We start from the raw sequence: 55,632 nt of genomic DNA on the forward strand, positions 1-55,632 counted from the left end.
ACAGTTAAAGGGAGATAATAAAACTTACATATGTGTCATAAGTAATTCTACTTGTATTTGGTACTGATGCTACACTATTTCTGATAGTTCAAGGGAGATAATAAAACGTACAGGTGTGTTATAAGTAATTCTACTTGTATTTGGTACTGATGCTACACTATTTCTGACAGTTAAGGGGAGATAATAAAACGTTCAGGTGTGTTATAAGTAATTCAATTTGTATTTGGTACTGATGCTACACTATTTCTGACAGCAAAGGGGAGATACTAAAACTTACAGGTGTGTCATAAGTAATTCTATTTGTATTTGGTACTGATGCTACACTATTTCTGACAGTTAAGGGGAGATAATAAAACGTAGAGATGTGTCATAAGTAGTTCTACTTGTATTTGGTACTGATGCTACACTATTTCTGACAGTTAAAGGGAGATAATAAAACTTACATATGTGTCATAAGTAACTCTACTTGTATTTGGTACTGATGCTACACTATTTCTGACAGTTAAAGGGAGATAATAAAAGTTACAGGTGTGTCATAAGTAATTTATACTTGTATTTGGTACTGATACTACACTATTTTTGACAGTTAAAGGGAGATAATAAAACTTACATATGTGTCATAAGTAACTCTACTTGTATTTGGTACTGATGCTACACTATTTCTGAAAGTTAAAGGGAGATAATAAAACTTACAGGTGTGTCATAAGTAATTCTACTTGTATTTGGTACTGATGCTACACAATTTCTGACAGTTAAAGGGAAATACTAAAACTTACAGGTGTGTCATAAGTAATTCTACTTGCTACACTTTTTCTGACAGTTTAAGGGAGATACTAAAACTTACAGATGTGTTATAAGTAACTCTATTTGTATTTGGTACTGATGCTACATTATTTCTGACAGTAAAGGTGAGATAATAAAACGTACACGTGTGTTATAAGTAATTCTATTTGTATTTGGTACTGATGCTTCACTATTTCAGACAGTTAAGGGGAAATAATAAAACGTACAGATGTGTCATAATTAATTCTACTTGTATTTGGTACTGTTGCTACACTATTTCTGACAGTTAAAGGGAGATAATAAAACTTACATATGTGTCATAAGTAGTTCTACTTGTATATGGTACAGATGTTTCACTATTCCTGAAAGTCCAAGGAAGATAATAAAACTTAGACGTGTGGTACATGCAATCCTATTTGTATTTGATACAGATGTTTTGATATTTTGGTATATGTCTAAGGATACAGAAAGTACCTTTTTTTCACATTCGAATGGCTAACGTAGTGTGTTCTGCTTGATAGGGCCCAAGAAGGTATTCGTGAATGTGCCATTGTATTAATTGTAACTAATCTGCATTATATGAAAGATGTTTTATATATATCACCATTAGAATATATGATTATCAGCTTGTCACAACACATTGTAATGTTTCATATATTCCACTATATGTCCTTGTGATTTTGACTGTAACGTCACCCCTGGTAGAAGGCAACGCTGGTTTGATACATTCAATCAAGGAGACCCACACCACATCTGCCAATGGCACCAGCAGTTTGCATTTATTCGACTTATGTCGAGTAAGATAAAAAGGTAAAATTGGAAAAGAAGTTTTCACAATAAATGTCTATTTAAACTTTGCCATAACAGTATACATTCTAATATATACATTCTGTCTGCCATATACCGGGCATCTTAAGTTATACCTCAACATTAACAAAACATGTATATAAATATGTATTATTCTCTTATGTATAAATATGTTTTTGTATTAGCTCTGTTGCTTTTCTTTATTCAATATGTCTTGGTATTCAAGTACATCCAAGGGGCAGAATACAGGGCACAAACCTACTTTTGTAACATGAGGAATTTGACGTTTGTCTGGTGCATATGTTTTGATCCTCAAGAGAGGAATGTTGCTGTTTTTAGTTTTTATATGTACATATAACTGATGTTTAAGCCGTAATAAAAACTTTTCTATCCTACAAAGATAATTTGCAGATTCCAGCATATGTACCACAAAATCCCTGTATCACATATTGACCATATTCCTTATTACAATGATACAAGAACTTTCGTTATATTCCCAGAAACTATTTATACCAAAGGATTTGCTTGTCTTTTTGCAACCTCAGAAAAAGATTTCTTTACCTTGTAGACCACTATCTCACACAACAAAATTCATTCTTTGATCTAATACGTTTACGTAGAAAGCAATATATGAAAAACTGGACTTCAGCTTAGATAATATCTATGTGAGATTTGGGAATGTAGCATTTAAGTAAGAGGTAGTCATCCCTGTTGTTCTCTCCTCCATGGTGATATTTTCTGTATGCATATTTAAAGGAATTTAAGCTCGAATGGCTAAATTAAAATACGGGCATTTGACATGAAGTTTATCTGAAATTTTAGGTATTTAGATGATATGATGTAGAACAATAATGGACAAAGAGCTAGATTTGTCTCACCTGTTTCATAGTTGGATCTACGCTAAATGATTCAAAGTGACTAAAAAATATCCACAAGACTGTATGACAAGATCGATGACTTCAATGATTCCAACAGTCAACCTTCCCGTTGTGTCTATGTTCCACAAGATAATCGACGAAGGTTTCAAAGAGCATCATACGACTCTTCGCAAGGGTTACAGCAGTCGAGGCCTTTCTAAAGAATTCAGAACGTTTTACGGTAGACATTTCGAAATTTGATGCTTTAGAGACCAAAATGATGTCCGGTGCAGTTTACTATTTTGACTCACACAAGGACCTTTTGTTAAGGGAAATACTTCATATAACTTTGCGCTCAAATATCCATACTTTAGTCACTACAAACAAGGCTTGACATCTGGACTTCTTTGTTTGCCTTTCGTTATTTAAGAAAGTTTCTGCTGGATCAAAGATGTTATGTGTTCCATCATAACATTTACAGGACTTTGCTTGGACGAATAAATACTGTAAAAATAACATTGATTGTTTCCTTTACAAAATAGAACTTCTGTCAATCATTTAAGTAATTGCTTTTTACTTTTTTGCAAGTCCAGGGAGACAACTCAATGATACAAGATCGTCTTGATACCATTCAACATCCTGGCCAACCTGGCAACATACCGTTATAAAGAATGACAGTGCCATGCATCAAACAGAGCAATGCATGAATTGATACATAATCACTGTGTGAGTGAGTGACTGATGTCGAGAAGTCCAGTGATGTGACAGTTTCCAGAAATCTTGCTGAACCTATATACAACATAACTCGCAACTGACAGTTTGGCCTAGTGCGGATGGATATCTATCTGAAACCAATGCATTCCTGTCAGGTTCCAGTACTATTCTGGATTCAAGAACAGAGAAAAGCCTGTTTAAAGACTTCGACAAAGTCTGGACATTTGTAGGTGCACTGACATAATTGTAGGGCCTGCGTTATCAGGACATTACATATAGGTTTTTTTTATTGGACATTGATGACTTTGTCTTCTTGTATTATTGGTTCCATTAACAATCTTTGTGGTTTGATAAATCTCTTATTTATACATAATATATCTGTTCCCTCTATTTCATTCCCTTGCAATTGCAAATTTGTGTGATGGGTGCCACTGGTGGGGCAGGACAAGTTCACTATTTGATAGTGATCCAAGAACATATCTTTATTATAAACGGACTCATTGGAATTCTTATGATTATGGACAGTGTTTTGTATATATTGTCAAATCTTCTGGCGCTGGAGGTTGATCAACAAAATGTTGCTTTTAACTGCAAACTATAGCTTACATGATTGATCATGACATTTAAATGATTTTGCTTTGGAGAGAAAACATTTGAAACATGCTTCTGTGCAAAAATGTTTCGTCAAACCTTCGGCAGCCAATTTGATAAAGGCCATGTGGTGAACGTCATACATTTAGATGAAACCTAACAAGTAAACTATACTTGCAAAATATGTATTTATAGATATTCTGAAATAATGTTTATAATACACTTATATGTACGGGAACCTAAGGAGAGGGTTCATTTTTCATGTATATGAATGTACACCAGAAATCACTGTCCCGGAAAAAGCATCCTAATTTACAATGTCCCCAGACAGTTATATATGGTGAATATTGTCCACAGTAACAACAATTTCTTAAAAACCATTGTCTGTGGTTAGGTTTCAATGTCCTAATAATATCAAGTCGAACATTTTCCTTGACGCATTGTCCACGATGTTCACTGACCACGGATAAATATCTATTTAGTCAAGTGTGACCAATATAGCAAAGGCATTTAAGCAAAGTCTCTTCATGCCCAACTGGGTCCATTTTTGTATTTGTAACTGTGAGATAAATCTAAATCACCAAGAGTTTATTGTAGAAGGATCGACTTGCACTTGTTTCCTTAAAACAACTCTTCAATTATGTTCCCGTGGCAGTATTTTTGAGGGGCGGTGGGGTAGTCTAGTGGTTAAAGCGTTCACTCGTCACGCCGAAGACCTGGGTTCGATTCCCCACATGGGTACAAAGTGTAAAGCCAATTTCGTGTGTCCCCCGTCGTGATATTGCTGGTATATGGCTAAAAAGAAGCCGTAAAACCATACTCACCCACTCACTCACTCAGTATTTTTCAGTCAATAGAGGTTTTAGTTATGGCACAAATGTATGGCATATCAATAACTGATGACAGGTGTCGACATCGAAACAGCGTTATCACTATACCCCGCCATGTGGCAGTAGAATTGTGTTTGTTCATATAGTAGTGAATGTAAACTGTGTATGCTAAATATATATATATATATTAGATAAGCTTGCAAAGTTTCAGTAGAAACCTTGTCCATGGCAGTTACTATGCACTAAGTAAATTGTCATGGCTGAAGGGCAAGGACAATTACTCCGTAGAAAAATAATTTACGGCACCAATTTTCGAACTTAGTCTTGTAGTATGCAATGTTTCCTTTAGGTAACTTCAGTAATTTCTGAGAAAACTTGTCCCAATTTCACACACTGCCCGACGTTGAAAAGCACGGAGCAAGGGACTTAACGCTGTACAAAATAAATTTAAGACACCAACTTAAATAGTTTTTGAGAAGAATTGACCCCTTCGAGACGCGAACTCCGATCCTGTATCCCCCGCCCCAATTCGTGGCTGTGTAAAGAAATAATTTACGGCACCAATTTTCGAACTCAGAATTGACAATTATCACTTAGATAAGCATGCAAACTTTCATTCATGTAATTTCAGTCATTTCTGATGATACTTGTCCCCACTTAAAAGCGTGGGATAATAATGTGCGAAATAGGGGTTTGCCGTCCAAAATACATTCTTGCTTTTACAGAACATATTTAGGTTCAAGATTTCAATTGAAACATATCAAGTTTTGAAGATGTAGCTTAAACATTTTCTGGTCTCCATACAAAATCCCCGTGATGAAAAGTAGTGATGTTCGCTAGGTGTTCGCGAAAAGCTGGTCGTATTCAGTGTTGTAGTGGTGCATATCTTACCAAGTTTACACCCTCTTGGCACGATGCTTGTTTTTCACAATGTGAACGGAAGACACCCACGTATCCCATTGTGTTGCTTCGATGCCAATATTTCCCAGCCTGTTTCTTAGACGGCCATTCTCAAAACGCCAAACCACGAACTGAAATAAAGCAGCAAATCACCATGCACACATACAGGTGGAATTCATAGGTGATCAATGATAAAGGTGTTCTATGTAATGTGAAATAAAAACATATATAATCAACTATTTTTTCAGTACATGTATACATTGCAATTGAAAGTGAATTATCCAAGGTTTAGGTCCCCAGAATCGCAAACACATCGAAAGAGGCGAGGATTTGGGGATCGGGCGGGCAGACTCTGTGTCATCATATCCGGCTGCGTTAATTGTTACTAATAATATCAACAAAATCATTTGTCTGGTCTAGACTCGATTATGTACAGGTCGCCGTGGTGTAGCTGGTATAGTGCTTGAACAAAGAACAGCAGAGGTCTTCGGTGTCTTTACTTGTATATGTTTATACCTGGGGTCAAGTAAAACATCCTGAAAAACATACCCGGACAGGATGCATATAAGCTAGTGATAGTGAAATTTACTTTTACTTTAGCTTTTACTTAAATTCAGGTCAATAAAACAAACCTGTAGCGTAGTAGGTGAGGAATGAGTATGAGGAAATTGATTATACAAATTGATCGCAGTAACTATGTCCCGTAAACTGAACTGTGAACAAAATGCGAAAAAAAACCACTGTTTGTCTTGAACAGATTTTAAGAAAAATATATATCTAACAGAATCCCAGTTCCCCTTCACCCCGCCCGCCGAGAAGAAATAGATTGGTATCTTAGAAGCTGGAGTTTCAGTGATGTGACTCTCACCTAAACATATATTTCATTAAGAGCACACCAACACGACCACCAGATAGCTTATCACCAATATTATTTGTATATTACGGTACCCTCCGTTCTATTACATATTATTTTCCGACCGCTTCTAACAATTTCACATACAATTCGAATTCCTGTACTGGACTATTGTATAGAAAACAACATCTTCTTTACAACACACACTTAGAGAAATGCGACTGTAAATGGCCGAAACGAAATACAAACGACCGTAAGAGGGGGGATGTATTTGTTTAAAGAGAGAATCTCACCCGAGGTATCTTTTAATATCAAATATATCAACACGAGTTGATAAATGTGGAAACATTCCGAGGCTTGCCGAGGATTTGTGCCACTTTTATCATCGAGTGTTGATATATTTGATATCAAAAGACACGAGGGTGAGATTTTATTTATCATCCAACATCATTCTTCCATTTTTTTCACTTTGTAGACAGTAATTAGCAGTGTAAAAAGTACTGCTAACAGCTTCAGTAGCAGAGCCATAAGTGATGTCATTTGATTGTGACGTCATGGTAAACAGTGACGTCAAAATGGTCTGCAAAGCATTGCGGTGTTTCATAATTTGATCTACGCTAAATGATTCAAAGTGACTAAAAAACATCCACAAGACTGTATGACAAGACCGATGACTTCAATGATTCCAACAGTCAATCTTCCCGTTGAGTCTATGTTCCACAAGATAATCGACGAAGGTTTCAAAGAGCATCATACGACTCTTCGCAAGGGTTACAGCAGTCGAGGCCTTTCTAAAGAATTCAGAACGTTTTACGGTAGACATTTCGAAATTTGATGCTTTAGAGACCAAAATGATGTCCGGTGCAGTTTACTATTTTGACTCACACAAGGACCTTTTGTTGAGGGAAATACTTCATTTTCATACTTCGTACTACAACTTTGCGCTCATATTTCCATACTTTAGTCACTACAAACAAGGCTTGATATCTGGACTTCTTTGTTTGCCTTTCGTTATTTAAGAAAGTTTCTGCTGGATCAAAGATGTTATGTGTTCCATCATAACATTTACAGGACTTTGCTTGGACGAATAAATACTGTAAAAATAACATTGATTATTTCCTTTACAAAATAGAACTAGTGTCAATCATTTTAGTAATGGCTTTTTACTCTTTTTCAGTCCGGGGGAGACAACTCAATGATACAAGGTCGTCTTGATACCCTTCAACATCTTGGCCAACCTGGCAACATACTGTTATAAAGAATGCCAGTGCCATGCATCAAACAGAGCAATGCATGAATTGATATATAATCACTGTGTGAGTGAGAAGCGAGAAGTCTAGTGATGTGACAGTTTCCAGAAAACTGGCTGAACCTATATACAACATAACTCGCAACTGACAGTTTGGCCTATCTATCTGGATATATATCTGAAACCAATGCATTCCTGTCAGGTTCCAGTACTATTCTGGATTCAAGAACAGAGAAAAGCCTGTTTAAAGACAGTGACAAAGTCTGGACATTTGTCGGTGCACTGACATAATTGTAGGGCCTGCGTTATCAGGACATTACATACAGTTTTTTTTATTGGACATTGATGACTTTGTCTTCTTGTATTATTGGTTCCATTAAAACTCTTTGTGGTTTGATAAATCTCTTATTTATACATAATATATCTGTTCCCTCTATTTCATTCCCTTGCAATTGCAAATTTGTGTGATGGGTGCCACTGGTGGGGCAGGACAAGTTCACTATTTGATAGTGATCCAAGAACATATCTTTATTATAAACGTACTCATTGGAATTCTTATGATTATGGACAGTGTTTTGTATATATTGTCAAATCTTCTGGCGCTGAAGGTTGATCAACAAAATGTTGCTTTTAACTGCAAACTATAGCTTACATGATTGATCATGACATTTAAATGATTTTGCTTTGGAGAGAAAACATTTGAAACATGCTTCTGTGCAAAAATGTTTCGTCAAACCTTCGGCAGCCAATTTGATAAAGGCCATGTGGTGAACGTCATACATTTAGATGAAACCTAACAAGTAAACAATACTTGCAAAATATGTATTTATAGATATTCTGAAATAATGTTTATAATACACTTATATGTACGGGAACCTAAGGAGAGGGTTCATTTTTCATGTATATGAATGTACACCAGAAATCACTGTCCCGGAAAAAGCATCCTAATTTACAATGTCCCCAGACAGTTATATATGGTGAATATTGTCCACAGAAACAACAATGTCTTAGAAACCATTGTCTGTGGTTAGGTTTCAATGTCCTAATAATATCAAGTCGAACATTTTCCTTGACGTATTGTCCACGATGTTCACTGACCACGGATAAATATCTATTTAGTCAAGTGTGACCAATATAGCAAAGGTATTTAAGCAAAGTCTCTTCATGCCCAACTGGGTCCATTTTTGTATTTGTAACTGTGAGATAAATCTAAATCACCAAGAGTTTATTGTAGAAGGATCGACTTGCACTTGTTTCCTTAAAACAACTCTTCAATTATGTTCCCATGGCAGTATTTTTGAGGGGCGGTGGGGCAGTCTAGTGGTTAAAGCGTTCACTCGTCACGCCGAAGACCTGGGTTCGATTCCCCACATGGGTACAAAGTGTAAAGCCCATTTCGTGTGTCCCCCGTCGTGATATTGCTGTAATATGGCTAAAAAGAAGCCGTAAAACCATATTCACCCACTCACTCACTCAATCAGTATTTTTCAGTCAATAGAGATTTTAGTTATGGCACAAATGTATGGCATATAAATAACTGATGACAGGTGTCGACTTCGAAACAGCGTTATCACTATACCCCGCCATGTGGCAGTAGAATTGTGTTTGTTCATATAGTAGTGAATGTAAACTGTGTATGCTAAATATATATATATATATATATATATATATATATATATATATATATATATATATATATATATATATATATACACATATATATATATGAAACTTTGCAAGCTTATCTAAGATATATATATCTTAGATAAGCTTGCAAAGTTTCAGTAGAAACCTTGCCCATGGCAGATACTATGCACTAGGTAAATTTTTCATGGCTCAAGGGCAAGGGCAATTACTCCGTAGAAAAATAATTTACGGCACCAATTTTCGAACTTAGTTTTGTAGTATGCAATGTTTTATTTAGGTAACTTCAGTAATTTCTGAGAAAACTTGTCCCAATTTCACACACTGCCCGACGTTGAAAAGCACGGAGCAAGGGACTTAACGCTGTACAAAATAAATTTAAGACACCAACTTAAATAGTTTTTGAGAAGATTTGACCCCTTTGAGACGCGAACTCCGATCCTGTATCCCACGCCCCAATTCGTGGCTGTGTAAAGAAATAATTTACGGCACCAATTTGCGAACTCAGTATTGACAATTATCACTTAGATAAGCATGCAAACTTTCATTCATGTAATTTCAGTCATTTCTGATGATACTTGTCCCCACTTAAAAGCGAGGGATAATAATGTGCGAAATGGTCTCCATACAAAATGCCCGTGATGAAAAGTAGTGATGTTCGCTAGGTGTTCGTGAAAAGCTGGTCGTATTCAGTGTTGTAGTGAAGTTTACACCCTCTTGGCACGATGCTTGTTTTTCACAATGTGAACGGAAGACACCCACATGTGTCCCATTATGTCGCTTTAATGCCAATATTTCAGGTTTCCCAGCCTGTTTCTGAGACGACCATTCTCAAATATGTTATGCATGGTTTATGTTGCAGACGGACGTACACAGAAAACGCCAAACCACAAACTGAAATAAAGCAGCAAATCACCATGCACACATACAGGTGGAATTCATAGGTGATCAATGATAGAGGTGTTCTATGCAATGCGAATTAAAAACATATATCATCAAATATTTTTCTCAGTACATGTATACATTGCAATTGAAAGTGAATTATCCAAGGTTTAGATCCCCAGAATCGCAAACATATCGAAAGAGGCAAGGATTTGGGGATCGGGCGGGCAGACTCTGTGTCATCATATCCGGCTGCGTTAATTGTTACTAATAATATCAACAAAATCATTTGTCTGGTCTAGACTCGATTATGTACAGGTCGCCGTGGTGTAGCTGGTATATTGCTTGAACAAAGAACAGCAGACGTCTTCGGTGTCTTTACTTGTATATGTTTATACCTGGGGTCAAGTAAAACATCCTGAAAAACATACCCGGACAGGATGCATATAAGCTAGTGATAGTGAAATTTACTTTTACTTTAGCTTTTACTTAAATTCAGGTCAATAAAACAAACCTGTAGCGTAGTAGGTGAGGAATGAGTATGAGGAAATTGATTATACAAATTGATCGCAGTATGTCCCGTAAACTTAACTGCGAACAAAATGCAAACCAAAATGTTTGTCTTGACTGAAAACAGATTTTAAGAAAAAAATATATCTAACAGAATCCCAGTTCCCCTTCACCCCGCCCGCCGAATGGAAATTGATTGGTATCTTAGAAGCTGGAGTTTCAGTGATGTGACTCTCACCTAAACATATATATCATTAAGAGCACCCCAACACAACCACCAGATAGCTTATCGCCAATATTATTTGTATATTACGGTACCCTCCGTTCTGTTACATATTATTTTCCGACCGCTTCTAACAATTTCACATACAATTCGAATTCCTGTACTGGACTATTGTATAGAAAACAACATCTTCTTTACAACACACACTTAGAGAAATGCGACTGTAAATGGCCGAAACGAAATACAAACGACCGTAAGAGGGGGGATGTATTTGTTCAAAGAGAGAATCTCACCCGAGTGTCTTTTGATATCAAATATATCAACACGAGGCTTGCCGAGGATTTTTGCCACTTTTATCAACGAGTGTTGATATATTTGATATCAAAAGACACGAGGGTGAGATTTTATTTATCATCCAACATCATTCTTCCATTTTTTTCACTTTGTAGACAGTAATTAGCAGTGTCTTCAGTGTAAAAAGTACTGCTAACAGCTTCAGTAGCAGAGCCATTAGTAATGTCATTTGATTGTGATGTCAAGGTAAACAGTGACGTCAAAATGGTCTGCAAAGCATTGTGGTGTAATTTCATTGCAGCGATATCTACAGTGTAGATATCGCTTGATCTAATACAAGCGATATCTCCTGTGGGAGCCAGTTTTGGATGATAAACATAATTATCTCTTTTGGTAGGTGGAATCGATTACGTATATCACATAAATGCTTTAAAATATTGTTACACCTTAAAATTCTAACCTCTTCTTGTAAACATTATTAATGTAATATTCTGATGTATTCACAGCCCGATTAATACTTTTAAAATGAATTCCAATGCAAATACAACACGTCAACGCCAAAGAACAACTAGCGTCGATCGCCCGCTAAAACAGATTCCATTGGGCGTAAAAGCCAAAACAGCGGTAAAACAAAATGAATGGATTACTGAAAATCAGTGATGACACCAGGAGTTCGCGAAAAGGGTAAGCATGTCCTGCCGTAGCGGTTGCATCTGTAAATTTGTAAAAACTCCAGTGACACCATAAACTGATTTTGATGACCCTAAAAACGATATGTGAATTTTGAATAACGTCTGATGTGTATGAATGCACATATTCCGCTGTTCATAAGAAAAGAAAAACGTTTAGGAAATATGTTCGTTTTGCATCAAGGTAAGGGGTCAGTTTTAATGTCTCGGTGGTGAAAATTATATGCACGGATCACTGAAAAAAGCTTTCAAAACGTTTATCATAGACCTGTGGAGGTAATTTCCAAATTTAACGCATCCAGTGACGATAATGATGTAATATCAATAGCAATTCCCCTTTTTAACATTTGTTCCTGTATTTCTTTAGGTGAACACTTGACTTGTCTTTGCATGTATTTGTGACCGGTCCGACCTGTGGGGCAGGATATTGTCAAACGTCAAACACCTATCACTTTTTGATGGTGATTAATTGCCACATGCTTATGTTGCAGTCAGAGTCTTACCATGGGCTCGGATTTCTTTTGATTAAGGAAAACGTTCTGTCGCTTTTATATTTATAAACTTATCACACGGACGTATCAATACACAAAGGACACATTTTTAATGACCACACAACCCTCAATTAAGCACGTAGTAATAAGCACCATATGGAAGCGACCAAGCAATAACTCATTATAAGTACTTATAGCAGAGCCTGGACGTGTCAATAACAATATTGAATGAGATTTTTTCTCTCGCATTGACTATTATATTTCCTATCATATTGAATCTGCTTTTAATGCTGGTTTTAATACTGTAGTTTCATCCTCATTGTTTTATCATGGAATACAATTTATAGAATAGCATAGAACAGAATAATAATTGAATGTGACCCGTGAAGATCCGGGGTAGAATAGGTCTTTAGCCACCCATGCTTGCCGTAAAAGGCGACTATGCTTGTCGTAAAAGGCGACTAACGGGATCGGGTGGTCAGGCTCGCTGACTTGGTTGATGCATGTCATCGATCCCAATTGCGTGGATCGATGTTCATGATGTAAATCACTGGATTGTCTGGTCCAGACTCGATTATTTACAGACCGAAACCCCAAAAATTAAATGCCATTTTAGAATATGTTTGCTTTATTATAGACGATCACAATACTGCCCACGTGTATCTGGAACTCCCTGAAAGACTGAACAAACAGATTCAGTAAGAGTGGGTAAATGAAATGAATGTCGTTTAATTCCGCGGCCAGAAATATCAACTTACATCAAGACGCCTTTAAATAGTCGAGTCTGATAAGGCAAACCAGAGATTGAAAGAATCCGGTTTAGTCAAATTCCGTATGCATACCTGATGGTATTGCCACATCTTCATGGATGATACCTCATTGCAAATAACTGAAAGCGCTGATGTAGCGTAAAACAATATTTATTCATTTATTAATGATACGTTACCCATATTTTCGCATGAGCGATATTTAAAAAAAGAAATACAAACAAATTGTTCAAAGCTAAAATGAAAATATAACCTTCATCAACGTGTAATGTTTACATATAATTTATTGTAATAATAACCTTATATTAACAATATCAATAATTGCAATGCCAAGCACGTAGTTAATTAAACATCTCTACATATATATTGACCTATTGTGGTATTATTCAGAAGATGCATTATATACTCTTCATAAAAAGAAACGCAATATGGATAATTTTGGCCATAAAGCAGAATTAGCGGATCAAGAGGTGCAAAATGAAGAGGTTTAATGTGTTATAGTGTCAGTGACAAATTTCCCGGATCAAAATGATCACAACAAGGACATGCAAACCAATAGTCGGGAAACACGTACGATTCGGAAAAAACGCACCCAGTGCATTAACCAAAGGACAATGGACCTGCACGTACTGCACGTGCAGAAGCACTATGAACGGTATTCAAATGCAGGGTTTTTAATTGCCTGGCTTCAGCGTCAATCGAACATAGACAGTTAAAAACGTGCAAATATTAACAGAAGTGCAAAGAAACAACGATCGCGTGGAGTGGAATCCCGATCAGCTGAAGCCAGGGTTTTCAATGTAGCGCTCATCACCATCACAAGGCTATGGGATCGGTTTCAACAGCATGGGTCAACACGTGATCGGCCAAGGTCGGGACGACCAAGAGTAACCACCCCGCCCAAAATCGATACATACGACTGCGCCACCTACGTGAAAGGAAAACTACAGCCATCAACCGCATCCCAAATACCCGGACCGCGCAGAATCTCCGACCAGACCGTACGAAACCGTTTACGACCAGCAGATCTACGAGCAAGACGTCCTGTTCGACGCGTCATATTGATTCGACAACATCGTCAACAACGACTGCATTAATGTCGTCAACACAGGGTATGGCATCAACTGCGATGGAGAGATGTCTAGTTCAGCGATAAATCCAGATTTCTCCTCCGTCGAGGGGATGGAAGAGAACATTACGCCGGAAACTGCGTACAGTAAGCGGAAAGGTTTGGTGGGGGTAGCGTTATGATGTGGGCCGCTATCTCTCATCATGGTAGGACAGGTTTGGTCCATAACCAGGGCAATCTTACGGCTCAACGATACATCAACGAAATTCTCCCACCACACCACCTCCCAATCGCAGCCAACAGCAACGGTGTATTCCAACAGGACAACGCTCGACCGGATACGGCACGGATCACAAGAGCGTGTCTAACAGCAACTTTGATGTTCTCCCCTGACCTTCCAGATCCCCGATTTGAACCCGTAGGATGAATTGGATAGACGGCTCCGCCGACGTCAACCACAACCCCAGACGTTGCAGCAGTTAACTCTTGTGTTGCAGGCCGAGTGGGCTACCATTCCCCAGAATGTGATTCGCATACTCGTCTCTTCCATGGACAGGAGATGTCAGGCCGCTATCGATTCCAACGGGGGACAAACGCGTTATTGATTGTAGCTGACCTTCACCTTGGACTTTTACTATGTACCGATAATTGAGGTGACTACAATCACCAAGTGTTCTCTCAATTTGGCTCAATACCTTGTACGTTCCTCGTATAAATGTATTTTCCTAACTTACACAAATCTGGCTCTGCGTTTACTTTTTTAAAGAGTATATATTGATTTACAATACAGCCGTACCTACTGACCTCATAAACCAGTCATTCATGGACACCACTATTCATGTTAAAGCGACCTGAACGATGTTCATACTGTCGGGCATATCACGGTGGACTTGCACTGGGATTGAATTAGTTGTAATGTACGCCAGGAGATTGGCCATTTTGAGCGTATCTTTTTGCGATTATCAAGAGGGAGAAAAACGATTCTTGTAGAGTGACTTTCTTACATGCCTCAAATATGTTATGCTTGTCTCTTCTCATCTGGAGCTCCTGTCTGTCGTTGTGTGTTTTAAAAACCGAGGACAATGGTTTTTATTTCGGACAATCTCCTGAAAACTTTGTTTGGGGAGCAGGAGCATCGGCAGAAGCTTGGCAGGATAGGGGTAAGTTTACATCGTTGCACATCATCAAATATTGACTGATGCCTGATAATTCCAATATTAACTTGGTCGCTATATGGCTGAAATAATGTCGATGCGAGGTTAAATTTTAACTCACTCACTGATAATGTCAAAAATCAGCAAATACAAGATATAGCAACTGCATATACAATATATCATCAATCATTGTCGTTATGCCATTTTCGTGTCCACTTCTAATTAAATTACTTTTAAAGAGATAGGCACCCCGTTGCTAGTTGACTCATGGGATCGGGTAGCCAGGCTCTTTGACTCAGCCGAATGCACTTCAACGTGCGCTGATGATTCATGCCCCAACAGAGTGATTCGTTTTTCATAGTTCTAGCAACTGGTTTGCCTGGGTCTGAACACATTACTGTCAGATATGCGGTCTGCATTCACTCGCTCCCTTCCATAAAATCTTAATATATCTGAGCTGACACTAACTAGGTCCTCTGACCCTTGTTATCACGAATTGTCAGCTAACTCTACCTCAAGTTCGTCATATCCGGTTCTCACAGGAAGTTGTGGCAATGATGCAACCATACATGGGCATTCCGAATAACGCATGCTAAACATCCCGACTTCAAATATTACAATACATATTACAAAAGTGTCTTTCTTTGGTAACACGAAGCTTATTTTATCGTAAACAAACTTGTATAAACATCTGTGGCATGTAGTAATGATTTCAGCATTGAATATTTGATGTATTATTTTATACAGATCGCAACCCCAATGAGTGGGATGCATTCTCTCACCCATCCGGCAAAACAGACCAAGGAGACACGGGCTACGTTGCAGCGGACATCTACAGCCAGGACACCGGAGTTATCAACATGCTCAAAGAAATGGGGGTAGAGATAAAGATTTAACTTCAGTCTCTTTCCTTCACAAAAACTGATAAAGTGTGGAGTTCATTTCCATGATATACGAGTATATGGTTAAATGAAATTTGAAAGTTGTCAACAATAATATGATAGTGAAGGAAGCTTTAGAGATGCAATGTCTTATACAGTCAGAATAATAGTATCATCAACAGACACGGGGTAGCAGCTTGGTTTACTCTTATTTGATCATTATTTACGAAACAACCTGCAATTTATCAATATATCGTTAGGGGGCACGGGTGACCCAGTCGTCTAAGGCGCCGCGATTCGCTGTGCACAGTTGCGTACCTTGGGCACGTCCCAAACCTATGATTGTGGGTTCGAATCCCGGTTAGCCCCGATTTCGTTTCTAGGTTTGTCAGCACCATACCCGTGCTCGTGGGTTTCACGGAAGTGGTAAACGTCTGAGACCTACATCCCTTCGGGCTTTCTTCCCACATTAAGCTGACACGCCGCGATATAACTGAAATACTGTTAAAAGCGGCGTTTAACCCAACTCACTCACTCAATATATCGTTGGTTCAAACCACTTGTCCAGCAGCCCTCTGGATCAGCATTTTTTCTACGTTATAATTAAGTCGTCCAGCGGTTCTCGACATGGCTACAATGTCTGAGGCACATTCGAAAGGTGACACGAGCGTGTGTCTAGAAATATCAGGGATTTAGCTAGGATTTCAGTCCCCTTCGCTGTGGAATTCTGATATCGTCATTATTTTGTGCAAAGTTGATTTTTAAATGTTCACATATTCTTACATTCAGAATTATCCAGGACATAATCAATTACAATCATATAATGGCTCTTCTTCTTCACTTGCCCTGGTATCAGTGAAATCAAGTTACCTCCACAAAGCCATAATATTAGTTTAATTGCATTAATATGAATGGGGAAATTATTAATTCCAGTGGTAAAAGGCACCACAATTCGCAGTGCTTGCCTTGGTCACGTCAGGATCCACTGATTGTAGGTTTTCCTTCTGTTCCTGTCCTTAACTTGCGAGGATTTGGTCGACGATGTGATCAGGTTTGGTCGAACACTATTAATAATATGGTTACACCTTCAACCTGCATGTGATGAATGGTAGTGTAGACGGAGACTAGTCGCATTTGCATTTATCATACCTCCACCCAAGTGTTTTTTTATATCAAATATAATAACATGAGTTGAGTTTTTCCTCTTTTATCAACGAGTGGTGATATATTTGATATAAAAAAAAAACACGAGGGTGAGATTTTGTTTGACATCCAATATCACTCTTAAATCGAAATACGAGAAAATAAATCAGTAATTTATGAAAGCAGTACCTACAACGTAGATATCGCTTGGTCTCACCAGTTTGGACGATAAATAGGGATATTGATAAGGAAATACTTGAATCCCCTATTGTTGAACTATTGATCACTTCGTCACAAATCACCGGGAATCGATAATTTTCTTGTTGAAATGATCAAAACCGAATAGGATAATGATGCCTGTTTTAATCCTTCTTTTTATAAAACTATTCAATAATAGCATTTTTCCAGACGCGTTGGCTGGAGCAATTATTGTTGCATTACACAATTGTATTGTCCCATTACACAATTGTATTGTCCCATTACACAAAAAAAGATTAAACATGGTTCCATGTATCTTTAATGAAACAAGTAGTAAATAGGAGAATGTCATGGCCAAGCTATCGAAGTGTCAAGCAGGTTTTCGTCAAGGTCATTCTACTGTTAATAACATTTTCACGCTGTATGCTTTAATTGAAAAATGTTTAAATAAAAGAAAAAAGTAGTTATATGTTGGTTTTATTAATTGAGAAAGGCATTTGGCTATGTTAATCGTTATAAATTGTGGAAATTATTATCATCAAACGGGCTGAATGGAAAAATGTTAAAGGCTATTTATAGTTAAAGCCTGTGTAAGATTATTACCTAATTGACTCACTAACCGTCCATCTGGTCTTAAGCAGGGATGTATGCTAAGTCCAATATTATTCTCCTTTTTCATAAAGAACTCGGTTGCATGGTGTGCAACTATTTATAGATATCATACATATTTTCATATGTTTTCATATTATTGTTCTTTTCGCTGACAATGTCTTAGTATCAGACAACTAGTGGTCGAACAGTGTCAACTAAATGAACTTTGATCGATCCAATATTGTTTTATTCTGAAAACTGTTATCTTATCTGGCGAAGAAAAATGGATTTACCAGGGCAACTATCTCAATGTTTCTCAATGTAAAGCTAGTCATGAATAAAGCAGTAATGGAATTGACTTCATGTGTCAAAATAGCAGTAATTGTATTGCATGTAAATATGAGGAAGCTGGTGTACACACGCCCCAGAGTGTTCGTCAAACTATTTGACAGCCAAATACAATCCATATTACTATATTCTGCGGAGGCATGGGGTGCTAAGAGAATTGATTGTATAGACAATGTGCATTTATTTCCTTGAAAAACAATTTTTAATGTTGGACCACAATCACCAAATGCTATATGATATGGTGAATGTGGTCGATTTCCCTTTTACCTTAATGTCACCGCGAGAAGCATCACATATTGGTTAACATCTTTATCGATGCACGAGGCACGTCTTCCAAAGAAAGCTTATCTGTTAATGTGTTTAGATTAGTCGGATATAAAGAATGTCCATCCGAAAAAAGTGTTTCATGTTTTCATATGGTTTTGGAATAGCATGATTATAACGGAGAGTTGGTAATCATAAATATACTCTTAAAAAAAAGTAGGGGATCATGAAATGAAATGGTAATACCAAGTATTAGAACAAAGATAAGTGTTGAAGACAAACATTCTTTGCAAGAACGTTTATGCCTGTAAATCCTAACATCAAAACACATCATTTTGTTTGCACGTGGCTCATGCAGTAGCGCCAGGGTGTCATTTCTGACAAGAGGGATGACTTCCAAAAGTCCACTTTCCCTTTCTGTCCAGCAATATTCTTTCGGCTCCACCCCATGGTGTCTACATGTTTGTGACAGGTGCCACCGATGGCACAGGATACCCTCACCATTACGCGAACACCTGGTATCATCACTATTTGATAGTGATTCATAAACAAATGCCAATGCTATAGCCTGAATAGTACTCTGAACACTGCTTTTGGCAGATATTTCTGATGAATATAGAAAGGGTTTTGTCGCTTTTATTAGACAGATCCATTAAACTCCGTGGACCATTATTTCTGTCAATCTTATTGATTCTGCTTATCATACAGTTGTGATTTACTTGATTCCATTCATTGTTTATATGTGAACTAGCGATGCGGCGACTGAAACGCGCGGGGCGTCTACGGGCTTTTGGCTTGTTGGAAACTGGACGAAGTCAGCGTGCAGTGGCCAATACGTTCAATGTTCCAAAGTCTGTGATAAGCAGACTATGGAACAGGTATCAACGAACCCAAATTGTGGACGATCCACCAAGTCAACGACAAGAGTACGGGATCGATTGATCGAGCTCAAACGGCGTATCAAATTGATGTAACCTTGAGTTACGGGTCAGACGATTAGAGGTGAGATGAGGTGAAATGGGGTTTCCGTCGCGACGTGCATGCATGTATGTGTGTGTGTGGCTGCTTGTATTAGACCGGACTAATGCCGATTCAATAGTGCTAGCCCACTGAGATACCATGACGCAGTTTAACATGGATGCCCCACTCAGACACAGTATATTGACTCCGGGCCGTCCAGTCCTTGTTTTTGCCCCTTAAAGCCGAGCGCCATGCTGGGTAACAACAAGTACCATCTTTTACCGTCTTTTGGTCTGACGGGAGGACGCTCTACCTCCAGACCACACAGGCGGTCTCAGACGATCATCTTATTGCCAAAAGACATCAATGGAGTACACAGCGACGCAACTAGGGTAATCGTCGCTGGTTATGACAACCTTTTTTGTCCCGTTTGCAACGCGTGTGGGTCAACGTTTTGTCTTTCAGAACGACAACGCCCGTGCTCACCGTATACGAATCATCAATGCTCACCTCCAGCGGGACATGGCCAGCATTGAACCAAGCCCTTCTCCCCATTAAACACGTCTGGGCCATGATATGCGGACGTATGAGTCAACGTCACAGGCCGCTGACCACGTTGGCTGAACTGGGATGTCGCTGCAAGAGGAGTGGGGCAGCCATACGCAGTATGCCTCGTCGAGTGAATGAATGTTTGACAAATCGTGACGGCATCACGCACTACTGATCCAAAAATGTCCACTTTCAAATTACCCATCTTACCCACTTGTTCCTTGAAGATCGTTGGCGGTCAGAACATCTGCTGTCATATTTCACTATCCGTTGTATTGTGTTCCCAATACCTTTAGTATTATCATACAGTTATCACTACAAACCAATATCTCTTACAATTTTGGAAATTTTAAGTTGTTTCCGAGAATCCTATATTTCCTTGAAATGTTTCGAGAATGTGCCATTATAACGTTCTATCAATTGTATAAATCTTATAAATTCTTATAAAATTTATAATCTCTTCTTGACAGTAGTTCGAGACATAATTTGTATGTGGAATTTCAGAGTCTGTTAGAGACTGAGCGTTATCTCACTGTAATACAAGAAATAGAGCAGGACAGTTGAAGTTGAAACATAACGAAGCAAAATATAGATGTATCCTTGGGAAATTAACCTTTATGCCAATCAGGAAACGAAGGCGAATATCCTTTCTTGCTTTTATGAACTTCTCTTAAAGACACTATAAATACGTTTATTCCAATGCCATATTGTAAATACCCAAATATGTATGTATTTACAACATTGGTTAAATCACAGGGAAGTCATGTTTGATCTTATATAATTTCTGATTGTTGTGCGTGTATATAACTGTACGTTGTACCTGTGTATTTATATGGGCCTGTGGCCATCATAGTCAATACAAGTTTTATTGCTTGCTTGCTTGATAGGTTAGAAAACGGCAAACGTGCCCTTATTCGGATCCATGGTTTGTCACCATGCTTTTGCGTTTAACCGAAGAGACCAGTTCGTGCGTTCCCCACATTGCAACTCACACACTCCAAAATACCCTGATTGTTTCGACGTCATTTCGTCTGTAAAGAGGGTGGCAATCCAGAGTGGCAAAATGCAAGGTGTGTGTGTGTGTGTTTGTGTGTGTGTGTGTGTGTGTGTGTGTGTGTGTGTGTGTGTGTGTGTGTGTGTGTGTGTGATATCATGACAAATCAACTTACAGTCTTTACAGGCACATGTTTGAAGCATCTCACAAAAAGTACCAAATGTCTCCAAAGATTCTAGAGAGATACATAAACCTTCTTCTAGGTATCCGTCTATCGTTTCAATATCTCATGGTTTATGGTTTATTTAAGGGAATCATCCGTCATTCAAGGGCAAAGAAGTCACGTCTTTCTTAAAATGATAAGATATATAAGTTATTGTATTAACTGATGACGATTTCACATTGAAGGTATCTCACTACCGTTTCTCCATCTCCTGGTCCCGAGTTCTTCCCAGTGGCACACTCTCTGGAGGGAGGAACCAAGAAGGCATCGACTATTACCACAACCTCATCGCTGAACTGGGCAAGAACGACATCAAACCCATGGTGACCCACTACCACTGGGACCTACCACAAGCGCTGGAACACCTGGGAGGCTGGCTGAATGAAGACATTGTCCATTGGTTTACCGACTACGCCGACTTATGTTTCAAGGAGTTTGGGAACCATGCAAGTGATACGTTTTTATGAACTACCTCATAAACTATAATACTGAAAACAATGATTACAATAAAAAAAAAAGCCATACGATATTATTTATATCTTGATAAAATCGGTGTTTTATGAACGTGATATCGATTCAATAAACCAATTCGATATACTTGGTATCACGATCTGATAATTATGCGTACTTTCAGGAACCTCTATACAGATGCAATGTCCGCTTGCTCTGACAATATAGCATAACATTCGCAAAGATTCCCGGATGTGTCAGTGTAAACAAATATGGCTGCATGTCAAATGGCAGTAGAGCTAAATGGACCTGTTTACCCCATCACTCTATTCCTACGCGGTTTCTAAAGTTACTTTAGTTATTGGAAGTATGTCTTAAACTCATAACGGGATTATTACTCTCGCGTGTTTCCGTATCGTAAATACTCAAAGGCTCCCGTAGTTCAAATTTATTCCAGATATTTACGATTTGAAATTACAATGGGTTAATAAGTTCTACGTATGAATGTAATGATTTTTTCAATTTCTGTATTCGACGTAATAAGCGCGCAGGGTGCTCTCAAAATTAGAAACAGGGGGCTCTTATTAGAATATTATTTTAGTGAAAAATACAGAATTGAAAGATAAATTTCGTGGTTTATGCTGACAGCCTGAAATGTTTATATACGACAGATAAATTTTTCCAGAATTTAATTGCCCATAATAAAGGGTACATATAACACCCGCGTGCGTATTATACGCGATTAAATAAGTCTTGTGTACATTGATCAATCGGAAGGGGTGCTAATTGGGATTGTTCACTAGCCAATATCCTAGCAAATATCGCAGTGGGCGCTTATTAGAGCGGGGCGCCTATTACGTCGAATATGTATACTGTAAATATAAAACGCCAACGCCAGAAATCAGTCTCGTTTATCTGCTGAAACACATTCATTTGGTTGTAAAAGACGAAAAGAGGTGAGTGTAGCCAGAACAATGTCTCTGGAAAAAAGGACAAGATATATGGATGAACAACTTCGTCATTACAATTAGAAACGACGTTTAGGTTCTAACACCGTTATCAAGCACTCCAAAAGATGGTTGAAACTAGCCTCCTGTGCCAAACTATCCCCCCTCCCCATGCCCAAAAAGGTTAGAACCTATACCGAAACGTTGTCAAAAATATTTAAATCCATTATATCTCATCTTTACTTTGCACTCCAACTTCTAACTGCCTCTCAAAGAAGTTAATGTGAGTCGAGGTATTCCTTTTACGTTATACTGACCATGTGTTCTTTGTGTTCTGCCATCAGGTGCCACTGTGGATCACCTTCCATCAGCCTTCTATCACTGCAGTCAACGGCTATGGAGTGGGACAAGCTTCACCTGAAACAAGGAATCTGACAGGGAGTCAATATATCGCAGCACGGAACCTTGTCTTAGCCCATGCTGAAGCGTTCCACCTTTAAAATGACACATACAGATCAAAACAAGATGGCGAGTCATTATTGAACTTAATGCATTCATGCCATTGTCAAAAAGTTATGTCACGTTTTACTTGAAAATATAACTGAAACATATATATATAAACATGTATATCCGTATTACTTACATATATGCCGATTATTTACATTTCCTCGTCATGTGTGTACTGTTTATTTGTTGATTAACCCCGCAATTTTTCAACTCCATGACGTCATTTTCTCAATAATCGAGTGTGGAACAGAAAATCTATTTAGTGACATCATGAGCATCGACACACGCAGTCAGCCAGATCACCGATTACCTGATAAATTTAGTCATTTAGTCAGCTTACGATAAGCATAGGTTGCTGTGGGCCTGTATTCTTGCCCGAAAACCCGCTATGTACTAATGGAGGCGGGTGAATTCAACGTGTTACCTGCTTCATTCGGGTTTCCTTATGCCCTGACGATGTAGCTTGCTGCTCATGCTGTTAAACGTGGTCCCGGTTCGACTTTTCACAGCCCGCTGTGACGTAGCTCGAATGTTGCACAACAACGCAACAATTATTAACTCATTCCCTTATTTTGTAAACAGTTGATGTCATTACTTCTTGCTGATCAGGGGGCACGGGTGGCCCAGTCGTCTAAGACACCAGAAACATATGATTGTGGGTTCGAATCCCGGTACGACCCGATTATGTTTCTAGGTTTGTCAGCGCCATACCCGTGCTCGTGGGTTTCACCGAGGTGGTAAACGTCTGAGACCTGCATCACTTCGGGCTTTCCTCCCACATTAAGCTGACACGCCGCGATATAACTGGAATACTGTTAAAAGCGGTGTTAAACCCAACTCACTCACTCACTCTAGGCTCTTTGCTGCTTCATATTATCAGACAATTTCACGATCTATACACCTTGAAATATTTTCCCTTCGAAGACTAATTGTTTGTCTTCATCTGGCAAACCAGTGGCTGCTAGCATGGCCTTCGATCCACCCAAGCTGAGTATATCCTTTGTTTTGAAATTCCGACGAGTCAAATACATACATAACACTTTTACTCACTCACTGACTCACTCTTGCTGACCATACTGATCATATACAAGTTAGGCATAGGCATGTTTCCAAGGTTTAACATGTATAAATTTAATCTTAAATTTAAACGTAACATTTCCCCAATGTTAACGACAAATAGTTTCAGATTTCAGTATTCACCTCAAATCTACCCCCTACACAGAACCAGCACGATAACAACACATCTATACTACACTAGGCTATCATAGTGCAATACATACCCACCAAAAAGAAGAATCTACTTTTTTATACGTTTTTCTGTGTATGTTATTCAGTTTACTTTATTAGGTGATAAACTTTATGTATATTAGTGTTTGTAGATGAAACTACGCTAAAATGTAATTAAAACAAGACGGGTTTATTTTCAAATCTACTCTGTCAAAAGTAGATTAGAAGTGAGTGAGTGAGTGAGTGAGAGAGTTGGGTTTTACGCCACTTTTAACAGTATTCCAGTTATATCACGACGTGTCAGCTTAATGTGGGAGGAAAGCCCGAAGTGCTACAGGTCTCAGACGTTTACCACTTCGATGAAACCCACGAGCACGGGGAAGGTGCTGACAAACCTAGAAACATAATCGGGGCGAACAGGGATTCGAACCAACAATCATATGTTTCTGACGTGCCACCAGTATATTAGGAGCTCTTTGACGTTATCGAAGGTAATGAACGAAGTGGCATAGGCTAAGACTCATGTGTGATCAGTAAGCCGATTAAAAGAATACTAGAATACTTTATAAAAAATCAAACCTGTTAAGTTTTGAGAATATTTTAACTTTATACTTTGCATTATACAAGACTAAGATTAGTCACCAACTACAGCTAGAGTGAACCAATGGTTGGTTGGTTGGTTTGTTGTTTTACGCCGCACTCAGCTATATTCCAGTTAAATGACGACGGTCTGTAAATAATCGAGTCTGGACCAAACAATCCATTGATTGACATGATGAACATCGATCCACGAAATTGTGATCGAAGACTGAACCAATTGTCCCGATCAGATAAATGCAGCGAGAATTAATAATGGGGGTAAATATTTTAACTCTGTGTACTAGGAAAGATTGGGATAACAATCAACTACTTCTGGAGCGAACCCAGGGACCCTCTGGACACCGCAGATGTAGACGCCGCGGAAAGGTCAATAGAGTTCTATGGCGGGATGTTCGGCCATCCCATATATGTGGACGGGGACTTCCCTCCTGTGGTGAAGGAAAAGATAGCTCAGAAAAACAAGGAGTCGGGTTGGTCCGAGGACAGGTTACCTCCATTTTCTGACTCGGAAAAGAAACGAATAAAAGGTTGAGAAACAGATCCAGTTCTGAGATATATACCTGGCGGGCTATTCACGAAGCTGTCTTGGCTAAGAAATCTTAGCGACTTACGACGAAAAGTACGACTGCCATTAGCTTGAAGCTGTCTTAAACTATCGTAGCCGTGACTCAGCTAAGACAGCTTCGTGAATAGAAAACCTGACTGTTGAATTCAGAATTCATCGATAAGTTAAACTGTTAATCTCAGTCGGTTTGATTAATATATATATTTGACATTATCAATGTTATGCACCCACATTTGTCTCAGAAGAGAAGTAAGAAACGATGACGATTACGTCACTCTATTGTTGTTACAGTAGATTCTGAGACAGTTTCTTTGCAAGTAAAACTGACGCACATATGGGCCATTTTACCAAATTATAGAAAAAAAATATCAACCATACCATACCATGAATGAAGTTAATGCAAAATGGTGGATGTTAAACTTTGTTAAGTTATTATTGCAGGTACACATAATTTCCTCGGACTTACCCTCTATTGTGAAAGCCTGGTGAGAAATGTAAGCGATCTACCTACCTATGACAAGGATGGAGGCATCAGAACTTACAATAACCCAGCCTGGTTCAGGTTGGTGCTTTTTTATACATTGCCATATTACATTTCACAATCTGTTGCAGGCAAGATATGCTTTGCAAATAGAGGTTATCACGCGATTCTGTTTTTGGAATTGTAAACATATTGTATTAGGAATATACATTGTATTTCTAATACAGGAATTTACATTCCAAAATAAACAAGTGTGACAACCTCTTTCTGCCAAAAAGGTACATGTATTCATATCATATATACCAAGAATTGCAAATCTTCCTGGGAACATGCCCATTTATCTATAACGCCACACTGTCAGTGAGTAGTCAGTATGACAGTGACAACAGGCAGTATAGTTTCAACTAAAAAATGTTTTTAAACGCTGATATTAGGTATCTCAGATAGTTATCTGTCCCAAGAATGGTTTCTTAATTGAAATGTGATTCCAGTATGATATCCCATTCGTTACCACGGGCCTCTTTCCGTAACCCGCAAGAAGACTCGTCCCCCTATCGATGAATGTTAAGTCAAAAAAGAAAATGCGCGTATGATTTCAAGTTCATCGTCAAAGAACCCCTCAGAAATAATCTATCCTGCCCAATTGGTGGCACACTATACAAACACATGCAAAGACAAGTCAATTGTTAACTTGAAAAACACATGGATAACATTTGTACAAGTCAAAATAAGGAATTGGATCGGACATAATTTATGTCACTGATGCGTCGAATTTGGAAATGTCCTCCACATGTCCACCATTAAACTTTCTGAAAGCTTCAGTGAGGCCTTCAATGTTGTAACCTTGATCAAACATCTCTGAGCAAGAGTCGTATGACGCTCTTTGAAATCTTTCTAGCAAGAGCATGCTTGATTGTGTCTCAAAAGTTGTGAAATGTAAACACCAAAGGCTGGAGCTGCTAGATTATTGCCCGTCATGAAGGGAAAGTTGACTATTGGAAGGTTTAAGTCATCCCTCTGGGCAAACTGTCGTTTGGACAGTGTTTTGTCACTCTGAATCTTTATGCATAGATTTAAATATGAAACAGATGAGGCGGTCTCACTGGTCTCCTGTTTTTCAAGTTCAGGTGGTTAAATCAGAAGGTAAACTAGTGGAAGTCAATAGGCTGTTTGATGGTTATTGAACGACATCAGATCATCGATATACCTAATGTTATGTAAATTCCTGAAGATCCGAAAACATGCATTAAACTTATTACGAATTTCGATTATTTTGTCTAATAACAGTGTCGAATAACAGTTCAATGTGATTATACAAATACTATTAGCTACCACATATGGCAATGCAAATCTTTTGACAGAGAACCTCATTTCCTTCTGGATATTTTAAATAGCAGCCTTGTGTTTATCAGATCCGGATCCGACTGGCTGAAGGTCACGCCCTGGGGAATAAGGAAAATGCTGAACTGGATCAAGGACAAGTATAACAACGTAGACATTTATATCACAGGAAGTGGCTTATCAGATCACAACGTGACGCTCCATGATGATCACGAAGTTCAATTTTATCGTATTTTCATCAATGAAGTATTGAAAGGTGAACATAGCACATGTAAGGTCTAGTGGATGAGTGAGTGGGTGATAATTTTGCAGTCACAAGTTATATCAAGACGGCTTGTAAATATTTCAGGCACATCATTGATAGCATACGCAGCGATCAATCCCAGACATAATCAACCAGTTTACACCTATCGACCCTCATATCTCGGCTCATGACAAAACTGGCCAACCAATTTTGTGTTGTATCCCATCGGCGCCTACTAGTTGCAGTCTGTACCATGATGCTATGCAATCAACCAAGTTACTAAGCCTGACCACCCAATCCAGAACATCGCCTCTGGCATTTGTTCCTTTGTTACATAATTCTTGATTTTGTTTATTCATATCCCCAACACATATTATCATGTATATATATGCACAATTTTTGTTTTTGTATATATATCTACACGGAGTTCATTGCCTGTGAGAGGACATTCACATGGTTAATGCAAAGTGCTTAGATTGAGCATTTGTTCTTGTATTTGTGGATAATGGACTGATCCTAATGCACCATCAACGTTGCATGTCGCGGGTTACGCAGTTCTTGTTCATATATATATGATAATATGTGTTGGGGATATGAATAAACACAATTCTTGTTTTTGTATATATATATATAAATACAAAAACAAGAATTGTAAACACAGTTCTTGTTTTTGTATATATATATATATATATATATATATATATATATATATATATATATATATATATATATATATACAAAAACAAGAATTGTGTTTATTCATATCCCCAACACAATCCCTAAACACAATTCTTGTTTTAGTGCATATATATATGCAAAAACAAGAACTTTGTTTGTTCATAACCCCATCAAAGTGATAATCATTTAAGCGGGCTTTTTCTCCTGCATTAAACTTTCTAGAAATAGCTGAAATTTTACATTACACCGCTGCTCTAAACAGTTTATAAATGTGAGTGAGTTGGCGTCTCTTGTACTGGATTCCAAAGCTCCATAAACATCCGTACAGAGAGAGAGAGAGTGAGAGAGAGAGAGAGAGAGAGAGAGAGAGAGAGAGAGAGAGAGAGAGAGAGAGAGAGAGAGAGAGATTGCTGGGTTCAGCAAATGTATCACCAAATCCCTGTCATAACATTTACTTTTCACCTTGTACACACGATACACTTAGGAACAACTTCATTCATTGATCCATGGAACATTTGTCACTAAATGTTGTGACCATAGATATCCGTCTTCAGCGGTTCAAGTCAATTTATCAAAAATGTCATCTGAAGTTTACTGAGAATACTATATGTGAAATGCTGGACTTCCTCATTGATAATATCTTTGTAACATTTTAGGATAAGACATTTTGGCCAGAAGTAGGCATCCCCATGGGCATAAAATATGCAGCTAAGAATTGTAACTTAAGCTTCAGGCATATCGATGATCTGATATCGTTCAACAAGAATCAAATAGCGAATTCGCTTCCACTGATGTACCCATCTGTGAAACCACCTCATCTGTTTCATAGTTCATAAAGTTTCAGAGGAACTAAACAATCTCCACAAGACTGCTCTACCAGAGGAATGATTTCAATTGTTCAATAGTCATCTTTCCGAATACTAAAGCAGCTCAACCCTTTGGTGTCTATATTTCACAAATTTTAAGGTACAATCGAGCATGTTCTTTTAAGATTTCAACGTCTCTTACTCAAATGCTGTTTGATCAAGATTATAACATTCAATTAAAACAAAGTCGCATGAATGTTTGTGTGAACTTGGTCATGCACATTCATACTGTAATCCTCCAGTAGTCGGTGTATTGCAGATAAACCTCTCCAATAGTTATCAACTAATGTTCACCCTCCAATAGTTATCAACTAATGTTCAACCTCCAATAGTTCTAAACTCCATTACCCGATCGTGTCAGTCGAACCGTGTTTGTGATCTTTGATCGACAAAACGTAGAAACGCACCCGCTCAATCAGTTAAGGAACTACGCTCCCCATTGGTTTGCATTAGCAGGCGACGTTCGCACGTTACCCTACAACACATAACCTAGTTTTGCAGGCTTTTCTTCTGAAATATAATATGCCGTCGTGATATAACTGAAATTCTGTATTTAAAAAGGGCGCTTGACTCCGAAAACAAGAACCGTCCTGTACATGTGTTAACACTATAAAACTATCCATGATTTCCGACATCTGAGGCAAATGAAACGGAGACACATTAGAAATAACTTTATTTCAGAAAGACGACGACAAAGTTGCCCCATCTGGTAATACGAGTTTCATGGATTTTTGTGCTGCACTCTCGGCTGTAGTTGTTTCAGTTACTGCGAGAGTTGACGTTTCATCCAGAACCGCTGTAGGTTGGTTGGTTGGTTTGTTGTTTTACGCCGCACTCAGCAATATTCCAGCTATATGGCGGCGGTCTGAAAATAATCGAGTCTGAACCAGACGATCCAGTGATTGATATCCTGACAACCCGATCCCGTTAGCCGCCTTTTACGACAAGCATAGTCGCCTTTCACAGCAAGCATGGGTTGCTGAAGACCTATACTACCCCGGATCTTCACAGGTCACCGCTGTAGCTGTTAACATTTCCTCAGCCGATGTAGAGGCAGTGGATGTCAACGTTTTCGAAGTTGAGATAGCAGGACCAGAGGCGGCAGATCTCAAAAGGGCACTAAACCCCAAATACAGGAACCGTCCTGTATTTGTGTTAACATTATAAAACTACCATGATTTCTGACAGAAACAACATTTGCCTGTCTTTTCTAAATGCCAATACCCTGCTTAGCTAATGACTTGATGCGAGCATCCAAGACGTTTCTCATCCCCTTGAAAAAAGGAGACTCGTTAACGTTAATCTCGATATCTTCGGCGATAGTATTGCGATGAGGCGATCGCGATCAGTTCATATAACGTATTTCCCCGATATTTTTCGCCCTTTAGGTTTCGTATTTCCACCAAGAAACGCATGAGATTTTTTATTAATATCTGTTTCACGATGCGAAAGAGCAATACTGTCGGGGTTTAACACGACATCATCATGTAACCCATGGGATTGTCTTTCCTTGACCCGCGCTTGGAAGACGTTGACGGCCTATCTACTCTTGTTTTCTGTGTTCTGAGAAAAAGCCGAATTACAATTTAGACTTTGAAGATCTTGCTCTGACACAGGCTTGCACAACGGTTAGGAATTCCAAATACTATCTGCGTCATCAATGTTATGAGTTGTAACGGGAATTTGTATGGCCTGGGGAATACTTGCTTCTACGTGTTGAGAGAGTTCCACCAGATCTGTATCATTTCCAGACAACTCATCTGATTCCAAGATATAACTTTAACACACATCAAAATCTGGTACAACCACGTCAAGTATTTCAATATGAGCATTAATGAGTCTTTCAAAATCTGAGTTAATTGCTGCCTGGTTCGAGCTCGTGTAATGAATGTTCATAACGTACAAAGACTGAAAGCTAAATGAGAAATCGCACGTGCTCTTCCGCGCTCATATTAGACGAGACCTCCAATAGTTTTGCTCGAACTTTAGCGCGTTCATGCGCGCAGTTTCAATCGATTCAGCATAAACAAGAACGACCCTCCATTATATATGCACGTGCATATTGGGTGGACATTAGTTTAACATGTATTTTAAATGGGACTTTGTTTTAAGTTGGATATAGTCCTCGAAGTCACGATTATTTTTGCACGTGGGGCAAGTTCTCGGCCTGACGGCCTCGAACTGACCCCACGTGCAAAAATAATCGTGACTTTTCGGACCATATCCTACACGGCCTTGGTGAACGTTTCATGGAAGACACGCGGAGGGCATTTTGTGACTTGTACCACATTTTCACGTGCTTATTTTACCGGCGAACGTTTGACTTCTCTTTGCATGTGTTTGTGACGGGTGTCACCAATGGGGTAGGGTGTATACATTCACCTTTTCAGGAACATCTGGCTTCATCACTATTAGTGATTCATATACACATGCTTATGGAAAAGTCGGAATGGTACAATGGATGGAGCTCATGTTTCTCATGAATATGGAAAGGATTGTTTGATAGGCATTACTTAGAATTTTTTGGATGACAAGGAACACACATTTTATGGATAACAACTTCTTTAATACTGTAAAAAGCGTTGCGGTATAGATCCTTATACCGTTGTCAAGCAAGACTGAATAAGGATTTGATTGGATATTCGGAGATTTAACGTGCGCTTTCCGCATGTAGTAAATTACACTATAGCGTATCTCGCACACGGGGAAGCACTTATACTAAATAGGAAAAAAAGCGTAATGAATAAATAAGAAGTGCGACCCCAAAAAATGTAAATGAAGTAAACCTAAAAAAGTTAAACTAGGGGGATGGGTTTGGCTGGGTGGGGGAGGGGTTTGTAAAAAAGTAATAATAAAGTGGAAAAGTTGGGCTTGGGGTGGGTGGGGAGGGGTCAAGCGTGGGAAGGCACGGCGGCGGCTGGCGAGCTGAGGTGGCGAGGAAGTTACTGTTCCTTCCAAGCCAGGAGCCGCCTGGCTAGGTCTGACCTTACTTACTTACTTTGGAGATTTAACGTGCGCTTTCCGACTGATGAGTATTTCACACACGGGCCCGGCCAGGCCATTTTATATGTTTCCGAAAGGGGCGAAAGTGGTCTGTGCAACCCAAGAGGGGGGTTAGGGGATGCTTATATAGAATTTGGGAATTTTGAGATTTGGAATAGATGCCGATTGGGTTGGGGAGGAGAACTAAGGGAGCTGGGTATGGTGGATGTTTGTTTGTTTATGTGATTTTGATTTGGTAGGTTATTGTGTTTTTTTTATGCGTTTTATTAGTTCCGTTTTTATTAAGAATACGCCTAAGGCCTTGAAGTTTTCTAGTTTTCTAGGCAGAACTAATGGGCATGGCCTCAGCCCTCCATAATCAAGAATCCAAAAACCACCAAAAAAATCCTAATACTTACCGACTCCCTAAGTGGACTGCAAGCCCTCCAAAACAAAAATACCAAAAACCGACCTAAATTAATAAATCAAATACGTAAAAGCTCCAACGACCTAACTAAGGCAGGCAAACAAATGACCTACTTGTGGATACCCGCCCACGTAGGAATATACGGTAATGAAAACGCCGATAAAGCATCTAAACTATCCCTCAAAATCCCAGAAATAAGCTTACACTTACCCATCTCAAAATCAGAAATTAAAAGTGTAAACAAGCAAAAAATCACAAAAATGGCATAACCTATATCTAAACTCAAATAGCCAAATCAAAAAAGTGCTCAGCAAACCACTAACCAAACCAAAAATTCTCCATCCATCAAAAAAATCGACAGAGTAATCACTTAACTACAAACAGGACACACCAACCTAAATAACCACCTAAATTTTTTTTAAAAACACACTTCAGGTAACTGCCCACACTGCAAACAACCAGAAACCCCAGAACACGCACTCATCCACTGCACACACTACCTAACACATCGAACCGCATTACAAACCACCCTCAATCTAAACAAGGCTCTCACTCTTAGAAGCAATACTAAACCCACAAAAAGACTGAATAAGGGACATAGTACAAAATATATATAGTAGTTGGGGGATTAACAGTAGAGGATTGACAGTAACAACAATAGTATACATGAGTGGGATAACATAGGTAGGTGTTGCCAACAAAGGGATGATGCTGTCACAACACGATGGTCACACCACATAGGTGGAAGCCAATGAGACATTAAGCCCATTTAACAGGATAAGTGATTATTGCTTCATGAGTTCATAGTAAGCGGATGGATTGAAATAGCCTTGATCCCTGTTGATTGATGGCTTGTGGCGATGAATGTGGACTGCTTCTGTTAGTTTTCTTTTAGTGAAATCATGGAGGTTGTTGGAGAGGATTTGGACATTGTCCCGGTATATACCGAAACGTCGCTTTTTACAGTATTAAAGAAGTTGTTATCCATAAAATTGTGTCTACCTTGTAATATGGAAATGGTTTTGGTGCTTTTATATTCAAGAACACGCATTTCAATTACATTGGTTGAAAATGGACACACTTGAAGTTCTGACAATGACGTAAACGTATCATGAGTAAACCACATGCATTCTAAATCATCTTAGACAGCACAATATCATTTTATCCCATTCACGTTACAGCTGTAACATTGGACGACTGCAGTGTTAAAGGTTTCACAGCATGGTCCTTGTTGGACAAGGTCGGCCTAGTGAACTTCAGCTTCTCTGATCCACGCATCTCAAACACCTCGGACATGTGGTACGCTGGACTGATTCAGGACAATGGGTACAAGCGCGGGTACTCGTGGCCCGGGGGTAGGGGATCTGCCGTGCAGGGGGAGGGGGAGTTTCGTTATGGAACCTTCCCCAAGGACTTTCTGTGGAGTATCGCCTCCTCCTCCTTTCAAATTGAAGGCGCTGTTACGGAGGATGGTAAGACTTGTTCATCTTTGAACACAATGGATCATCCCTCTTTGAACATCCCATCGACCATTTAATATACATAATAATATGATAATAGTTGGAGACAGAATATTTTAAACAAGCGTTTTCTTCTTTGAAACAATTATATTTTTCCCAGGTGAACATTATTTTATTAAAACATGACCCCACTCTTCCACCACGATAGCTAAAAATCGATCCCTCGGAACAGAACCTAAGAATGATTTGATTGAGTGCGCCTGAGTATGTGAGTATTGGTTTACGCCTACTTTAGTAATATTTGTCAATGAGGAATGGGTTTTCTACATTTTATCTATGGAAATAGCGCCTAGGTTTGCGAAACGTTTTGGCCAGTATGCTATCCAATATCCAATATACCCCCGATGACACAGGATAATTTGACGTTCATGTAAACAACGTTTTCTTAACATTGCGCTTCTCCATGTCAATGAGTATATGTACAGCTATTTGTAACTTAACCTTTACAAGACTTTCATAAACAACAAGACAAGACAACAGAGCAGAACAATGTCTCCCATTTTGAGACTAACAAAATCACTGTCAATATAGTTATCTGTTTAAGTCAATATGTGTATGGATTGTTCCTCTAAGTGTTGCCCCTAATTCAGTAGTACGTGTTTAAAAGCTTACTGCTAACCCTTTAAAATATCCTTGTATAATGTCAGGACGAGGAGAAAGTATCTGGGACAACTTCCAAGTTATTCATAACGACACTGGCAGCGTGACCTGCGACAGCTACCACAAATACACCGAGGACATCAGACTTCTTAAAAACATGGGGATAAGAACGTTTTGGGATTGGTTACTGTTCCATAGTAGGTCAACGGGAAGTAAACAAATGCACACAACGATTCCTTTTTATCACTTTCTAAAATAATATAAAACGTTAACGCCACACGTGACTAGTTGTTTGGAAACCTTACGAATTCAGGTGTGTTCAGGGTTTCTACATGGCGGTAGTACTGCTCCGCGGTGTTAGGCAGCACACAAACACTTACTCATTCTTCACAATTTGTGAGTGGCGGGTTCTACCGGTAGATAAGGACATGCTTGCATTTTTTAACGAACACCTGGTAACATCACTGATTTACAGGGATCTTCGCAGTACTATAATTTTCATCACTGTTCGGCCTTTTGTGCCCGATGCAATGTGTTCCAAGATAACCGAGAGTGATATTCTCTGACGTTGATGGTATATATTTCCCCATTTTTCTAAAGAAATGTTGACAATAAGAAAATCTGTACTTTATACAGAAGTTATGGTAAACTGTTTGGTTTGTTTCAATACCCATCCGAGACATACATAATTTTCTAAGGTAAACGTGATTTTAGTAATGACCTTGTTGACATGGGAGTTACTTTTGACTGATACCTACAAAAATATTGACTGTATACATACAGTATGTGAATGATGTGTATGGGCAGCGGAACTTCTATAGCCAACCTTAGACAATGGAAAAATATTATGTAGGTCCGGGGTAAATGTACACGTAACACGTTTGGTGTTCATTTCCAGACAATGACGACGAAAACTAGTGATAACTGTAAGTTCAATGTCTTGAAGATCGGGGTTAGAATTGGTCTTCAGCGGTATGCAACAAACACATACCTTTTCATGCAAATTGTGTAAGTAATGGGTGTTACCGGTATGACAGAACATCTAATTTTTTTACGCGAACACCTGGTGTCATCAATGATTTACAGGGATCCATTCATCACTATAATTTTTATCACTATTTGGCGTTTTACGACCAATGGAATCTGTTTCGGCGGATAATCGAAACTGGTTATTCTCTGGCGTTGACGTATTGTGTGTATAATATTTGCAGTGAGTGAGTGAGTGAGTGAGTGAGTGACTTAGTGAGTGAGTTAAAAGTTAACGGCATTATTTCAGCCATATAGCGACTTTGCATTAGTACACATTATCAGATGTAGACAGTTTAATTTACCTGGACTGAAACACAATAACTAAAATAACACTCTTTTAATGATAAATCTTTATCTTATTCATATGATCTTTTAGGCCGACCTCTACCGTTTTTCCATCGCGTGGTCACGAATATTCCCAGATGGCACCAAAGCATCTATAAACCAAGCCGGTATCCAGTACTACCATCGACTCCTCGACGCTCTCCGTGCTGCGGGTATTGAACCAATGGCCACCTTGTACCACTGGGACCTTCCAAAGGCTCTCCAGGATAAAGGAGGGTGGACTAATGCGTCCATTATTGGACACTTCAGAGACTACGCTGATGTGTGCTTCAGGGAATATGGAAATAAGGTGAGCTAACATTGCTTCTATACGAAGGCAAGGCATAAAAATATGCTTGAAGAAAGGTACAACACAAATACAAACTTACGTGAGGAATAGAGCTTAATAGAATAGATTTTAATGACTAACAAGTAACCAGGTACATGAAAACAGAGTTCGACAAAGTCAATAATAAAAGTGCATATAAAGAAAGTATATGTATTTGTAAAACGTGATAACGATTTCTTTTGTGTCTTATATTTAATATGAAAACCACATGTCAATAGAAATTATGGAAATACAAATAAATCGTTACTCAAGCATAGATTTTTCCCAACCATGGATATAATAAACAAGCGGACATGTGACTGTAGAAGCAATTGTGTCTATATTATGACTTCGACAATATATCGGATCCCCTACTAAATATTAAATGTGTTTCGGTACATAAAATAGTAATTGCTTCAAGTTGTCTTCATAGGTGAAACTTTGGGTGACGTTCAATGAACCTTGGATATTCCTTGTAAAGGGTCTTGAGACGGGACAGAATGCACCTGGGCATACCCGCGAATGGGTGGTGCCCTACAGTGGCGGCCACAACGTCCTGTTGGCCCATGCCGAGGCCTACCATCTTTATAATAACTCCTACAGGGAGACTCAGCACGGTAAAAGTGTTATGTATGTATTGGACTCGTTGGAATTGCAAAACAAAAGATATACTCAGTACCAAAACTTGGTTGGATCGAAGGCCATGCTAGCAGCCACTGGTTTGCCAGATGAAGACAAACATTTAGTCTCCGAAGGGAAAATATTTGAAGGTGTATATATCGTGAAATTGTCTGATAATATGAAACAGAAGGAGCCTAGAGTGAGTGAGTTGGGTTTAACACCGCTTTTAACAGTATTCCAGTTATATCGCGGCGTGTCAGCTTAATGTGGGAGGAAAGCCCGAAGTGATGCAGGTCTCAGACGTTTACCACTTCGGTGAAACTCACGAGCACGGGTATGGTGCTGACATGCATAGAAACATAATCGAGTCGAACCGGGATTCGAACCCACAATCTTAGGTTTCTGGTGTGCCCAAGGTACGCAACTGTGCACAGCGAATCGCGGCGCCTCAAACGACAGGGCCAGCCGTGTCCCCGCAAGGAGCCTAAAGGATCTCTTATCGATACTGATGGATTTTAGACTGGCCATACCATAAGACTTGAATGGAATTTATATATCTATTTTATTTCAATACTACAGAGAGACTTTGGCAGACCCAGACTCGATCTTTTAGATGGCCGACCCGTGAAGATGCGGGTTAGAATTGGCCTTCGGCAACCCATGCTTGTCGTAAGAGGCGACGAACGGGATCGGGTGGTCAAGCTCGCTGACTTGCTTCATGCATGTAACCCAATTGCGTAGATTGGCTAGCCGTCGTACAGCTGAAATATTGCTGGATGTGACCCATGTTCAAGACACATGCCCAGATTCAATTCCATTAAAAAAGACGCACATCTGCTAAAATTAGGCATTACGTTATTAACGGCCCTGTCACACTAAAACGTTTTAGAGTAACTTGCACCAAGCGTTTGCACCACCCGATCCCGTTAGTCGCCTTTTACGCCAAGCATGGTTTGCTGAAGACCTGTTCTTATCTGGATCTTCTTTGTGATCCACCCCACCCCATTGAGTTGCAATGTACCCAGCGGCGTGGATCGTTGCTCATGCTGGCAGCCACTGGTTTCTAGCTTAGATTCGTAATATCGATCACTGGTTTGTCGGGTCCAGGTTTGAATAGTATTGAGTACGGCGTCAGTAACCAAACACAGATAAACTCAAAGTTCAAATTACTCAATCATCCCCTGCCAGGTGAAATCAGCATCTCCTGCAACTTGGACTGGCCAAAGCCCCTGGACCCTACGAATTCCTCCGACATCGAGGCGTCAGAGACTGCTGTTCAGATGTTCCTGGGATGGTTCGCAAATCCTGTTTACGTGAACGGGGACTACCCAGAGGTGATGAAAACAAGGATAGCCGCCACCTGTCAGATAGAGGGACGCAATGTATCGGAACTACCCGCATTCACAGAGGCACAAAGCAATAGAGTTAAAGGTAGGTTTACGTGTAATGCCTTACTATAGAACCAGAGAAACGTCAGAATATTAAAGTCTGTATCTTGCGACTAACGGGATCGTGTGGTCAGGCTCGCTGACTTGGTTCATGCATGTCATCGTATTCCAATTGCGTGGATCGATGCTCATGATATCAATCACTGGATTGTCTGGTCCAGACTCGATTATTTACAGACCGCCGTCATATAGCTGGAATATTGCTGAGTGCGGCGTTAAACAACAAACTTACAAATCCAGGTGTAACTTGAGAACCCTCCAACTAAAGATGTGTTTGCTTGCTGTATAGATCAAGGACTGTCTGTGTAATCATAAGGTATGTTCTAAACCATCACATAATGTTTTGTCAATCACTTGATTGTTTGGTTCGAACTCAATTATTTAAGACCACCGTCATATAGCTGGAATATTGCCGAGTGCGGTGTGAAACAACAAACAAACAGACAAACAAACACAGATGTCATCATTGTACTTCTTGGGGGATGGTATTTGTAGACATGTCACTATATATGATGATGGACCAATTCACGACAGACCGCCGTCACATAGCTGTAATATTGCTGAGTGCGGCGTTAAACAACAAACCAAACCAAACCAAACCGTGAAGATCCGGAGTAAAATAGGTCTTCAGCAACCCATGCTTGCCGTAAGAGGCGATTCTGCTTGTCTGACTTGGTTGATGCATGTCATCGATCCCATATTGCGTGGATCAATGCGCATGATATATTAATCACTGGATTGTCTGGTCCAGACTCGATTATTTACAGACCGCCGTCATATAGCTGAAATATTGCCAAGTGCGGCGTTAAACAACAAACCAACCAACCAACCATTGGTTCCGTCTAGCTGTAGTTGGTGATTAATCATCGTCGTGTATACATGCAAATTATAAAGTTAAACTATTCTAAAAAATAAACAAGTTTGATTTCTTATAAAGTATTCTAGTAACAAATTCGCGACACAGCTTCGGATTGAGTCTGACGCAAAAATAGCCGTCCAATCACATCACACGAAGCTGTGTTCGCGAATAGAGCCAGGGGCTGTATCATAATAATACTGAGGTATTCTACACTGGATTAATACAGCGGTCACATTATGGACATTTACAACTCGACTGGGATGATGTTCCATGTGTTCATATGATTCAGAATCTCGGTATGTTCAAACATTGGATCGTCACGCTGAAGATCAGGGCTCGAGTGAGCTCAGTTTTACCCTGCCTGTAGTAACATTCCAGAAATACCACGGCGGGGACACCATAAATGGGCTTCACATATCGTACCGATGTGGAGAATCGAAAACGAGACTTCGATTCGGCGCGACGAGCCAACTCTTTTACCACCAGGCAACTCCGTTGCCTATCAGGGTTCAATTACATTCTCGATGAAACCCTTCTTGGTGATGTTGCGAACGATACACTCAATGTTCATAAAGCCCATTTCTGGTGTCTCCCGTCGTGATATTGCGGGAATATTGCTAAAAGCGGCGTAAAAGCATATTCACCCACTCACTCACTCACTCACGACAGGAGTGGTTCCCCTTGGTTAATAATTGTTCCCTGGGGGATGAGGAAGACTCTCAACTGGGTAAAGAGCAACTACGGCAACATCCCCATCTATTTGAATGAGAACGGCCTGTCTGACAACAATGGTACTCTGGATGATCAACACAGGGTTGACTTCTTTCGATCTTACATAAATGAAGTTCTGAAAGTTGGGTAAGGGTGGTTAGGGTCGCCTTGTGATTAAAGCGTTCACTCATCACGCGACCAATGATGATCCGGGGTAGAATAGGTCTTCAGCAACCCATGCTTGCCGTAAAAGGCGACTACGCTTGTAAAGGGCGACTAACGGGATCGGGTGGTCAGGCTCGGTGGCTTGGTGGATGCATGTCATCGATCCCAATTGCGTAGATCGATGCTCATGTTATCAATCACTTGTCTGGTCCAGACTCGATTATTTACAGACCGCCGTCATATTGCTGAAATATTGCTGAGTGCGGCGTTAAACAACAAACCAACCAACCAACCATTGGTTCCGTCTAGCTGTAGTTGGTGATTAATCATAGTCGTGTATACATGCAAATTATAAAGTTAAACTATTTTAAAAAATAAACAGGTTTGATTTCTTATAAAGTATTCTAGTAACAAATTCGCGACACAGCTTCGGATTGAGTCTGACGCAAAATATAGCCGTCCAATCATATCACACGAAGCTGTGTTCGCGAATAGAGCCAGGGGCTGTATCATAATAATACTGAGGTATTCTACACTGGAGTAATACAGCGGTCACATTATGGACATTTACAACTCGACTGGGATGATGTTCCATGTGTTCATATGATTCAGAATCTCGGTATGTTCAAACATTGGATCGTCACGCTGAAGATCAGGGCTCGAGTGAGCTCAGTTTTACCCTGCCTGTAGTAACATTCCAGAAATACCACGGCGGGGACATCATAAATGGGCTTCACATATCGTACCGATGTGGAGAGTCGAAAACGAGACTTCGATTCGGCGCGACGAGCCAACTCTTTTACCACCAGGCAACTCCGCTGCCTATCAGGGTTCAATTACATTCTCGATGAAATCCTTCTTGGTGATGTTGCGAACGATACACTCAATGTTCATAAAGCCCATTTCTGGTGTCTCCCGCCGTGATATTGCGGGAATATTGCTAAAAGCGGCGTAAAAGCATATTCACCCACTCACTCACTCACGACAGGAGTGGTTCCCCTTGGTTAATAATTGTTCCCTGGGGGATGAGGAAGACTCTCAACTGGGTAAAGAGCAACTACGGCAACATCCCCATCTATTTGAATGAGAACGGCCTGTCTGACAACAATGGTAGTCTGGATGATCAACACAGGGTTGACTTCTTTCGATCTTACATAAATGAAGTTCTGAAAGGTGGGTAAGGGTGGTTCGGGTAGCCTTGTGATTAAAGCGTTCACTCATCACGCGACCAGTGATGATCCGGGGTAGAATAGGTCTTCAGCAACCCATGCTTGCCGTAAAAGGCGACTACGCTTGTAAAGGGCGACTAACGGGATCGGGTGGTCAAGCTCGGTGGCTTGGTGGATGCATGTCATCGATCCAAATTGCGTAGATCGATGCTCATGTTATCAATCACTTGTCTGGTCCAGACTCGATTATTTACAGACCGCCGTCATATAGCTGAAATATTGCTGAGTGCGGCGTTAACCAACAACAAACAACCAACCAATCATTCATCAGGTTCAGGTTCGATCCCCCTCAAGGATACAATGTATGAAGCCCATCTCTGCTGTCCACCGCCATGACAAAGCTGGAATGTTGCTAAAAGTGGCATAAAATCATACGCACTCACTGAGTGAGTAAATAACGGTCATGTTGCACTGAGCCAAAGAACGCTGTACACGTCTACACTATTTGCATTTGTTTTGTCTCATGAAACGTAAAAAAACCTTTCATGTCATGAAAGATTTTCAGGTGTTTAAATTAGAAGCAGAACCAGACATTGGTAATTTCAACACTTTCGTTTTTTTAGTCTTCACAATACTAAATGCATATATTTGTTAGATGTCAAAATGACTGATATTAGTGGCTTTGGGGAACTGTGTTAAATATTTTAACCTGTGCAAGACTTCGACCCAAACTAACTTTCCTACGCAGTTAATGATGGCACATACATCTGTGTTAATCGAGTACATGTTATCACATTTGCTCTTAAATTTGGACGAATCATCATTTTTCGCTCTTTTTTGCCATTGTTCAAACTTCAGAACTTCAAAAGAAAAATGATAGGTGTCAACTTGCCTGATGATATTTATACAAACATCGAGACATCACACTTCCAGGAGTCCAAAGACTTGTCCTTTCATTTTCTGTCTCCAGCTATTGATTTTGACGAAGTGAATGTAAGAAGCTATACCGCGTGGTCGTTAATGGATAACTTTGAGTGGGAAGGTGGATACCATGAAAAATTTGGAGTTCATCATGTCGACTTTAATAGCACCAACAGGACGAGGACCCCGAGATCCTCTGCAGCTTTCCTGCGACACGTATGTATAAAATACCCTTTCAAAACGACCTGGTCAAACTTATCAATAACAGTCTTAATGACAAAACCGGATTTTGTCCGGACAAAACCAAAGCCAAAAGGACTTGATTTGTACAGATTCAACTGTTTACAGAGCGCCATGATAACAGTATAATCATATTTAAAAAATGAAAAGTCACCCACTCACTCAGATAGCGTTGGTGCGCATGCCCAAGTTAGATATTATATGTACAATGTGTGAAGTCCATCTGCTCACCAATCATATTATTTGTTTTTGGCTTCATTATATCTGTAAAATAATTACAGCGAAGACTTTTTCAATCTGAAAGGTCTTCCACGATAATGGCTTCAAACGAGGCGCCTTGACAGATCCGAATAGACAACCTCTACCTTTTGAGAATGAAATGTTTCCTGGAGTGTTCCCAGAAGACTTTGCGTGGGTCTCTTCCACTTTCGCTTACCAGATAGAAGAGCTGTTGGACACAAAAGGTAAAAAACCCACATACATCAGGAAGAGCCTTTAACGTAGTGACGTGACATGCACTTAATGAAATCAATTACCTGGTTCTCGCATAGTACAATCATCGTTGTTATACACCTGTGAAATGCACTTTATGAAATCAATTACCTAGTTCTCGTATAGTACAATCATCGTTGTCATGCACCTGTGAAATGCACTTAATGAAATCAATTACCTGGTTCTCGCATAGTACAAATCATCGTTGTTGTACACCTGTGAAATGCACTTTATGAAAGGCTAATATCACTTGGTGAAACGCTATTCCCTCGGTTTTCACACAACATAATACCCGTTATGCAACTGAAAACAGGGATGTGAAAACAGATTTGCGTTTTGATTGTAATGCAGGTATCAAGTGACTATGGGAAAAACCCGTTAATACGAACGCCAGTGTTCTTTGTGTTTTTCGTACATGTATGTTTGTTTGTTGTTTAACGCCACACTCAGCAATATGCCAGCTGCCACACATATGCCAGCTATCTAAAGGCGGTATGCCAGCTATCTAAAGGCGGTCTGTTAATAATCGAGTCTGGACCAGACAATCAAGTGATTGACATCATGAGCATCGATCCACGCATTTGGGATACGATGACATGCACCAACGAAGCCAGTGAGCCTGACCACCCGATCCTGGTGTTCTTAGTGAAACATTTTGATTTTGAAATATTCGTATGAACGAATAGTTGTGACAGGTGACTTGGTATGTACATTCTCACCCCGTGGGGATCCGGGTTGGAATTGATCTTCTGCTACTCCTTCCTGTCCCATGTGAAGGTATTTGTTTTCAACAACCCATGCTGGTCGTATCGTCAACGCCATTAACACTCGAGATGTAACATTGCAAAAAAACCACTGTTCAGAATATAGACAAACTCCGTTTGAACTCGCGCTGGAATAAAACCCAAGTACTGTCATGGTTGTCGTAATAGGCGACCAAATAGAATCGTGGTAAGGCTCGATAACTTGGATGATTGCGTACCATCTTACCCCAAACAAACACAGACATGGTATTGTTTATAGGAAAGGGGTTCACGTTTTTACATGGGCCAACTTGAAACAGACAGCTGACAAAGGTTTCATGCCCTCGAAACAGTAAATCGATGTTGTTGCAGCTCTCAAAGATATTGGGGTAAGATTTCAGAAAACAACTCGATGTTGACAACATGTATAACTGTTTTCTACTATTCAAACACTGACTGAATTATGCAATTCAGGAGGCATATTCATTCATTCAGTTAGCAACATCAATTCTTGATCAGAACAGATCAGAAGAAGTTCCTAATACAAAATGCATGTTGGATACGTAATCAGATGGTTGCGTACATAGTTTGTGACCTGGCTGATTATGTTATTGTAACCTGATGGCTAGGATCGTTTCAATCAATCAATTTGTTTTCAGAATGTAGACCATCCTGTCCGTTCACATGTATTGTGTTATTACATAACTAATCAAGTACTGATCGAAACAGTGTTCCAATAAATAAGACCCGTGAAGCTTCCGGGTTAGAATAGGTCTTCAGCAACCCATGCTTGTCGTAAAAGGCGACTAACGGGATCGGGTGGTCAGGCTCGCTGACTTGGTTGATGCATGTCATCGATCCCAATTGCGTGGATCGATGATCATGATATCAATCACTGGATCTTCTGGTCCAGATTTGATTATTTACAGACCGCCGTCATATAGCTGGAATATTGCTGAGTGTGGCTTTAAACAACAAACCAAACCAACCAATCCAATAAATAATATCATACATACATATCAATACACACATAACACCTCTATCATGTACTAGTCCGAATACATCGCAAAGATAATATACTAAATTAAAACAGTACCAACATCCACATTCTATATGTATTAGAAATATAAACTCATGTCCAAAAGAAACGATACCAAGTGTTCGAAAGGTTATGGAAGAAAAACAAAACCATACAAAAAATTCATATTGGTATATTTCATTAGAGTAATCATTTAACATCATGTGTACAAAAATTCATTTTAATCATATTTTAACATGCAGAAGTTTGTGTTGGTGTTGTGTTCCTAACGTGTCGGGTCAACAGTTTTAGCAGTAGATCTGCACGTGTATTACGTGCTACGGCACATGACATCGTTTTTGAAAAGTGTACGTCTTTTACACAAATTGTCAAATTTTCCCGTGGGGTATGTTTAAATATGTTTTCATATAAAGTAAATCACTTATAACTCAAAATGAATTAAAAATAGTTGGTATCGTTATTTTTGGACATTAGTTTATTTGAGCAATCCCTGCATATCCAAACTGACTTAGAGACATCGCAATAGACAAATTATACTGGGAAGCCAAATTGTTTTCTAAAATATACATTTTCCTATCATTTTCAGTCACTTGGCGATGAAACAGAGCATAAAAATGTTTGGAAATCGTTGTCATAATAGAATACATGGCAAAATAATTATAAAGAGACTGAAATATTTTGGCGTTCTATCAGTTGCCTGAGAGATAAAGTCAGTCATTTTACACATTGACTGTAACACATATACTACACACATTAGGTACTGCACAGGGAACCTCATTTGAGACATTCACTCTTTCTCTAATTCCACTAATTACTCACACCGTGTTCAAAATGCTAAAATACCATTTATATTTTATTATGAGGTGAAGACGTATTACTTTTCACTCTCCTGGACCCGAATCTTACCGAAGGGAACGTCGGAAGAAGTCAACCAGGATGGCATCAATTATTACAACGAGCTGCTCTTGGCTCTGGCTGATGCTGAGATTGAACCAATCGTGTCCCTTCACCAGTGGGACATCCCAGCTGCTATTACAAACGGCTGGCTGGATAACAACATCGTGGAAGCCTTCGGGAACTATGCGTTCAGAACTTCGGAGATAAGGTAATAAGGATGTCGATACGGAAACATATGTCCTTGTATATTTAATCTTTGGAGGGTATTTCACCTGTAACTATTTAATTGTTTTGTATTTTTGTCATACTCGAGTAATGTATTAAATTTTCAGACGTAAGAATTGTCAAAAGCAAAGTCTTTTTATTTACAGATAATGGATTACAGAATATCTCTACACAATGAATAGAGTATTTTTCTTTTTCTTTTTCTTTTTTTGGGGGGGGGGGGGGGGGGGGGGGGGTTGGGAACACAAGGTGGACAAGAGTTATCAGGGTATGACATATCCTCCCGGACTGGTGCAATTCGGTAAATCTGGCGTTTGGCTACTTATATCCCTCTTTTGGTTCATTGCCATCGAATACATTAAGTTCAGAGAAGAAATAATAATGTTATTCACAATGTTTCAAAATCTCAAACCATCAAAAGGCACCAGTTCACCGCTTAAGTGAGCTGTATTGCAAATTCTATCAAGTAATATTCAACAGTTTTGGAGTTCTGCTCCGGAAACGAGCACTACCCCCATTTTCAGTAAAGTCTAACTTGTCATGAAAACATTGAAAAGACAAAAAAACAACAACAAATCTTTAAGAGGCCCCTGTTCACTTGAGTGATCTGTATTGCAAGTTTCATTGAGAAAGATTCAACGGTTTTGGAGTTCTGCTCCGGAAACGAGCACTAACCTCATTTTCAGTATAAGTCCAACCTGTCGTCATGAAAAAAATTCCCCAAATCATCAAAAGGCACCATTCACTACAAGGCTGATCTAAAAGGTTTCAACAAGAAACCTTTAACGGTTTTGGAGTTCTGCTCCGGAAACAGAAAACGGATGCTGATCGCCTTATGCCCCCGTTTTTCAAAGGGGTGTTGTTTTGATGACAGATTTATCATATATATTTATTATGGTTGTATATTGCAGGTCAAAACGTGGATAACCCAAAATGAACCGAATACTCTAGCACTGTATGGATACGAGTAAGGACAGCATGTCCCAAGGGTCAGAGGTCAAGGGTATCGTGCCGCTCACAACATGATCAAAGCACATGCTGCAGCGTACAGGATTTATCAAGAGGATTTTAAGAAGAGCCAAAACGGTACTTACAAGTCATCTGACAGACAGACAGACAGACAGAAAGGGAACGACCATTTGATATTCTGGGGGCCCTGGGATTGTACCGACAAAAATAAACTGTCACCGATCAACATTCTAGAAAAAAAGATAATTATGCTTCAGACTGTTGAACAAAACATGAAATTGCCTGCAACAAAAAATACATTGTTGCAAAGTGTTTTTCAGGCTCAGCGTTTACCAAAAATATTTGGTCTCTAGGGCCATTGCACAATCGAGATGGGAAAAAATAATTTTATCTACATGCTTAATAAAAGGCTCGAGTAAATGCACTTTATGTTAAGGGATATATGTTTTACTGCTTATCTTTAATACTTGACAAAGAGATTTGATTAAGCATTTAATAACATCGGTTGACATGATGAGTCGTTATCTATAAGCTGAGACCTTATGCTGATGTAACCCACATTTCATTCGTGATAAAAAGGTGTCATCTTATCTTACCAAGGTTTCTGCTGTTAGTGGATTGATGAAATGATTGGTGAAACATCCTCTTCTAGGCTGGAAATGTGAACAACAGTAACGTCTGATGCATTGTGTCCTTTATACCAAACAGTTTTGTTTCTACTGGGTTTATATATATACTGAACAACAAAAGTTCCTGTGACATTGAATAAGATTTAATACAAAGTTATGTTTCTTACCAAATCTGAAACAATTAGAGGTTTGCAACAGGTAAAAGACTCCTGTAAGTGTTCAAATGGTTAAATGTGCCATACTGACTTCAGAAAATGCGTGATTTCATAAAAACCATGAACATGCCAAAATGTCAATTTACAAATCAATAGCGTGTGTGTCCACCTCTGGTTGCGATGCAAGCAACACATCTTCGTCTCATGGAATGGACCATGCGTCGCACAAAGTCCCGTGGGATATCTGTCCATATCTGCTGGAGCATGTTTCGAAGTTCCTGGAGTGTCTGTGGAACACGTGGTTGACGCCGATCCATCTCATCCCATATGTGCTTGAATTGGTGAAAGATCAGGGTAGCGAACCGGCCAGGGGATGACATTCACGTTGTTTTGTTGAAGAGAATCCTGAACAAGTCGAGCGATATGAGGCCGGGCGTTGTCATGTTGAAAGGTAATGTCTGAGCCATGACGACGCAAAAACGGTAGAACAACAGGGCCGATGATCTCGTCGCGGTAGCGCTGTGCATTGAGATTTCCCTTTACCACTATCAAAGGGGTCCTCTGTCTTTCTGTAATCCCGCCACATATCATAACGATGCCGCCCCCGAACCGACCTTCTTCCATGACACAATGATTGACGTAACGTTCACCTCGACGTCGGTACATCCGTCAATCGCTGTGGCTGAGGTGAAAACGAGACTCGTCAGTGAATAGAACTTGTCCCCACTGCATGGCCGTCCAGCGTAGACGCTGTCTGCACCACTCTAGACGTGCTTGGCGGTGGTTTCCTGTCAAAATGGGACGTCTGGCGGGTCTTCTGGCGACAATCCCTGCACATCTGAGTTGGCGGCGCACGGTTTGTGAAGATATTCGTCGGAGGCCAGGGATGCTTCTTGCAGTCACTGTTGCTGGCTGGAATTGATTTCGTAGGTGTGTTGTTCGAATTTAGTTGTCTTGTCGATTATTGGTTACGCCTGGCCTGCCACACCGAGGATGGTCTCTGACTGCATTCGTCTGTTGCGAACGTTGCCATAAACACCAATGGTGTTTCTGTGGACGTTAAATTGTCTTGCAACATCACGTTGACTCGATCCTGCTTCAAGCACATCAATGGCTCGCAGACGCTCATTCTGACGCTTTTCTGAAGCAGTTGCGTTTTTCTTACTTGATTCCATACATGTACTACAATATTGAAAACCAAACTTAACTTGTTTGAAAATACACCAAAATATTGGTGTCACAGGAACTTTGTTGTTGACCATATGACCAGTTTATATGTACAATGAGACTTTGTAGAAGTTAAAAACCTTTAGAACGAATACCGTTTCGAATGTCTATAAACATATATAAATGAACATTAAAATACCTTTGATTACACGTCCAATTTCGTAGGGAAAGGTACTTTGTGGGCTTTTTTGCGTATATGTCATTTCCAGGAAGAGTGGGACTTGCAGTGTATTCTTCTTGGGCTCTGCCAAAGTCGGAAAGAGACCCTGGTGATTGGGCCGCTCAAGACCGGAAGTTTGCCTTCGACTTTGATTGGTTCGTTGACCCAGTGCTCCTGGACGGAGAGTACCCGGATGTCATGAGGAGAGAAGTGTCTCTCAGAAGGAGAGAACAGAATCTTAACCAGTCCCGTCTCCCGGTGTTTACAGACGTAGAGAGGAACATGATCAGAGGTGAGGGACTCCTATGTTGTTTGTTTGTTTGGTGTTTAACGCCTCACCCGATCCCGCTAGTCGCTTCTTACGTCAAGCATTGGATGCGGAAGACTAATTCCTACCCGGAATCGTCACGGGACAGCGTGTATCTCCGATGTGCAGAGTGGGTATGGTACATATGGAAAGGAACAGAATGGTAATCAGTCCCATATCATTGTGCTTACAGAAAAGGAGAAGAACGTGGCCAGAGATGGCGTGGGGACAGTCACTACAATACATGAATCAAAGATGTGCGTAAGCAACATACGAACACGTATATAAATCTGAGAGGTGTGGTCCATATAAAGAACAGAAACGCACCCAATCCCTTCGGGTTTTAAATCCGAGGAGATCTTGATTAGAAGAGATTGTGTCATTAGCGGGGTGTACGGTATTCACGAACTCAATTGGCTTTCACAACACTAGAAACGACACCTACCTCCGTTTCAGCTAAATCTATTTTTTTTAAACGGAAACAGAGGAAAACTCAAATTTTGAAAACTTCCTAAATAGCTAAAGGCATCACTTCAGCCCTTGCTTACTTAATGATTGTATCAGGTTTGGATGAAATGTCTTTCACGGTTTTCAAGTTGTGATCCGGAAACAAAATCCAACCCGGTCCAGCCCCTTCCCCAGCAGACCTGGTTCCCAGTATTCTACGTTGTGATGAGAGTCATACCCGTGATCTTCAGCAACCCATGTTTGCCGTAACAGGCGACTATGCTTGTCGTAAGGGGCAACTAGCGGGATCGGGTGGGGAATATATCTAATATTGTGAATAAATATTACAAAATGTTCCAGGATATTAAACACATGCATATATAACAGGAGCCTACCTTTCAATAAAATTATCTTTTGAATTGGAGTTTCTGTAAACAATTTGAAACAATATCCGGTACCCTTTACCACTAATGGCTGCCGGTCAATATCAAGTACAACAGTCGAAAACGTATTTATAAAAAATAGTCCCTTTAATCAACTTGAGAATACAAAGTAACACAATACATTTCATCAATAAATAATATGTACTCTCGGCTAAACAAAACAAGAAGACAAACATGTCATTCGATTATTTTTTTATTTTTTATTTGATAATTTGAAAAATATATCCAAGAAATGCAAACCTACGACTCCAATTTTTGTTCCATTAGCGTGATGAGTTTTTGCAGGGAAATATCTTCTCCAGCTATAATTGACTAACATTAACACTAGCTGTAGGCATTTGATGGAATTTCTTAAAGTAATTGGTTCCATAAAATATCTGTTAAAATAGTTTTGCCTCATGTTAAATAATACCTTCCTGCTAGACACGTTATATGTCGAGGAAAAAGTTAGTGTTTCGTGATGTTGGTAATTACAGTTAACTGAAAATGCAGACATAGTTTATTAATGACGCTTTTGTGTATACTAAGTTAACAAGCAAACGCAAGGCAGACTTTCGATCACACAACATGAATCTTATTAATGATGCCATGTGGTTATACCGTGGACATAATTGAACAAGAAGCCAGTCATCCAATACCTTGTTAGTGGACATAGTTACACATTGTATGGACATGTACATGTATGTCATACTGGATACCAGATAAGGGTCTTCCATTCAAACTGTGTTGATTTATATGATGTTTGATATACAGGTAAATTCATACTGACCCGTGTTGATTTATGTCATGTTTGATATACAGGTAAATTCATACTGACCCGTGTTGATTTATATCATGTTTGATATACAGGTAAATTCCTACTGACCAACTCTAGAAGCGAGTGTTTCAGACAAATGTCCTTGGAAATGTGTCAAAGAAAGCCTTGTGTTTAAGTCCATATGATTAAGACAACAGCCTCAATAGATAAAATATTCACTTCAAATACCCAAAAAGAATTCCTATTAAATCGGTTTTAAATATCTACTCCTGAACGGTATATTTGTTAGGTTTGGACAGATTTTTGTTTTCTGTTAAAATTGGCCTCTAAGCCATTGTTCTGATAACGTCAGAAGCAACGGTTGACCTCAAATTCCCATTGGTAACGTCATTTCCACTCAGCTTATCAGTCAGTATTGCAAATTGCTAGAATATCAGAATGTTTTGACATTCGAACTTGCCTTGTTTGTGGGAAATATAATACATATTGAGGAATGAAATATCATTCTAATGCGTATTTGTTTGTGCGCATTTGTTTGTCAACCAAACCATCAGTGTAGAATGACACCACATCAATAAAAGACATTGAGTTTTAGTTGCATTGGTGATGTACATGTACCGACCAAGCAAGATATGAGGAACATGATGCCGGTCATTGAGCGTTTTGTTGTCTCAAGGTATGATCGGACCAGTATCTGTTCAGTAGTGCATGAGGCACGCAAAGACTTATTCACTTTGAAAGTTAAAACAAATGATTCAATTTCCCCTACACCAGCTGCTTTGTACCAGCCTGTCAAACGAGCAGCATTGGATGCACGCAACTGTTGGAGACGATGTCTGGATGGGTAATATCAGTAGCACATGAGCCTTTGTGGACTGCCCTACCACAAGCTTCTAAGTGATGCCGAGAGCTTCTGTGCTGCAGGTGTATTTGTTTGTTTGTTTGTTTGTTTGTTTGTTTGTGTTTTTTTTGTTTTACGCCGCACCCCCAATATTCCAGCTTTATGACGGCGGTCTGGAAATAATCGAGTCTGGACCAGACAATCAAGTGATTGATATCATGAGCATCGATCCATGCAGTTGGGATGCGGTGACATGCATCAACCAAGTCTGACCACCCGATCCCGTATGTCGCCTCTTACGACGAGCATATTCGCTTGTGACGGCAAGCATGGGTTGCTGAAGACCTATTCTACCCCGAATCGTCACGTGTAAAGATGTAGCTGTAACTCCGAGAAGGGATGCAGGGCCAAGGTGTAAATGTGTTTCGGAACGGTTGATTTGTACACTACGTTGCAAAGTTTGTGGTGACTGTTATCGCATTTTGTTGTTACGAGACAATCAAAACATTTGCCATGCACATCATGTTTCAATGAATACAAATGTTGTTTTTCATATATTTTGTCGTCATTTTATTGATCTTCGATATATACAATATTGGTATGGTTAATTGGCTTTAATGAACCAGGTCATAAGGCTATGCCGAAGAAGATGGTATTATTTCACCTCTATTTTGCCTTTTACGCCGAATGGAATCTGTTTCAGCAGATAGAGGAGACAAATCTTAACATACATTAAATTGTTTGTTCATTGTATCAGGTTCGGCTGACTTCCTCGGCATCAGCTACTACACCACCAACATAGTGGAGGAGCGACGTCACAACGACGGCACCGCCCAACCCTCCATCACTGACGACAGAGCCGTCACGGTTTCGGTAAACACATCAATGGCAAGGTGAAGCTTTAGTTTTAATCTTTATGAAAATCGTTTCACATGATTTACTTTTGAATAATTTTCAACAACCCAGTCTTTTTTCGTATAACGTCTGAATATCCAGATGATTCAAGAAAATAATGTACACATTTGTGAAGGTATTAAAGAATAGAAGATGCGTTTTGCACATGATTTTTGCCTACTTTTTATTTTATACAAACATAGCAACATGTGATACAGTGAGCGACACAGTAGGTATGGTATTACGCCGACTGAAGCAATTCTCGGGCAATATCACGTGGAGATACCAGAAATGAGATTTAATCACTGCATCATGTGGGAAACAAACCGTGGCATTCGACGTGACACTGTACCCACTAGGCTATCCCACCGCCCCTTCATGACAAAGAGGATAACATGAAGATACAACTACAACTATATATTCACTTTTCAGTACTAACTGTCCACGGCTTCACATGTACCCCAAGGGAATCAGGGTGGTACTGAGAAGGGTCAAACAGCGGTATGGTAACATCCCCGTCTATGTTACCGGTAACGGCGTATCAGACAAGTCAGGTACAACTGATGACACGGATAGAGTGGAGTACATGAAGTCCCACACCAATGAAGTACTGAAAGGTTACTGTGACTCCATTACATTTTATAGGACAGTGTTCCGAATTACTAATTATACCATACGCATGCTTGTACATTCCAGAACGTGAGAACAAATACTTGGCCAAGTTCTTTAAGTCCTTATGGCCACGCAAACAAGTTCTGCTTATCACAGAATAACCTGTATTCAAAGAAGGCCGTTGACTAGCACGAACAATATGCGTAGGGATTTGGCGTTACACAGTTTACAGTTAAGTAATGTAATATCACTACTCCATCATTGCTAAACTGTGAAGGTAGCGGAATACGTTGAATGGACTCGAATGCTATCTTTGAATACCAAAGATTCCATCTTCATTGACCGTTTGAGGGCTGAACAAATCCTTTCGCTTTAGTAGATACTTAAATAAGTATAATCACCTGCCATTCATCAGAAGTTTCCCACGAAAGATGTAATCTCTCATTTGCGGGAAACAAAGAGACCATTTCACAGAACGAATGATCAAGGTGACGTGGTTTAATAATTTAACACTAAATAGTGAACCTCATACAATGTTAAGAAAGAAGACACTGACAATGCCCAAAGGAAAGTGTCGAGTTGTTTTGCTGACGTGCAGAGTAACATCCCTATGATCATGATTCGAATTCCTGATTCGTCCTGATTATGATTCTTGGTCTGTCAGCATCATACCCGTTCTCAAGGGTTATCACCCAAGTGGCAATTATATGTCTAAGACCTGTATCACTGCGGTCTGTCCTCCCACAATAAGCTGATTAACCTGAGGCGCCGTGATATCTTGAAACCCTGTCCTCAGTATTGTCACACAAAACTCACTGTCTCACTCCTGTCGTGTGGTTTCTACACTCCTGTCGTGTGGTTTCTACTTAACGTCTGCACACTGAAATATATTCGTACCGTATATACAAAACGTTTAATGCAAGATCCATTTGTATATTATACGATATAATACGACTTTAGCATGGTCCGGTGCTATATGAGAATGTAGGCTTCGATTCATGCCGCTTTGAACACTATTCAAATAATATCACTGCGCGCAAGCTTCAAGTAAGGCAGAGTTTACTGTATTGATCAAAGTCACGGACACGGTTGAGATGCTGACACAACAAGGGTCATCATCTTATAATTGAGGCCAATCTTAGAATCGGATTCTTGCATGGCGAAGAATTTCAACTTTGTGCAGCCCTTTTGCCACATCACCGACAACGTCTATTTGACGCTACAAATCGGTTACCTTTACATATTTCAGCTATACAACTCGACGGCGTTGACGTTCGTGGTTACATGGCCTACTCCCTCACCGACAGCTTCGAGTGGAAATACGGCTACAGCGTTGCTTTTGGTCTGTACTACGTCAATTTTACCGATCCAAAACGAGATTGGCATCCTAAAACGTCGTCTATATATTATGGTAGTCTTATTCGAAACAATGGGTTCTTGCATCGGAAACACAATTCTACAACCTAGGTTTGTCACTGGGGACGAATGTCCATGATCACATTTTGGTTGCTTTTATAGGATTTATGTGTGTCATTTTTCTCTCCATCATACCATTAGTTTACTGATATACATTCGCCCCAGAACCACCCACTAGTAGTTGAGTTGTAGGACATTTGCATTTTCCACACACAGGTACTTTACAATACCATGTTCGATATGTTTTGACAGTAAGCATACGTGAATGTTCTGTCTTTGGCAATGTCCAAATAAGCAGACACGAGTACATATGTAAATATTTCAAAGAATAGAACAGGGTCAATTTATATAGTTACACTCGTATATCGGGAAAGTCTCACTGGAAAATCAAAGATTTTCCACACGCTGTTACGCCTTTTGACTTTTAAACATCTATTTCCTTTTTGTTTGCACATTGGTTTCATCACCTGCGATGTTCGCGTAACCAACATGGATTTATATCATTGCATTGTCTCGAATAAAGAACATGACGCCATCCACTCTTGCATAGGATGGAAGTTTGTTTTGTTTATTTCGTCCCCGATATAATTTAGTCGCTTCTTATAATGATATAAATAATGTTAATTTTTTGACGTCGTTCCAACAATAAATCGACTCTCTTGACTTTTTGT

The 55,632-nt window shown here is 39.5% G+C and overlaps 1 pseudogene; it reads left to right on the forward strand.

Annotated features, from left to right (window-relative positions):
- Positions 1 to 14,221: 14,221 nt before the first annotated feature.
- On the forward strand, positions 14,222 to 55,012 carry LOC139454882 (lactase/phlorizin hydrolase-like; annotated as a pseudogene).
- The last annotated feature ends 620 nt before the right edge of the window (positions 55,013 to 55,632 follow it).

The sequence above is a fragment of the Haliotis cracherodii genome, unplaced genomic scaffold (genome assembly GCF_022045235.1).
Source record: "Haliotis cracherodii isolate W230 unplaced genomic scaffold, xgHalCrac1.p SCAF_11, whole genome shotgun sequence".
In the NCBI taxonomy this organism is placed as follows: domain Eukaryota; kingdom Metazoa; phylum Mollusca; class Gastropoda; order Lepetellida; family Haliotidae; genus Haliotis; species Haliotis cracherodii.